Genomic DNA, 56,244 nt, shown 5'->3' on the forward strand with positions numbered 1-56,244 from the left:
GGGGAAACATCACAGTATCTTAAAGGAAAAATTACTTTCCTTTAGTCAGCACTCAAAATTAATAAGCCTGGTTTTTAAAATCACATAGTTAAGTTATTTGTTGTCCTTGTTTTAAAATGTAAAGTCCTGCATCCCAAGAACCACCTCCATGCCTGAAAAACTAGGAAAAGATTGGTCACCCTGTGGAGGATAAGGCTACAAACCAATAAATAACAACACTGTTTATTCAGGAAATGGCTTGAAAACCAATATATCAACTGAACAGCTTGCTCCTCTGGGCAAATAGCTCTTCTATCAGAACAGATTACTTCCCTGGGCAAAAAAGGCACTTACCACTTATTAATAGTTTACCTACCAAGACTTGCTTCAAGACCTAACCTATTATGTTACTGATTTTGCCAATCTCAACCAGATTCCCACACTGAAAGACCTTCCTTTTACGTGAACACTGACTCCAAAATGCTGTGCACCTCATGCCTAGACCCATCCCCTTCTTAGACACAACTGACTGTGTCAAAGTGGCATTTTCCCTTAGAGAATGAATGAGAACATCAATACACAGTCAGACAGCCTTTGACACTGCACGTACACATAGCCTGTGCTATGTGTAACTTGTAACCACCCTGTAAAAAAGTATCATAGTTAGGTTACTTGTTCCTAAAATTCAGTGTGATTGTTCCCTCCCATTATTTTTCATAGCTGTGCACCTTACTGAATCCACTGCATAAATGTCAACAAATATTTCATTATAGCCTCATAACTAACCTGCAAGATAGGGATTATCTATGAGAGAATAACCCAATGCAACTGGAGTTTTTTCTTGGGAAAGAAAAAAAAGTATAGGGGCGCCTGGGTGGCTCAGTGGGTTAAGCCGCTGCCTTCAGCTCAGGTCATGATCTCAGGGTCCTGGGATCGAGTCCCACATCGGGCTCTCTGCTTAGCGGGGAGCCTGCTTCCCTTCCTCTCTCTCTGCCTGCCTCTCTTGTGATTTCTCTCTGTCAAATAAATAAAATCTTAAAAAAAAAAAAAAGTATATTATACTGAGGTATGATGTTTTTATTTGATTACAACCAAATGTTATCTATTCTAGTTTTTGTAAATCAACGTACAATGATATTATAAATATAAAATCAAATTTTCTTATGTTTATTTCCCAATAACCAAAAACAATGACACAATCCTATTTAATATAGGATCCCTAACATCCTTATAAGGAAACAGACTCAGAGGCTAAGTATACAGTTTAAGGCACACAACTGGTCAGTGCAGAAGCTAGATTTTAACACATATTCTTCTCATGACAAACAGACACCCCTGAAAGATAAGCAACTTTGGTAAGAAGAGCTGATGAAAGTCTATATAGCAGAAATGACACATGAGAATATGTATGTATTCACATACATAGATGTCACACGGCTTAAGGTTGCTCTGTGCATTTTCCACTGCACTTCGGTGCTGCGTTGGTCTCTTGAGAGTTCACCTAACTACTATCTCCCCACCAAATATCAACTTTTTTGTTGAATAATAGAGGAATTCTAAAAGATGATGGTATGACATTACATGCATAAGCTGAAAATAGAAAAATTCTAGCTTACCAGCCAAAGTACACAGGGAAACAAAAAGCAAAAGACAATACTTTAAAGGCATTTTATACCACTTAAGTGCATTTTAAACTGATGAAGTGTACTATATAGAGAGACGTAGCAAAGAAATATTTAGGGCTCAGGAATAAAGATTTGATTTACTTGCATATAGATAACTCAACTAGTTAAGCTCTTTAATATCTATAAATAAGACATAATTGCATTTTCACATATCTTACAAAACTACAATAAAGTAGTTATTTGTCATCATAGTAGCTCATACTATGATGACAAACTCTGTCAATGCAGTTATTGTTACTTGGTAATAATAAGTGAAAAAAAATTTCATAAGTGAGATTTATTACTGACCCCCAATTACAGGGATTTGGAAAATAGGGTAAAAATCTATAAATGAAACATATCCAAAACCCTTGTCAGGAAAATTTAAATTATATAAGGTAAACCCAGAAGAGCAAGAAGACCTTCTCTTCTTATCTGTTGAATGGTTCTAGTTTTAAAATAAGCGTAAGAAAATTTGTTTTTATGTTTATAGTATCTTTGTAACATTAATTTATAAAAACTAAAATAGATAACATTTGGTTGTAATCAAATAAAAACATATCTCAGTATACTATACTTTCTTTTTCAAAGAAAAACTCCAATTTCATTGGATTATTCGCCCATTTACTCATGTTAGTAGTTGAATGGGACTACCTTTTCAAAAGAAATAAAATTTTGTACCAAAAATAGCTGAAATAGAATGCCAAAATATTTGAGCCATCTGTGACTCTGTAAAAATTATCTGTCTTGAATGTGGACTACAGGCTTTACAATAATTTACAATTTTTCTTTCTTTCTTTCTTTTTTTTTTTCATAAATACAGACAGGTTCTGTGCCAGGAAGAAAATGATCATTGCCTTTGCAAATAGCAAAAGAAAACCCTCACAGCAGTTACAAATACACAATTCACCTTAAAATATTAAAAATACCCTGCAAATTTGATAGCACTGGGTACTTTTATTATACAGAACTTAATAATTAACAAAACGACTTCCATTCCCCTGGCACTCTGATACGAGGACTTAATAAAAGAACAATATTGAGAAGCTCCCTCTATGGAAAAAGAATGAGGTAAGGAATACAGCCTCAAGGCTTGGCTGCAACTGCTACCTTCTTTCCTCATCAACCCGTTCTAGAACAAGAAGCTGATACTATGCACTCACAGTCTTTCCTTCAAAGATTTCAGAGACTTTCATGAAGTTCCATCTGCAGTATCCAGCACTATTAATCCCATTTAGATGTTCTCCTCCTCATGTAACTGTGTCCCTCACTATCAGTAGCTTCATATAGGTCCTTTGTATTCTCTTGTGTTGCATGTAGATAACCAATATACGCCACACAAAGTGAAAGGGTTATCAATCCGAAAGCCATTACAGGTTTGTTCTGTCAAAGAAAAAAAAACGATAAATCTTCATTAAGGCTAATAATTTGAGGAGATCCAAATCTGTTGCACTTTCCTCTTGACATCCCAAGTCTTTATTACCACACTAGCATTGCTATGGTCTTTTCCCTTATAACAATTTACCCAGTTCCTTATCCAATCAATTAATTCAGAGATTAGAAAAGACCCCTACTCTCCTCTCCAGTCTTTCTCTGTGTACAACCTGATCTCAGGCCTCCACCTTCAGGATGGTGGTGTCTGGGAGAGAGGCTAGGGAAATGAAGCACAGAAATGAGTCTGGTGCTCAGAGTTTTCGCTGTTATCTGGGTGACATGAAGAAGTTGCTTAATGTGCCTGAACCCAAGCTTCCTCACTGGCAAACCTTCAATTACTTACTCTTGTTACGAAGTGAGGAATGAAGTATATATGCTATTCTTCTTGCCTAAGTTCATGGATACCTAACAAAAAGCCCTTCATTTTCACGTCAAATGAAAATGTATACACTCTTCTCTGGGAACCTACTCTATAACCTCAAGAAATTTAGTGATTGGGGCAGATACTATGCTGTTATAATAATCTTGATTAACTGCTGAAAAATCCAAGACCCTAAAAGACAAAGCAATGTAACTTTGAAATTGGAAAAAAAAAAATAGGAAAAGATATTCACAACTCCACAGAAATACTTTGTCCCATCAAGAGTATAACTCAAATCTTCCTTTTTGTGTTCACACTCAACAAATTAACCTTTCTTAAGGTCAGTGTGAGTGCACAGTAGTGAATCAAGTTTAAATTAGTATTCTCTGCTTCTGTCACATCTGTTGTGTTACTATTTCAAATCTTAATCATCAAAAGAATAAAGGTCAAACATTTCCACTTGGATGGACATATAAGAAGAGCCATAAGCTCAAAGGGGTTTAAATCTACAACTCTTGAAACGGATTTGGCAATTAAAACAACACATTTGTTCAAAGGTTTTACAAAATTCTACCTTGACTTAATGATCTGATTGTAAAACTGACCTATTTAACTTTAAAACAGTTTACACTGGCAACCATGTTATTAATATTCTAACCAAATTCAATATATTTAAGTATATTATATAATATTTGATTTCATTTACATTTATTTTTTTCATTTACATCTATTTTTAAATAAATTTCTATTTACTTAAAAATAAAACTGGTCAAATATATTCAGTAATTTGCAACAAGAATATAAATGATTAGCTAACTCCCTTACATTGTATGTTTAAAACTTTTCATGATATTTGCAATATCCCTTAAGTAAAAATATAATAAAAGCTGGAATCGAAGTAAGAATGATCAGATATTCATTTTGTTCTGTTTCAATGGAAGATCTTATTTACTCAATAATACCTGATCAAACAACAAATATTTCCTTAGTGCAAAAAATATTTCAAATTAGTGCAACCATTAAAATAAAATTTCAAATAGGAATTTGAGAAGTTGATCTATTAATGTGCAACTATATCATTAAAGTTCTAATAACCTTAAAATAATTAGTTTTATATCTGTATTTAGAGAAATAGCATTTGAAGTTTTCCTTCCACCTGCTTTTATTCGGTGAGCTCTTATTAGTCAACACAAAATTTTCATGAAAAAATGAAAACTTGCTATTTCATGATAAAATAAAAGCTTTCTATTTCTGATAGCCTAGTTAAACTGAACATGATGACTTATCTTGGATATATTTCTTACAGGTTTAATGAAGAGCTCTGGATTCACAGCTCGAAATAAGGTTGTTGTACGGACCCCTCTGAGCCCTGGATTTTGAAAGTCTTTCTCTTTGGGTGGTTCCTCTTTAAAGCCAGAAGACTCCGGTGCTGAAGACATCTTCTTGACTAATGATGATTTATTACCTAAAAATAAGATAAGAGACTTTTTCCCTTCATGACCATTTTTTTATAATGTTCTTTAAAAAAACATTCTGTACTCATTCATTTTCTTGAATCCCAGTCCAGATATATACGAAGTGATTGCCAATTATTTTATTACTTTGTATAACATGTACTTTGTAAACGGTGCTTTAAATTTTGTTTGGTAAACAATTACTTAATATTTCATCTCTTAGAACAAATTGGTGAAATGGGCAAAAGTTGTTTTACTACATTCACAGAAGCTTTGGTCTGAGTCACCTTGTACCTTGTTATACGAAAGGGGTACTAAGGGAAGGAGGAGACAGGGAGTAATTCATACCCTTCTTTTTCCTCCCATTTTCACTATTGCTCACCTTGAAACAGCTGAAGGGCTGCTAGCATTCCTCAGTTTCTCCCACAGCATCCCCCGTGGCCCATGCTCAGCGTCTGCTGGCCTACCCAAGCATGAGTACCAAGCAGTAAGGGCAAGTAGTTACTTTCACTCCTTGTTGTGTGTCAGTGACTCTCTGGGAAGGACTGCTCGGCTATCTTCTCAATCTGAATATCCTTTTTTCCTCTTAATCACTCTAACTCTCTGTGTCTTTTGGCTTCCAGTTCTCCCAGCTGGAGTGTCAACATTTTGTGAATATTCTCTTCTAGATACCATTATGCAAAAGCTTATTCTTATCATTCCTGCCACCTAATGCTGGGGAGGAGCGAGGGAGAGTTGGAAGGGAAAAGGTAGCAAAGAGAGCTTCCAAAGGTTAAAATTATGATAATATTAAAATTCTCTGGGGAAATGCTGTAACCCTACCATACAGTAAATGTTATCAAACGGAGTGTCAAACATTCACATTTAAACGCTCTTTGGGGCTTTTTTCAAGTAAGGATTCTTCAAGTCTTCCATTTTATTGACTTTATAAAAGCAATATTTTTGTACCTTAATTACAGAGAAAGTTAGTTCAGTTTTTTTAATTTTCTTTCTTTAAAAAGAAAAAGATTTTATTTATTTGAGAGAGAGAGAGCGAGAGCATTAGTGGGAGGAGAGAGGAAGAGGGAGAAGTAGACTCTCCATTGAGCAGGGAGCCGGGCAAGGGGCTCGATCCCAGAACCCTGAGATGATGACCTGAACCGAAGGCAGATTCTTAACCAACTGAGCCACCCAGGCACTCCAGGAGTTGCCTTTTTTTCAAAACTGTTTTTTGTTGAAGTAATTACTTCTTCTATACCACTTAGTTGGATAAACACCTTGTCAGAAACACTTACTCAAAGGGAAAGGATTCTCAATGCTCCGTATACTTGCCAGGGCTTCTGAAATGTTCACTGTTCCCTGTTCCATCATCCACCAGATGTTATGGTTGTCACTGTCATTATCAATATCATCATCATCACTTTCTGGCTCCACTCTGACATTAGTTAGCACCCCTATAGCAATTTTTGGATTTGCTAACTCTTGGAAAATAGTTCATCTACTATCTCTAGCCAGAAAGCCTTTAAAATCAAACTGGTTTGGGAGACTAAGAGAGTTGGCAATTAAGTACCAGAGTATTTCAAATACCATGCTTGGTTTGCAGTCTTCCAGGTTGACCTCAGGGGTTCCACAGCAATCATACCTGCTTTCTGCCAAAATTTCACTATGTGGATGGCTTCTACAGACCACCAGATCTCAGCAATCATATTTTCTGTCTTCTCTTCACCATTTAAATTTAAAAAGAGTTGTTTCAGCAGTGTGCTTTCATTGTGAAAATTATACCCCCATCTGATAGCTTTAGAATGGCTCCATGCAGTTCAATGGGAAAAACTCAACACATGCATGATCCAAGCATAGGAGTGTGTTGTAGGCAGAGCAACTGTCTACCAGCAGGAGGATATGGCATTTTGCTCCTTCCATTCTCTTGCCAGCATCTCCTGGACATTCATTAAATAAACCTCTCATCCTTCAGATGCGTGTGCTGGCTTTGTAATCACAGGGGAGCAAATGAGCATTTCTGAAGCACTGAGGATAAACCGACTTGCCAATGACAAGTAGTCTCACCGTTTCCGTCCAAGATGTGTTACAGCAGAATACAGCAATCATCTAGCTTTGTTTACTTCTTCTGCAAAGTCCACCTTGGCCATGAGGTATATGACATAGCAACTCATAAAACACAATTCTTCATTTCAAACATCATTCAAACTGTAACTAGCAATTGTTTTTTTAAATTTCTCCTGTATGCAAGTTACTCATTTTCTCCACTGGGACAGGTTTTTAATTTGTTTTGTTTTGTTCTTCCCACTACAGACAACTTGTGAAACAATTCCGTAAGATGCCTGAAATTTGTTCAGCTAGAATACACTTGCTTGAAACGCATCATGCCCAAGGCTGGCAAAAAATACACTGCTTTCTGCTGACCAAGAGGTCTACTTATGTGCCTGTGTCCTGCACTAACTTTAAAAAAAAAAACTTTAAGCTTACTTACTTTAAGTAATTTTAAGTAATCTCTACACCCAACATGGGGCTCAAACTTACAACCCTAAGATCAAGAGTTGCCTGCTCTTCACTCTGAGCCAGCCAGGTTTCCTGTCCTGAACTAAACTTCTTGATACCACACAAAAATAGCCTTAATAGAGACCTGGCGTTTGCTTCTGCTTTAGGCCCAGAATCCCTTTTATATACTCTATTGATTTATATAATCTATTGAACAATACTTTAACTTCCTCTTCATCTATGGCCTAATCTTTCCCTAATGTCAACAAAATGGGGAAGGGATGGTAAATTCCTTTGCTACTCCTCCTTTCTTATGGCAACAACCTACTCCTATTGCTTTCATTTCGCTTTATGAAAACTGCTGGCATTTCATCTTTCTCTCTCAGCCATGAGAGCAGGGTAGATGGGATATACCACTAATGCATTTGGAATTTAAGTGACAAATGCTGGTCACCAGATGCCTAAGCTAAGTTCCAGCAATGTTTCTACTTAAGTTAATAACATGATTAACACTGGGAAAGAAAAATTTAAAAAGAAGCAATCATTTAAGTGGAAGCAATATTATAGAATATAAATCAGCTCTGCCCATTAAAAGAAATGTGAGGCAGGAAATAGTTAACACAAGAGCAACGTTAAGACTAAATCACAGTCTGAGTATACTGCTAATTGAAACTGGGGCATTAGATAAAAATACTATGAAGGCCTGAAAAAGCAAATACACAAAGGTCACAAAGTGGCATTTTCCTTCAATTATTGAGAAATTGCTGCATGTAATTAAAACAAAGATATCCAGTAGACTATGGTTTAAAATTGTTCACTGGAAAGAAAAACAAGGTAATGGGGAAAGTGGGTACAGAGGGCACATACTGTAAAGCACAGAAGGGTCCTCAGACCACAGTTAATCACTTACATTCTGTGCTGATAAAAATGTGCCAACAATTGAAGATAGTTAATGCAATCCTTACTTCAAATTCAAAAACAACAGAGGGAGAAAGAGAGATTTCACTATTTTACAATCAAAGGATTGCAAAAAAATTTTTTTAATCAAATCAAAGGGATCTTCAATGTTGAAATTCAACCTATATGAAATGTCTGTAAAAAGTATGGATTAAGAGTGTTTTAACATGAGGCGCCTGGGTGGCTCAGTGGGTTAAGTCTCTGCCTTCAGCTCAGGTCATGGTCTTAGGGTCCTGGGATCAAGCCCCGAATTGGGCTCTCTGCTCAGCAGGGAGCCTGCTTCCCCCTCTCTCTCTGCCTGCCTCTGGGCCTACTTATGATCTCTCTGTCAAATAAATAAATAAATAAATAAAATATTTAAAAAAAAACAGTGTATCTTTTTTAAAAAAAGTGTATGAATTGTAATGACTTTTTTTTTTTTTTTAAGTAGGCTCCACACCCAGGAGGAAGCCCAACACAAGGAGCCCAACCCCCAATGTGGGGAGCCCAACTCGGGGCTTGAACTCATAACCCTGAGATCAAGACCTGAGCTGAGATCAAGAATTGAACATATAACTGACATATAACATTACAGGCGTCCCTGTAATGACTTAATTTTATTTGCAAGATTCCTTGGTCTCCTTTTTTCCTTAGCAGAACCTCTGTTTTCTTTGTAATGAATGAAGGAAGTAAATAACCAAGGCAGTACTTATTATACTGCTATCTCCAGACATCCATTTTCACCTTAATAATACACTATTTATTGTAAACTTTTTACCGGAAATGACAAAGAATACCTGAACTGGAAGCCAGCAGAAATGTTTATTAAAGGGACATTTACAAATTAAGGGATTACTTACCACACTATATTTTAAAAGATTTCATATACAATTTCCATCATTTGTGGATGGAAAGTATACTTTCTGTGAAGTATATAAGTAACATTTCCCATTATATATCAGTCTTTTACCAGATATGGCATAAGACAGTTCAATTTTATTGCTGCTTTTTTTTTTTTAAAGATTTTATTTATTTGAGGGAGAAAGAGAGAAGGGGTGGGAGGAGGATCAGAAGGAGAGGCACAAGCAGACTCCCCACTGAGCATAGAGCCTGACTCGGGGTTCAGTCCCACAACCCAGAGATCATGACCTGAGCTGAAATCAAGAGTCGGAAGTTCAACTGACTGAGCCACCCATGTGCCCCTATTGCTGCATGTTAATAAGTCACGGACACTGGGAGGTTATAGCAGTTCTCCCCAAAATTGCATGAATTTGTTTACATAATCTATTGAACAAAGAAATCTTAACATTCTATACTTTAAAAAAATATAGATTACTGAGTACAAAAAGGGCTTTAGTAGCCAAAAATTTGTTACATATAGGGGCGCCTGGGTGGCTCAAGCATTAAGTGGCTGCCTTCAGCTCAGGTCATGATCCCAGGGTCCTGGGATAGAGCCCGGCATCGGGCTCTTTGCTCAGAGGGAAGCCTGCTTCTCCCTCTCCCACTCCCCACTGCTTGTGTTCCCTCTCTTTTTGTTCACTGTGTCTCTCTGTCAAATACATATTAAGAAAAAAAACTGTGTTATATACAACTATAAGAAAAAATACAACAAAAAATCTTTTCGTGTAGAAAGTTCTTTTGAATCTCTTCACATGCCTGGCCCACAGAGCTACAGATACATGGCTGGAGCAGAAACTCAACTTGTGTTGGTTGTGTAAGTAAAGTACATAGAGTGCAAAAACTTAGTTGTTTGTTCACAGATGTGTTCGCTGTCAAAACTTTTGGGGAAAACAAATATCTACATCAAAAGTAAACTTTTAATCTAGAAGTAAAGGTATTTTCAAGTGCATTCCACTTTTAAAAGCTGCAGAACTAATCATAAATTCAAAGCAGAGCGATAATCTGACATCACCACTCAAATGCACTGTACCTTAGACAAAAACATCTATTTAACACCTAGCACACTTCCCTTAGAACTTCCTGTCCTCCCATTACTTTGTCCAACTTCTCCCCTCACTCTTTACCACTGTAAGTAGCAAGCACTTACTTGTTTGCCTATGATACTGACCAATCTCGATTTACACTTCCTTTCAAGATAGGTTTACTTTTAAGCTAGGGGGAAAACTCCACATTTATTGTGTTAAAAAGACACAGAGTCTGGCAGGGATGACGGAAACCTGGCATTGCACTGCTGCTGGTGAAGCAATTTGGTGATTAGCCTGTGTGTGGGCCCATTTGCAAAATACTCAATAAATTAGGTATCTAAGGGGCCACCGCTGGCTGGTGCAATCTATCCAGGAGTCCCTACTTGTATTTCTTCATTTTTCCATCACTCACTTCTTGTTCCCTCACTGACAAATGATATGAAACTGTTGTTTATACGTTTTTTTAAAAACAGAGTAAGATTTTTCATACCTACCTGTAAATAAAAAGGATCTAAATTCAGCTGCATTTACTTCATATGTCCCTCCCCGGTAAAAAGTTCATTTTTTTCTTCTGCCCATCCTCTTGTGAAGGAAATACGTGGTTGGAAAAGAAAGCAGCAGAGAGAAAGGATGCCGCCTCACACAGCTTCATGAGTGTCATTCACACCTCAAAGTGTGAGTGAGAATGGTGCCCTCCTGGAACTAATGCACAATGTGTGAGGCTGTACAACATAGTCCGAAACAGTCAGAACTGGTCATTTTTGGATGATTTTCCCTCCCTTACTAAAATTCTTGCTCAGGCAGATGATCAGAGTGTATTTGGCAACTGACATTGAACAATTCACTGGTACGACTATATTATGTTGTACATGGAAATTAGACCAAGATAAAAAGACTATAAGTTACTTTAGGGAAAAATTTAATTTTCAGATGTTCATTTTTGAAATCAGCATCTCAACAGAAGATGTCAAAACAAAATCATCAGAATTATGGAATGTTAGTGAGAACGAACCTTAGCAATAATCAAAGCCCCCCCTTTTTTTTTTTTAAGATTTAGAGAATTCTAAAATAGACAAAATATTTTAGTGGAGATATAAAATACACTTGTTATTTAGTTTCACATACCACACTATCTTAATATTTAAGAAAATTATTTGCAGTCAGGGTCAGAGCACTTCAAAAAGAATTTAAATTAGAATAAACAAGTTTGGGGTAGAATCAGACGGCTTTGTGTTTTCAGGGGATTCGGCATAGCCTCAAATTCCTTCCAATTTTGCTATGTATAAGCTGGAGGTCTTGGAATGGGGGACAACCTCTGCAGGCTTCAGTTTCCACCTAAAAGGGTAATGTTATCTATTGCATAGAACAGCTGTGTAGATTAAGTGACATAACACTTTTTAAAGGATGTAACAGATGTTCAATAAATGACAGCTATTGTCATGCTTACCATCTAGTCCAATTCCCTTTTTTAAACACAGAAACTTAGACCCAAAGAGACTGTCTTTGCCAATGAGAGCGAGATAACCCAGGTCTCTCAATTTCCAGCCCACCCCTATTCCACTTCACCCCCCACTGTACCCTGAAATGTGTAATTTATCACCAGAATTACGAAACATAAAATTACAATCATTTAAATTTTTTAAATGGATTCTGTATTTGTTTTGATGTTAAAAAAAAAAAAAGTTTAAAAAAGTGCCTTTCCATCTCTTGAATTTACTGTACCTGAGTAAGGGAGAAGGGTTTTCACAATGGCTGTTACAATCTGAGGGCTGTAAAGTAGTAGTGCGTTCTGCTTCCCTCCCCATATTGTGGTACCTACACTACAGCTGGCTATTACTCAAAGACAGATGCATTTGAAGCCTCCAGAAAAAGAAACTGCACTCAATGAAGTTCCAGACACTGCGGTGGGGAACTGCATGGGGGAACACGGGATTGAAGGGAAGACGCACTTCAGGTGAAAACAATCACAACACCTCTTCCCTCTAAACAGGAGTCTGGTGAGCTGGAATACCAAGAAACTGTCCAGGAAGTGGGAGGGTGCCTGGCGTGAGGCTGCCCGTGACCAGCGCCGGGACCTTGGCACGTGAGGGCCAGGAAATGGGTCAAGGATCCCAAAGACGGTTCAGGGCGCCCACAGAGTGGCGACGGTTCGGGGTGCTGAAGAGAACGCCGTCAGACCCGACGACCTGTTAGCGAGGCCCACAGGCCGGCCCCCCCAACAAGGCCGGGGACCAGACAGTGGGGGTAGGGGACAGGACACCCAGTTCCCCCGCCGTCGCCCATCCCCCACGGCCCCTCACCTGCTGCGAGGTCAACCACGCTGCGCGTTCTCTCAGCTCCGCCTTCTCTCTGCGTGTAGGACAGAGCCGCCCAGAGCGCCCAGCAGGTTCATTGCCACAGCGGCCCCTACAGCATGGAGGCTGCAAACGCAGGGGCTCGTGCGTTGCTGGACTCGGACCTCTGACAGCTCCTCTAGCTCCCATGTCGTGGCGCCGCGCACGGATTCACCTGTTGAGAGCTTGCAAGAGGCGTTTTTAGTTTCTCCCTTTACTTTCAGTTTTCAGCCTCCCAGGGTTCGAGTTTCTCCCTTTACTTTCAGTTTTCAGCCTCCCAGGGTTCGAGTTTCGTGTGTGTGTGTGTTTTATAGAACTACAAGGAGACACATCTAGAAATAAAAATGTATTTAATGGAAGGGGAAAGCATCTGAGGCGGGAAAGAAGGCTATCCTCCAGCCCAGATTTTAGGAGCACAGTGGTTCAAATATACAGTTAATACTCTGTCATACTCTTAGTGTCTTGACATTCCAAGATGCAAGGTGTGTGTAGCCATGGTTGTGATAAGAATAGATAGGGTTGCTGGTTTGTACATACTTTTTTTGATGTTTCTTGGTATACCAGTTGCATTAAAACAAAATATAGGTCCCCAGGTGGTTCAGTTGGTGAGGGTCTGACTCTTGATCGCAGCCCAGGTCTTGATCTCAGGGTCCTAGTTCAAGCCCCATGTTGGGCTCCACACTGGGCCTGGAACCTATTTTATAAAAAATGATAATAATTTTTAAAAATAATAAAACAAACCAAATAGAATAGCAGGTGCCCAGATTTGGACATGAATTTGTGTAAAGTTTGGGCAAATGAATTTTGAATTTAAAACTCATTCATTCAAGCCAAATTAACCTTATATTTGACTTGAGTTTTAATTTCCAGAAGTTCATCAGCATCTGGTATTACTAGACAATTTTCTGACAAACTCAGTTAAATTTTAACTAAAAAGCTGTTTGCGACATGAAAAGGTGCTAATTATCACTAATTATTGAGGAAATGCAGATCAAAATCACAATGAGATCACCTCACTCCTGTTAGAATGGCTATCGTCAAAAAACACAAGAGGTACATGTTGACAAGGATGTGAACAAAAGGGAATGAATGCTTCTGCACTGTTGGTGGGAATATAAATTGGTGCAGCCACTATGGAAAACAGTATGGAGGTTCCTCAAAAAACTAACAGTATAAATACCATATGATCCAGCAATTCCACTTCTGGACATATATCCAATCTAAATGAAATTACTATCTCAAAAAAAGATCCGCACCCTGTAATGTTCATTTGCAGCATTTTTATAATAGCCAAAATATGGAAACAACCTAAGTGTCTGTCAGTGGGTAAATGGATAAAGATGTGGTATATATGTACAATTGAGAATTATTCAGCCCTGAGAAAGAAAGACATCTTGCTGTTTGTGACAACATGGATGGATCTTGAGGAAATTATGCTAAGTCCTCAAGCGTAGTAAGTCAGACAGAGAAAGACAAATACTGTATATCAAGTACATGCAGAATCTAAAAAAGACAAATGTGCAGAAATAGTGACTAGAATGCCAGTTACCAGGAATTGAGGGCATAGGAGAAATGGGAAGATATTGGTCAAAGATTATAACTTCCAGTTAGAAGGTGAGTGATTTCTGAAGATCTGAAGCACAGCATAGTGATTACAGTTAATAATACTGTATTTCATACCTGAAAGTTGCTAAAAGAGTAGATCTTAAATATCACCAAAAAATAACTAGTTGATGCTCTGGTGGTTATAATTTGTAATATATATGTGTGTAAATCAAGACATTGGACTCCTCAAACGTGCACAATGTTATATGTCATTTATATCTCAGTAAAGCTGGGGTAGAGGGAAAGTCACCCACAAAATCAGGCAAAGGATCCATATACCAAACACAATATCAAATTTCCAGATGATGTTCAGAACTCTCTCAAAGAAAACAAAAAGCTATTTGTGTAGTAGCCACAGAACAACTGAGGGTTACAAAATGTTCTTGTGCTACATTATCAGTATTCCCGTATTTTCTCCTTATCCCTTGGGGTTCTCCTCCCTACTCAGTAAAATACCAAGTATCACTATGGAAACAAAAATACTTTTACTGTCACGAATTGTGACAGGTGAAAGAATATGAACCTTAAGAATGTGGTTTGAACCATGAACCATGAGAGACTATGGACTCTGAAAAACAACCAGAGGGTTATGAAGGGGCGGCGGGGGTGGGGAGGGTGGGAGGTTGAGGAACCAGGTGGTGGGTAATAGGGAGGGCACGTACTGCATGGAGCACTGGGTGTGATGCCAAAACAATGAACACTGTTATGCTGTAAATAAACAAATAAAAATAAATAAATTAATTAATTAAAAAAAAAGAATGTGGTTTAAAAAAGAGCATAAACTAAAAAGAGGTAAAGACAGTAGAGAAAAGCCTAATGGCCTTGCCAGTGTCATGGATATGAAAACGATGCAAGGGTTGTGAATAAACACAAGTTCTTTCCATTTTATCATGCTTTTAAGAAATTACTTTGAAGAATGAGGCCGGTCTGAAATCAGCTTTTATAATCATTTTAAGTAAATCCTTCAATATTTAATATTTAATAGGAGATTTGGCATTTGCTAGGATTAGAGATTTTATATTTGATGGGATTAGCTGCATAAAACAAAAGTTCATCTGTGTGAAACTGCACTCAAATTTTCAAAATATATATACTTTCATCAGGAGTTCATCAGGAGTGTCCCAGGGACAATACTGGTGGTCTGGGAGCCTTGTCAAGGGAATCTCTCATGTGCTGGTTCTTTTCTTTCCAGACATGAAATAATAGTTGGCTTAAAATATTTAATGAAGAAATCATACATTAATTTGTTGGTGTTTTATCAAAAGCAGCGTTTGTTTTATTGTTGCTGCTGTTGTTTTTGTAAAATAAATGCTGGCTTCTTTTCCCTAGCATTAAGCCAAGCCAAAGTAGGTGACATAATTAATGTGGTCCACAGGATATCTGACTCCATTGTCAGCTAATAAGCTGACAGGCTGGGGAAAAAAATTAAGCATTTGTGGCATAATACAAGAATAATCCCAATTCTCTGCTCCTCCATACTCTCCCCTTCACTCCTGTGTCCACTCCCACTCTGATTCTGGGGTTGGTCTTGTATCTTACTTTGGTTAATATGATATTAACAAATATGACACCAGCAGAGGCTGAAAAGGTGCTTGAACTGGTGAATATGTCCCGACTAGCCCACTGGAGATGAAAAACACATTGAGCTAAACCAAGTCATCCTCATCATTCCTACTGAGGCCATCCTAGGCTGGCCATCCATCAACTAGCCCACACACAAGTGAGCAAGCCCAGCCAAGATCAGCAAAGCTACCTACCAAGCCTGCCGAGATCAGCTGAGCTTAAATAGATGTGTTGGCTGTTGTGTAACTTTATAATGGATAGTTGATACAATGTGGCAATGGATAATTGACACAATGCCCTCCACTGCAAATTCCCTAAAATCAAAGAGCATTTGATTTGCTTGGGAGCTTCAGGAATAATCCAGTTTCAGTGGAAACTGCAAGAAGCCCAAATGTTTGCTATTTGTAAAAGCTATACTGTGGTCTACCATCACAGGAATATCTGTTATGGGAAGGAAATGAATCTATCACATAGTAGGAAACATAAATGAGTTTAAAAATGAGAATGGGGGACTTATATTTATTTACCGTTTTTCTTCTAGATAATTTTTTTTTAGCAAAACTGTCTTTGGCACTTTCCATGTCAGGTCATCTTATACTTACTTTTGTCACATTTCCAAACACTAGAAAAAATAATGATTTATTCTATATTATTTTTTCTAAAGTCTCATAATCTTAAAGCAGCTTAAAAAATTAAAAATCAAAGGGGTGCATGGGTGGCTCAGTGGGTTAAAGCCTCTGCCTTTGGCTCAGGTCATGATCCCAGGGTCCTGGGATCGAGCCCAGCATTGGGCTTTCTGCACAGCAGGAAGCCTGCTTCCTCCTCTCTCTCTCTCTCTCTGCCTGCCTTTCTGCCTACCTGTGATCTCTGTCAAATAAAATAAATTTAAAATTCTTTAAAAATAAATAAAAATTAAAAACCTTTTTATTCCATTTTTTTAACTGAGTGAAAGAAGCAGGATTTCATTACCAGTGCAGTTAGGTTCAGTTTAGTGAAAAAATTCTAGTGCCTTTGTGCATTCAGTGTGACAGCTACTACACTGGACATTGGGAATTCAAATATTAAGATCTATTCTCTGCCCTTGAGGATCTTGAAGATTTGTGAAGGAGACAAATATAAAAACAGATCATCTCAACAGATCAATAGATCAACATAATGTGATGAGTGATAATGTAATGATGTGCACACGTTTCTTTGGAAGCATACAGAATGGAATGTAACTTGGCCTGGAAGCACTGAAGGCTGAGCTGAGAGAATCAGAAGCATTAACTAAGGCAAGAAAGCTAGAAAGGATGTGTCAGGGCAGGGGAAAGAGAATGAACAGAGTCTTCAAAGCATGAAGCCATGCAGTGTGATGGGGTGTGTTACATATTCACCAGAGAGTGAATAATCAAATGGAAAATGGGAAGAAATGAGATTGGAAAAACAGACAGGGGCCAGTCCAGGAGGGCTCACATCTGTGATGAAGGACAGGTACAGTATTCTGAAGGTCATGGGAAGTTACTGAAACCATTTAAACCTGGAGCTACGTGATTGAATGTATGTTTCACATAGATTTCTCTGAGAACAAGATGAGCTAAAGGGCACAGAACTCAGTAAAAAGCCAATGCAGTATTCCAGGAAAGAGGGAATGAAGGCCTGGATTAGGACAGTAATAGGAAGTATAGAGAATATGGGATGGATTTTGGTGATACTAGCGAGCAAAATTGGTAAGACCAGTGACAGTTTTGGGTTGGGGTAGAAGGATAGGAGGTGAGGGGGAAAAGAAACCTAGGTGAATACAGTGGAGCCTGTGGTGCTCTGCCCAGAATGCCTCCTCTTTGGGGCAACGTGGAAGATCTGCTGATGACTGCCCCCAGCTGCTCCTTTGCTGGGCGTTCTCAGGGCTTCCGGAAACTGTCTCGTCCAGTCCTTCAGGGGTTGGTTGCCTGTGACCAATGACTGGTTGATACGGGGATTGGGTATATGCATCTGAAGTTCCGGGGGAGATAAAGATTTAAGAATCATGGTAAAGCCATGAGAGTGGATGTGAGCATGTGAGGAGAGGAGGCAGGGAAAGAATAGTGGGCCACAAGACCCTGGGAACACAACAGTGAGGGAGTGAGCTGACCAAGAGGAGATCAGGAAAGGGTTTGAGAAAGGATGGTCAGAATGGTGTGAGGAAGAAGAGGATAGGAGTACTATGGAAGCTAAGGGAGCTGAGATGATTAAGAAGAGAATAGATTAATGCACAGGCTTCTTTGCCATCAGCCAAACTATTGTCCTTTCTAAAATACAAGTATAATCATGTCACTCTTCTGCTCAACATTTCCTGCTGGGATGCACTTTCCTGTCCTTGCCTTTTGCCTCTCTCCTTATTCCATAAGGTTAATCAGAGGAGACATGACAATCACAGCTCAGCCATGCTTGAGGTGTAAAAATTATCTTCCTGGAAGCTGACTCTTGGAGAAAAATCATACTTTTCCAGAAGAAAGACTCCCCTTTTCAGATTCTCAGGTAAGGTTAAGAGGCTACATTTATTTTGTTTATTCTATAAGCTGGAAGTCTAGCAGGATAATCTTGAGCCTCTGCAAAGACTGAGCACAAGGAACCAGCAAACCCTGCCCCCACCCATCTAATTACTCTGATGTCTATTGTGTAGGAGGTGATAAGTAAGGAGACTATCTTTCCTGGTTACGTGGGAAGGATAAGATTTGTGCATCAGCTCATAGAGAAGAAATGGAAAGAGCAGGGTTCCTTCTTCCGTGGCCAATAAGAAACAAGATCTGAACTCCTGGAAACAAGGTAGAAGCAGAAGGGAGCATTTTTTGGATATAAGATCTTGGGAGACTCAGCGTACAACTGTTATTTCAGTTGCGAATCATTATCTCAAGTGCAAAAGGATCTGTATTATGTCATGTAATGATAAATACAAGGATAGAACTAGTTTAGGGAACACTGAGTTATGGGACATCTGAACACATCAACAGGGCTTCCTTGTCTCACCTCTTAGATACACTTATTCCATATATTGGGTACATAGCTGCTGGCAGTTTTAGGCACTTACCATGCTAAAGTACATTCAACTAGAAAGGGAGCTTTTCTAATCCTTCATATATCAAATCTTATAAGAGGGCTCTGATCAGCCTTCATGACTTTTGGATCATGTGCCATTTTTCAGGACAAATTGCTGTGGACAGAAGGAAGGGGTGCCCTGGGGGCCAGGCCTGAGTCAAGTAGTGTTATCACAGCGGAGGAGGAGCAGTTGCCTGGGGGCTGGAATGGGATAGAGGTGCTAAGACAAAATCAGCAAATGTCCACTCAACAGGCAGACCAGCTTTCCAGTTCAGGTTATAATCAGCTGGGGCAAGGAGTATGCTCCTGGAAAACAGCAGTCAGCAGGGACCATAGAACAGAGCTTTTTTTTGCTGAGCGGTGCTGCTGCCATATTCTCATATGGTGGTAAAGAGATACCTTCTTCCTATCATGACTAATGAAACGAGGCAGCCAGAATGGAAGACATAGGGCGCCTGGGTGGCTCGGTAGGTTGAGCGGCTGCCTTCAGCTCAGGTCATGATCTCAGGGTCCTGGGATTGAGCCCTGCATCAGGCTCTCTGCTCAGCAGGGAGCCTGCTTCCTCCTCTCTCTGCCTGCCTCTCTGCCTACTTGTGATCTCGGTCTGTCAAATAAATAAATAAAATATTTTAAAAAATGAGATCCCTCTGAAGATTTAAATATCTGACCCAATTGATCAGACTTCAGGAAAGCATACAGAACAACTGTTGGAGATGATGGGGATTTAAGTCTAGTTTGTATTTATTGTAGGTCTGTATGGATTATGATCAGTGAAAAAGGACAATTTCATTAGGGTGCAATGACACTTATCATGAGAAGGTACTTCCTGAGACTTGAAAAATACAGAGACTTTAGGAAATCTAAAGACTCTCTTCTAATTATTTTTACCCCCATCCTTTTAGAACATAAAGCAAATAATTGAGTTCATTGGATGTGTAGCCAGGCTACAAGAGCACCTGGCTCCCAGGTTCCCACACAGACCAGGTTCAGCCACTGGCCACTGACAAAATCCAAAGGCAGAGAAATGAGTTGTAGTTGATGGGATCCGTGATCAAAGGAGCAAGACTGATACAAAGCAAAGGTCAAGCAAAGCTTTGTTTTGTGCCAGCACCGAGAATCAAACCGACCAGCCAGGGCCGTCTCTTTCGGAGAGAGCGACGATCCCCAGCTTCACAGACTAGCTTTTATAGAGTAAAGACCATGTGATTGAGCCTGGCCAATGAGATTGTCTTCACCTGGCCTCACTCATCCTTGCATTCTGGGTTCTGTTATCTCCACCTGACTTGACCAGTTCTTGTATTTGGGCTCTGTTATCAGGGACTGGTCGATCATATTTTACTGGTTTCCTAGACTTGCTTTTAAGTAAGTTCCCCCGGGGTGGGGGGTGGGCAGGGTCAGTTTAAGTTTTACTGCATGAACAACAAAATGGCTGTTTAACCAAGATGGAGTCGCTCTGGCTAAGTAGGTACCTACAGTAGTGAAACAAGAAAAGCATTAATTTCAGTGAGAAAGAGCAGACTAGTGTTTCTATTTTTTTTGTGTGATTTATTTATTTATTTTTTTCAGCATAACAGTATTCATTGTTTTTGCACAACACCCAGTGCTCCATGCAATACATGCCCTCCCTATTACCCACCACCTGGTTCCCCCAACCTCCCACCCCCGCCCCTTCAAAACCCTCAGGTTGTTTTTCAGAGTTCATAGTCTCTTATGGTTCGCCTCCCCTTCCAATTTCCCTCAATTTCCTTCTCCTCTCCATCTCCCAATGTCCTCCATGTCATTTGTTATGCTCCACAAATAAGTGAAACCATATGATACTTGACTCTCTCTGCTTGACTTATTTCACTCAGCATAATCACTTCCAGTCCCGTCCATGTTGCAACAAAAGTTGGGTATTCATCCTTTCTTTTTTTTTTTTTTTTAATAAACATATAATGTATTTTTCTCCCCAGGGGTACAGGTCTGTGAATCGCCAGGTTTACAAATGTCATAGCACTCACCATAGCACATACCCTCCCCAATGTCCATAACCCCCTTCCCCTCTCCCAACCCCACCTCCCTCCAGCAACCCCCAGTTTGTTTTGTGAGATTAAGAGTCATTGATGGTTTGTCTCCCTCCCAATCCCATCTTGTTTCATTTATTCTTCTCCTATCCCCCTAAACCCCCATGTTACATCTCCACGTCCTCATATCAGGGAGATCATATGATAGTTGTCTTTCTCCGATTGACTTATTTCACTAAGCATGATACCCTCTAGTTCCATCCACATTGTCGCAAATGGCAAGATTTCATTTCTTTTGATGGCTGCATAGTATTCCATTGTGTATATACACCACATCTTCTTTATCCATTCATCTGTTGATGGACATCTAGGTTCTTTCCATAGTTTGGCTATTGTAGACATTGCTGCTATAAACATTTGGGTACACATGCCCCTTCAGATCACTATGTTTGTATCTTTAGGGTAAATACCCAGTAGTGCAATTGCTGGGTCATAGGGTAGTTCTATTTTCAACATTGTGAGGAACCTCCATGCTGTATTCCAGAGTGGTTGCACCAGCTTGCATTCCCACCAACAGTGGAGGAGGGTTCCCCTTTCTCTGCATCCTCGCCAGCATCTGTCATTTCCTGACTTGTTAATTTTAGCCATTCTGACTGGTGTGAGGTGATATCTCATTGTGGTTTTGATTTGTATTTCCCTAATGCCGAGTGATGTGGAGCACTTTTTCATGTGTCTGTTGGCCATCTGGATGTCTTCTTTGCAGAAATCAGACTAGTGTTTCTAAGACTGTCTCCAAGGTGCTGAAAATACTTCCGGGTTTATATGAGGAAAATGTGGGACAAAGGTGAGTGGGCAGTGAAGGTCAGATTGTCATAGGCAGGGTCTTGCTGGCTCTGAGCAGTCATTATTGCTTGAGGGGGTAGTTTTAGTTTCCCTCAGGGGATGCTTTGCCCACTGGGTCTTTTGCTTGAGCTAAGAGATGAGCTGGAAAGAGCTTAATCACTTAGAAAATACAGATTGAGGTCAAAATGGAGGTTGTAGCTGAAGTCCTCTTCCAGATGCATAAAATATAATAAAGTCCTTTTTTGTAATAGTTCCATAGGATGTCTTGCAATGCCATAAACAACAAAAGGTCTCTTTAAATTCAAACAAGTAATAAAGATTCCCTTGTCTTCTGTTTTCCTTGATTCTCTCTCTCTCTTTTTTTTCTTTTCCTGTTTCTTCTTTCTTTCTAAAACACTTGGACATTTTCCTCAAGTCACTTGGAAGTTGTTCTACAACAGATGATGCACAAGGCAGGGTTATTTGTGTATTACAGTTAAGTGTTTGTAGTCACAGTAAAGCTGCAGATGTGCTGAATTAAGGTAACCTGCTGACAAGCTAAGTGCTTTTCTTCGTTAATGATAGCAGTCATTAAAAACCCACAATAAAAAGACTAAAATCTCCAGAAGACGAGTGTCTCCTATGTTAACAGGAGTTGGGGGTTTCTCTTCTGAGCAAGGTGCTCACTCTCTTTTTGTTTTAGATCAATAAACCTCTACCACTCACTCCAAGCAGCTAAGAAGTTCTTCCAACCATGTCTCATAAACATACTTTATGTTTTTGTTTTTGCAAGAGGAAGGGTTTTGATCAATACAGTTTGAAAAAGCAGGCAGAGAAACAATGCTCTGCATTAACCTATTAATGCCTGATGGAGTGAGGCAAAACGACAGTCACAGAATAATGGAAAGTGGGTGAATCAAGGCAAACAGGATAACAGGATTTTGTGATTTTTGAGGAATTACTTCCTTTTGTTCAAATTTTCTTTAATATTGTTGTTACATTTATTATTTTTTTAAAGATTTTATTTATTTATTTGACAGAGAGAGAGAGATCACAAGTAGGCAGAGAGGTAGGAAAAGAGAGAGGAGGAAGCAGTCTCCCCGCTGAGCAGAGCCGATGCAGGGCTCAATCCCAGGACCCTGAGATCATGATCTGAGCTGAAAGCAGAGACTTAACCAACTGAGCCACCCAGGCCCCCCATGCTGCATTTATTTTTAATTTCAATCATTTAAGATCAAAACATTTAATCAAAATTAAGATTAAAGATTAAGTTGCCAGAATTTAGGCCTTTTCTTTGCCCACCTCTATTTTTTAAGTAATCATTTTGTTTAATTGAAGCATAACATAAATAGAAAAGCATATAAGTCCTAAGTATACAAATTAATGGATTTTCAGAGTGAACCCCCTCAACAACTCAAAATAGAAACTCAACTATCACCAGCACCCCAGAATCCCATTACCCCTCCTCTCAGTTACTATCTCTCCCCTCCATTAACTGGTATTTTGATTTCTATCACCATATTCATTTAAACTTTAGGTTTTAAAATTTATTCATATTGATGCAATTGTCAGTTACTCATTTCCATTGCTGTAGAGTTTTCCACTGTCTTAAGAATTGAGTTACTTGCACCAACATAAACTTAACTGATGAGACTGATGGCTGAGACCACCTGTGTCAAATTACTGCCTTTAATCCCCAGGGAATTCTTGCCAAAGGAGATAGAATAGCAGATCCATCAAATACTTCAGTGTTTACATCTGTAAGGGCGTACTTAGCCAGAGCGAGCCATTTTGTTGTTTATGCAGTAAACTTAGATTGACCCTGCCCCCCCAGAGGAACTTACTTAGAAACAAGTCTGGGAAACCAGTAAAACATGACTGACCAGCCCCTGATAACAGAGCCCATATACCAGGATGTGTCAGGTTAGTGGGAGGTAACAGAGCCCAGAATACAAGGATGAGTCAAACCAGGTGGAGACATCCAATCAGGAAAGCACCTCCCTAACCACCCAAGAATGTGGGCCCTGCCTTTTGGGCGCCAATTCTGACCAGAGTGATAGGCTAGTTCAAATAGCTACTATAAGGTGAGTTGTAATTCAATTGGCCACCTGTGTGTGGCCAGGCTCAACCACATGGCCTTTGCCATGTTAGTTTGTGAGGCTGGGAGGGGTCACCTCTTTGCAGGAGATGGCCCTCGCCAGTCAGTTTGATTCTCGATGCTTGGAGCGAAATAAAGCTTCGCTTGACCTTCGCTTTGTATCAGTCTCGCTCCTTTGACCACGGACCCAACAACATCAGGATGACTTTGCAAACCCATTCTTTAAGGAAATAGTTTTCCTATCTGGGTAAATAACTCACGTATCAGGACAATAGTTTGCTCTTCATAAAACTCATCTTCAGACTGTAATCTTGCTATGACCAACAATTCTGAAATTTGTGTCATAAACTTCACCCAGTCCCAAAGAGTTCCCTACCATGAAAGACCTGCCACAAACCTGAGTTCAGAATCCCCAAACCTACAAATACTCTTCCTTGATGTCCCCTTTTAGAGACAGTACTAATGTCACCAGCTAGACCCTAAGACTTGATCTTTAATGCCCACCTGCTTGTACTCACCCATCTTTTCCCCACATTTTTGCTTAAGCTCTTGTTTCCAGCTTATCTCTTAACTCAGGCAAATGGAAAGCAAAACTACCCATAAGCAATAGTGACTGTCCTGACAAGACCTCCAGCCAGCCCAGACCAGCCAGACCCATTTGAGCTAAACCCCTGACTCGCACCTGCACAGATGGACCATGGAGTGACATCTAGAATGGCCAATGACGACCTTCACCTCATCATAATACTAAAATCTTCATCCTAGGAGGAACCTCAGCTCCATTTACATAACATACAATATGTATATAGACATGTTTCCTAAAGGCACACAAGCAACCTTTTGTCCCCTCTACTTAAGAAGACCAGTCTTGGGGCACCTGGGTGGCTCAGTGAGTTAAAGCCTCTGACTTCGGCTCAGGTCGTGATCCCAGCATCCTGGGATCGAGCCCCATATCGGGCTCTCTGCTCAGCAGGGAGCCTGCTTCCTCCTCTCTCTCTGCCTGCCTCTCTGCCTACTTGTGATCTCTGTCTGTGAAATAAATAAATAAAATCTTAAAAAAAAAAAAGAAGAGCAGTCTTCCCTATCTAAACATTCCTCTAAGCCCTAAATAAAAGGAATCCATCTACCTTTGCCCAAGGAGTCATAGCTTTGGAAGTTATTCCCTCTGATCTCCTTATTTGTTGCAAGTAAAATCTCCTTTGTGCAACAACTTAACCTTGTGCAGTTTCCGACTCACCAAAGAATGAACTCACATCAGTTCATTTACAGTGAGACTCTGTGAGCTTGGCTAAATCATCATGTTTTTCTGGTGGTCTCCATGAGGAAGTTGACAATATGAATATATCACAATTTATTTACTTATTTTTATGTTGATGGGCATTTGGGCATTTCCAGTTTAAGACTGTAAAGTCAGTCCTGTTACAAACTCTGTATTTTGATGCACATACGTATACAGTTGGAGTTGGAATTGCAGAGTCCTCAGTGGGTGTATGTTAACTTTTAACAGACTTAATAGTTTCCCAAAGTGAGTGTACCAATTTATACTCTTACCAGCAATGTATGAGAGTTTTACTTGCTACCCATTACAACCAATAGTTGATAGGGTCAGCCTTTTTAGTATTAGCTATAATGGAGAGTACATAGAGATAGCTCATTATCATTTAACTTGTATTTCCTTGATGACTAATCCCTTTTCATGTGCCAATTTTTAAACTAAAAAAAAAACTGATAGGCTCACAAGGAGTTGCAAGAATAGTACAGAGAGATCCTACATCCATCACCCAACTTCCCCCAACAATGATAACATCTTCTACAACCATAGTGTTGTATCAAGTCCAGGAAAAGATCAACATAATACAGTTAACTAGCCAACAGATATCGATCAAACTTCACCAGTTTTTGGATGCATTCATTCTTTTTGTATGTCATTGTGTATAATTATCTGACATTGTTATATGTATAGGTTCCTACAACCACCACCAAAATCAAGATTCAAAACTGTTGCATCACTACAAAGGAACTCCACAGTGCTTTGCTTTCACAGTCACATCCTCCTTCTGCTTCCCTAATGCCTGGCAATCATTTATCTGTTCTAGATCTCTATAAATTTGTTCTTTCAAGAGTGTCATATAAATGATGTCATACAGCATGTAATCTTTTGAGATTGGCTTTTTTCCCACTAAGCGTCATGTCCTTAAGATCCACTCATACTGTTGCTTACAGGTTTTGGCTATTACAAATAAAGCTGCTATAAACATTGATGTGCAGGTTATTGTGTGAACATAAAAGCTCATTTTTTTCTAGGATTAATTTCCAGGAGTGTGATTGCTGGGTCTTATAGGAAGTGTATGTTTAATTTTTTAAAAAACTGTCAGACTGATTTTCAGAGTGGCTGTACCATTTTATATTCTCACCATCAACGTATGAGAGATCCAATATCTTCACAACTTCATCAGTATTTGGTATTATCTATATTTTGCATTTTAGCCATTCATAGCTCCGTAGTGATATTTCATTGTGCTTTTAATTTGCACTGACCTAATGGTCAGCATTGTTGAACATTTTCTCATATGTTTATTTGCCATTCATATATTTTCTTTGATGAAGTATCTGTTCATGTCTTTCCCCATTTTCTCATTGGTTTGCTTTTTTATTGTTGAATTTAGAGAATTCTTTATTTGTTCTGGATACAAGTCCTTTGCCATGTATGTAAATATTTTCTCCCAATCAATGGCTTTTCTACCTTTTTAACAGGATCTTTTGCAAAGCAGAAGTTTTGAACTTTGATGAAGTACAATTTATCAATTTTTCATTCTTTTTCTTCTCCTCCTCTTCTCTTCTCTTCCCTTTCCTCTTCTTTCTTTCTTTTTGTTTTGTTTCTGGCCAGAGCTTTTGGTATCATTTCTAAGAACTCTTGCCTATCCCTAGTTTGTGAAGTTTCTCCTGTGTTCCCTTCTAGAAGATTTATAGTAGTATGTTTCACATTTACCTCTACAATCCATTTTAAGATAATTTTTGGATAAACTACAAGTTTAGGTGTCTTTGCTTGTTTGCTTGTTGCCTATTGCTGTCCATTTATATGGACATATATATATGGACATATATATGTCCATATATATTATATCCTGTTTTTCATTTGGGCATCCTCTTGCAAAAACACCTGTTCTTTTGTCTATTTTTCTATTGGGCTTTCTAATTTGTATTTATTAATTTTCACAAGTTCTATAAAGATATTGGATAGGAGTCTCTTTTTGGATGTATTGCAAATATCTTCTCCCAACATGAGATTGCTTTTTTTCTCTCTTAGTGGTATCTTCTGAAGTTCTTAATTTTAATGAAATTAAATTTATCAATTTCTTGAAAGGTTGAAAGTCACTTTACTAACCCTTCTGATTAGTGCTTTTTATATCATGTTAAGAAATTTTTTCCTACATCAAGGCCATGAAAATATTTTTCTTTATTACCTTCTAGAATCCTAGAGTCTTTATTGTTTTCTCTTTTTTTAGATCTACAACTCTACAGTTATATTTGTGTATTGTATGACATATAAATTAAGATGTGTCTTTTTTTTCAAATGGATTTCTGATTGACCAGCACTATTTATTGAAAGACCATTCTTTCTCCATTGTGCTGCAGTACTATTACTGTTAAGTGATATCACTGTTAAGTTATCACTGTACTATCAACAAAGTTAAGGGCTGTATATGTATGAGTCTGTTTGGACTTTCAGGGAATTGGGGGAGCTGGTTAAGCAGACTCTGTAAGGCTGTTATCTCCTTCTCTGATGTTGGAGTTTGAAGTCCACAGCGTAGGCAGTCAGGAAGGGAAGATCATGAAGCAGCCTGGAACTCACAAGCACGAGTTGGAAACCCACAAGGATCACTGAAATCTTTGTTCTTGTTGCCTCCAACTTTGGTGTCAGGGACATCCTGCAGAAGTTTCAGCCCTCAGTTGAAGAGATAAACACATACCTGGCCCAAGTCAGGGACGTTGAAGGATGATCCTGGAGAAGGTGAACTGATTGCAAGTTCAGCTGCTGCTTCACAACAGCAGGGTGAATCAGCGTATCAGCGACAATGTGCAGCTGCTGCTTCCCTTTTACCTTGCAAATCTCCCAAGTATCTCCCTAGTAGCACACCTTAATCAGGAACATACAAGATAGAGAATTCTGGAAAATGTAGTTCAGCCTAGGCAAACGGACACATTACAAAGCATCTCAGAGTTATTTCAGTATCTTTGTTTTTCCTTTGAGAAAAGGAGGTGGAGATGTGTTTCTTATAAGATTATTTCCACTGGGTTTAGAGTATTACATTGTCACTTCCTTCAGCCCTACTGTATGTCATTGTTTTCTGGAGTCCATTATTAATGTTAATTGATCAGCAATCAGTCTTACTTATTCTTTGAAAGGAATGCATCTTTTTATCTGGTTGTTCTTAAGATCTTCTCTTTGCCTTTGGGTTTCAGTACTCTTACTATGATATGACTAAGTATGTTCTTCTTTGTATTTAATCCTGCTTGGGATTCATAAAAGTTCTTGAATTAGTGTCTTGATAATTTTCATATGGTTTAGAAGATTCTTGATCAGTAGTTAAATATTACTTCTTCCCCTTTTCTCTCTCTTTTCCTTTTGGGACTCAAAACTCTTATGTTAAAACTTTCTTTTTGGATGGCTGTATTATATGCACCACATCCATAATATGTACCACATCCAAATGTCTCATTCTTTTGTCTTTGTGCTTCAGTCTTCAGTCTGGATATTTTTTATTGACTTGGTTTTCAGATTGCTAAGTCTCTCTTTAGCTAACATTAGATAATAATATTATATGCATATATATACGTGTGTGTGTGTGTGTGTGTGTGTGTATATATATATATATATATATATATATATATATATATATATATATATATCTGCCCCAAGTTCCTAGCACAGAGCACCTGAAACCCTTGTAAATTCCTAAGTTATAAGACACTAGGAAGAGTTTTTTTCCTAATGAGGTGATGCTAGGTGAGCTTCTGAATGGGGCTGATCACCACAGAGATCAAGGCGTGATTCGTAGCTTGAAAATTTCAGCTCTAACTCCCCATTCTTCAGAGAGGGGAGAATCTTAGACATGAAGTTAATAATTAATCATGCCCATATGAGGAAGCCTCCATAAAAGTCCCTAGTACAGAGTTTGGGAGCTTCCAAGTTGGTGAACACATCCACATACTAGGAGGGTGACGTTCTCTATCTCTGCAGGAACAGAAGCTCCAGCATTTGGGACCCTCTCAGATCTCAGATCTCACCCTATATATCTCTTCATCTGTATCCTTTATTACATCCTTTAATAAACTAGTAAACATAAGTAAATTATTCCCTGAGTTCTGGGAGCCACTCTAGCAAATTAATCAAATCCAAGGAGGAGTTTGTGAGAACCTAGCTAGTCAGAAGCACAGGTGACAATCTGGACTTGAGAAAGGCACCAGAGGCCAGGTGAGAACAGTCTCATGGGACTGAATCTTTAACCTGTGGGATCTGACACTATCTCCAGGTATGAAATGTCAGCATTTAACTGCATTGTAGGGCACTCAGTTGGTGTCGCAAAGAACTGCTTTGTGGGGAAAACCACACCTCTGTTGTTAGAAATGTGTGTTAGACAGTGAAGGAGACACAGGAGGAAAGACTGAGGTTTTCCCCAAAATAGCTAATTTGTTGTTAAAGCCATCTAATCCATTTTTAATTTTGGATATTGAATATTAAGTAGAAATTCTAATTGATTTTTGATATAGTTTTGTTCTCTGATGAAATTCATCTTATTCACTTTCTTGAAAATATTAATTATAGTTATTTTAAAATCTATATCTAACAACACCAATCTCTGAATACCTGTGGGTCTGCTTTGTGTTCTTGCTTTTCTCACATGAGTCTTTTAGTATGCCTGGTAATTTTTAATTAAATACCTGAAATTGTGTATTTAGTACTGTAGAAGTTTTAGATAATGCTATTTCCCTCCAGAAAGTTTTTTTTAAGCTTCTGAGACAAAATAGGATATTATCTTCATCTAATAAGGAATTGATTTGATTCAGAGTTGAGTCTCAGCCTTTTAAAAACCTTGTCTATTTCTGGGCTCCTTAAGTCGTGGTTACAGGTGCCTCTCTGATACCCTCAAACAATTTTGTCTGTTTTGTTTTTGTATTCTGTACAGGTTTCTAGCTATTCTCAGCTAGATCGGTGATTTGCTACAAAGTAATCTACCGTAGTTGAAAGAAGGAGTCCCCTTCTATTCCTTTTGATTCTGTCTTTGCTAATTTTGGCCGTTCTAACTGGTGTAAGGTGGTATCTCAATGTGGTTTTAATTTGAATCTCCCTGATGGCTAGTGATGATGAACATTTTTTCATGTGTCTGATAACCATTTGTATGTCTTCATTGGAGAAGTGTCTGTTCATATCTTCTGCCCATTTTTGATATGATTATCTGTTTTGTGTGTGTTGAGTTTGAGGAGTTCTTTATAGATCCTGGATATCAACCTTTTGTCTGTACAGTCATTTGCAAATATATTCTCCCATTCCGTGGGTTGCCTCTTTGTTTTGTTGACTGTTTCCTTTGTTGTGCAGAAGCTTTTGATCTTGATGAAGTCCCAAAAGTTCATTTTCGCTTTTGTTTCCTTTGCCTTTGGAGACATATCTTGAAAGAAGTTGCTGTGGCTGATATCGAAGAGGTTACTGCCTATGTTCTCCTCGAGGATTCTGATGGATTCCTGTCTCACGTTGAGGTCTTTTATACATTTCGAGTTTATCTTTGTGTATGGTGTAAGAGAATGGTCGAGTTTCATTCTTCTACATATGATTCTGTCTTTGACTCTCAGTACTTGCATTCCCTTGCTTTGAATTGATCAGAACCTTTAATTCTGGTGACGAAGTTAGACAGATACCTTTCATCTCCTCCTCTTGTCCATGGTCACCTCTTCTCTGAAGAGTCTTTATAAGAAAAATAAATAAACAGAAGAAATAACCCTGAATTCAAGGGTCAGTTGAACTGTCCCCACAAAATTCATAAGTCCTTACCTCTGCCTGTCCATTAGGAGTAAGGAACATCATTGACTCAGTGCTTATCCTGTCTTATTACACTGTAATAATGTGTGTAAACTTGGGAATGTCTCTGTCTTCCACTAGTCTGAGTTCCTTAAGGAAACTTTATTGTCTGCATACTCTTCTATTGTCTCTCTCTATGATAATAACTGTTAAATTTTTACCAGAGAATACACAGAGACAATCCAAACATTCCTCTAGCATAGTTGTTCAAAATTTGCTTATTACTGGTAATTTAGAAAAACATTTTCCCCATTACTTTCTACTAATAGCATATAAACTGGAGATAATTGCCAATTTGGGCAAAAGCCTCCATGAAGTTTCTTCACGTTTAGAAGAATCTTCCAGACCAAAATCTGCCTTGATATATTTCAAATTTCATTTCTCCTCCGTAACTCAAATCCTTCTGGTACTGGGTTTCACTAGACACATTCAAATTGCAAAGAGACAGCAATTTCTGCACCTTTGGTTTTAGCAATGGGTGAGTGGGCACAATGGGCAATAGGATGATTCTTAAAAGCCATCCCTACACCAGAACACTTTAAAATAACTTACCTCTAAATAAAAGTGCCTGTGAACCACACAAATATATTTCACTAAACCAGAACTAAGCCTAAAACAACTTTCCTTAGTTGGATCCTCAAAACAACCACAGCCATTCCAAACTCTGATAGAGGAAGAGATGCAGGTGATACTGTAGTAGAAGGAGACAGCAGTCTTAATTGATTATCTTACCAGTTAAAATATCTTAAATTAGTTAAATCTTAAATATCTTATCAGTTAAAATATCTTAAATTTTATAGGAACATGTGCTTATGAAAACACACTCCTGGGGCCATTTCCAGGGCCTTGGAGTGGGGTATGCTGGTGAAGAAGGGTTTTATTAACTTCAGTGTAAACCTACCATGTATTTAAATATTATTTATTTAATTACTCCTCATAGGGTAGCTCATTTAGAATGTGGACTCTGGGAAAAAAGAAACTTAGGGGACTGTTGCTGGGAATGCAAACTGATACAGCTACTTGGAAAACAGTATGGTGGTTCTTCAAAAAATTAAAAATAGAATTACCATATGATCCAGTAATTCCAATACTAGGTATTTACTCAAAGAAGATGAGAACCCCAATTTGAAAAGATATGCCCCTCTATGTTTATTGCAACATTATTTACAACAGCCAAGACATGGAAGGAACCCAAGTATCCACCAAAAGATGGATAAAGAAGAGATTATATATATATATAAAATTCCATTATATATATATGAATAATTCCTATATATATATATATATATATGAATGAATAATTCCATTATATATAATGGAATATTACTCAGCTATAAAAAAGAATGAAATCTTGCCATTTGCAACAACATAGGTGGACCTAGAAGGTATAATGCTAAGTGAAATAATCAGAGAAGACAAATACTATATGATTTCACTCATTTGTGGAACTTAAGAAACAAACGAACAAAGAGAAAGGAGACAAAAACACAGACTCTTAAATACAGAGAACAAACAGGCAGTTGCCAGAGGGGAGGTGGGTAGAAGGATGGGTGAACTAGATAAAGGGAACTAAGAGTACACTTACCATGATGAGCACTGAGTAATGTACAGAGTTATTACATTGTGCACCTGAAACTAATATAACAATGTATGCTATTTATACTTCAATGTGGACCCTGAAATAATCATAGACAAAGAAAAGAAAGCTCAGTCCTTTCCCTTTATATAAATTCATACACATGGTCTTAAGGAGATTCAGCACCACATCAAATAATGTCCCCTGTCTCATTTCAGTAGGACTTTCTGAGGGAAGAAATAAGAGAACAATAATTGTTCTCTATATTCCTTCTTTCTCTCTCTCTCTCTGACTAGTCAAATAGAGTGCCCCCATCCCTCTTCTTTCTCACTCTCTAAGTTTTGAGAGGACAAAGAGTGGTGAGAGTATTCTGAAATACATTGTCTTTACAGAAGACTAGAGTGAGTAAAGCCTTGCCTTCCTCTATTTCCCATACCCCCCAAAACCTGCTGGAATAGACTAATCCTTCTTCTATTTCTCAAATCTGATGGAAGACTATTATATACAATGGATTCACTTCTCCACTTTTCCAATAAGCTAAAGTTGTTGAAGTGTCTGGATTTCAGGTTGTGGCTTCAAAGGGTTGGTTCAGGGTGCCATTGTCTTAGTTCTATGTACAACCATATGAAGGCTGTGTGCAAAGTTAGCCTTGTTTATTACACCATAAGAAGCAAAATACAAGCATACTTGGGCATTAAAGCTTAGAAGAATGGATGGGTATGTTATGTCCATGTTTAGAGAACACTGTCTGCTGAGCTGATATGGCAACATACACAGTGACGCAATCCATAGACCTTAAGCCCTGAATGGAATTGAAGTGTGCGCTTTTCATCTGAATTACAAAAAGAGATGCTTAAGGTACTTTCTTATGGTTGTTTTTTGTTTTTGTTTTTGTTTTTTTTAGTGTAGTCAAGCACTGGAGGAAACATTTGACCTAATTATTTCATCTTCTCTAATTACGTGTGCAAGTATTAACACTTTTGCCCTTCTGCCCCATTGGACTAACCAATAGCCTGAAGAAATAATGCTACTACTTTTAACATATTGTGATCCCTTTTTAAACAGGAATCTCAACATTTATCAAAGGTCCATTTTATGTTGGACACTGTTACCCAATAATTTCACATTATTGCTAGATAATCAGAGTCAACAATTCCCAAGCACATAAGGAAGTTACAGTTGTGATGAGTCCAATCTATTCCAACTATCCTGGAATAGGAGATCCTTACTCATATATGAATGTATGTTTCACATTATTAATCTCCAGGCTACATTTACAGATTTATATGTATTTTCCATACAAAATGGGATTTTGATGTCTATATTTATGTCTTTAGCTAGGATTTAACTATTAAAGGGGCACCTGGGTGGCTCAGTCAGTTAAGAGTCTGCCTTCAGCTCAGGTCCTGGAATGGAACCCCATGTTGGGCTCTCTGCTCAGCAGGGAACCTGCTTCTCCTTCTCTTGCTACCTACTGTTCCACCTCTCTCTCTGTCAAATAAATAAGAAAATAAAATTTAACTATTAAATAATATTTTTGGAGAAGGCATGCAAGTGATTAAATTAAGAACTGTTTATTTGGCGGGGGCGCCTGGGTGGCTCAGCGGTTTAAGCCGCTGCCTTCGGCTCAGGTCATGATCTCAGGGTCCTGGGATCGAGTCCCACGTCGGGCTCTCTGCACTGAAGGGAGCCTGCTTCCCTCTCACTCTCTCTGCCTGCCTCTCTGCCTACTTGTGATCTCTCTCTGTCAAAATTAATAAATAAAATCTTAAAAAAAAAAGAACTGTTTATTTGGCAAAAGTTGGTGGAGAACAGATAAAGTGTGTTGTTTAATCTCCAATATCTGCGATAACATCTATACACACAAAAAACCATTGATACTATTTCTTTCAAAGCAGATCCAAATAATAAGGGAAGAGAGATAAAAATTTAGACTTACCTGTCACATAGGTGTAATAACTGTTATATATATTGTGAACAAATTAGTTGAATCTAAATATTTTCCAATACTGTGCACTTGTTTTCTTAAGTAAAGGTGCACACAAAGCTCATAAGTAAAATCTGGCCTTTTATCTCTTGACTTAACAGCAAGAAGAATTAACTAGAGCCAGAGGCCATGCATTTATCAACTTTGAGCCCTGAAAGTTTTGGAAAGAGTCGTGGTTACACTCATGATAGATAACACGTGAGTTTCTTTTTCTTGGCACAACAATATCGCAAGCATTTCTTGGACATGGAAAAATGGGTAGAAAATATTTGATGCTTTAAGTACTTGTTTAGAAAATGTGAGCCTTTTCAATGACCCAGAAAGAGACATGGTATCTGGATGGGGCCCAGGACCCTGGTTCTGCTAGCAGCCAGCCATAATATGGGGCAAGCTCATCATGTCACTGGGTCCAGAAAGAGCTAACTTAAGAGAGGTTAAAGTCAAGAAGACAGTGCTCACATTTTCACACTAAAAACATTAAAAACTCATTTTAAATATAGAAACGGTGCTAAAATCGGAACTTTCCTGGATCCTTCAGGTATTCTGTACCCATGAAACATTTTCCTTTGGTCTTTTCCTACATCAGTGGAAGGCAGAGAGCCCCTCAAACCACTCTTTTTTTTTTTTAAGATTTTATTTATTTATTTGACAGACAGAGATCACAAGTAGGCAGAGATGCAGGCAGAGAGAGAGGAAGGGAAGCAGGCTCCCTGCTGAGCAGAGAGCCCAATGCAGGGCTTGATCCCAGGACCCTGGGATAATGACCTGAGCTGAAGGCAGAGGCTTTAACCCACTGAGCCACCCAGGCACCTCCCCTCAAACCATTCTTACCAGAACATGAAACCTCAAAAGCACTGGATATCACAAACATCCATCATTATTAAGGAATATTTAGTGGGACCCTGGAGTTGTCCCAAATGCTACAAATCTACAAGCTCCTGGTAAAACTGATAATAACTTCTTTCTTCATGTAGGTGTCTTGTGATCACAAATGGTACTGAAAGGCAATTGCTCTGAGATGTGCAGGCAAGTTCTTCCCCCCAACACAAAATGTAACTTTTGTGGTTTATCAAGTCCATGCATGTGTCTCTCATTCCTGGTGCCTTTTTTTTTTTTTAACAGGAAATTTTACAATCCAAGGTCAGTGCTCCTTTCAGTAGACAAGGATAATGTGGCTACCGTTTATTAAGCAGTTATTTCATTTAACTATCATAAGAATGTTGAAGTAGGGCATGTCTTTCTATTTTGCAGGTGAGGAAATAGAGGCTCAGGGAACTCAAACATCTTGGGCAGAGCCACAAAGTGAAGTGGGAAAAAGGTTTAAGATTCCGACACTGATTTGTCTGAACTCAGAGTCTATGGGATCTCTATTATTGCAAAATATATATACATTGAAATTGACAGAATTAGCATCATATTCTGATTAAGTAACTCCCTTGGACCTTGCCTATCCAAGCTAAGCTCCTTCAGTTGCTCCAAACCTTTTTATGCATGTTTAGAGACACCCTCTCTACCCTGGTCAGACTTCTAGACGTACCTGAGTTTCTCAAAGGTCCTACTCAGACTAGAACAAAACACGGTGCTCCAACTGCATCTAAACCGAGCAGAAAAGACCTCCACCCTTCCTTGGAAGAGACATGCTGAGACACAATAAAGGTTAAGTTCAGAGCACAGTTGATCTGTGTATAGTAGTGTTTATTTTGCCATTGCAGCAGCTAGCTGTGACTGTAACTCTCAGAACCTTGGTCATGTTCTCCTCACATGGTGTCTGCACTCAACTCAACTTTGTGGCCTTTCTTAATGAGTGATAAGATAAGTCTTCCTGAGCCCCCACCCTTAGGCAGTCCATCCAGGGGGACACACTGGACATTTGAAGGCTCTGGCATATCCAGCCTTTGCTCTGGACTCTGCTCTTGCTGACATTTTACAGGGGCCAGAGCTATCGAAATCCAAATCTTAAAGAAGGAGAGGATAACAAGGTTTACAGAATTCATCCCATTCTTTTTCTAGTTCTGCCTTTCTCTTATTTCTCCCCACCCTTAGCTTTCTGACTTGTAGATGCTGTTATTTCTACTATAACACAGCACTCTTTTTGTAGTTTTTATTATGCCTGTTTCGTCAAATGAAAAATGGTGTTGGAAGAATTCAATCTTTGTCAAAAGCATAGCAGGAGTCCTTGAGTGTGACTGAGAAGGTGTAGGGCTCAACAGAGACACTTTGTCCAGAACACACCCATGTTCCTGTCTCTCGTTACATAAAGAAAGATTCAACCCATGCTCTTCTACAGAGCATTTCCCCTGCCCCTGGCAATTTCTCCCTCCTCTGGCTTCTGAGTAAGGTGCTGCAAGATCCTTGAGGACGGGAACCTTTGTCTAGTAAACTATTAAATCTTACCTTTGTTTGGGTTAGTGCTAATATTATTGGAAGCCTGGGATCCTCTGAATCATTAACGCTCAAGGATTCGGTATGGCCTACCTGAAGGTTGCCCTCAAAACCAACTACCTCGGGGCGCCTGGGTGGCTCAGTGGGTTAAAGCCTCTGCCTTCGGCTCAGGTCATGGTCCCAGGGTCCTGGGATCGAGCCCCGCATCGGGCTCTCTGCTTGGCGGGGAGCCTGCTTCCTCCTCTCTCTCTGCCTGCCTCTCTGCCTAGTTGTGATTTCTCTCTGTCAAAGAAATAAAAAATTAAAAAAAAAAAAAAAAAAAAAAAAACCAACTACCTCAATCCAACTGTTCCAGGCAGAAAGAGTTTCAGTATGAAAACTCTATCCTGGCTCTGGGACCTGAGGCAGGCTGCTCTCTGTGGTTCTGTTTTCTCATCTTTAAAATGAAGGCATTAAATTTCATGACATCAAATTCATTTCTAACTGTGAAATTCTATTTATAAGCTATTCTTATTCTAAGAGGAAAATGATTTCATTTCTATTTCCACATATCTTTAATTTTAGCTGATTTCATACCTAAGAATAAAAAGATAAAAAGTACTTTCTCTCTCTATCCTCTCCCCCTCCCTGCTTCTCCCACTCCCTCCCTTTCACAGCTGTTTGTTATGTACATACAAAATGTCTGTTATTGATGCTTCCTGGTTTTGTGAGAGTGATTTTTACTATGTCTTACTTTCTGAATTTTTTTAAAAAAGATTTTATTTATTTATTTGAGAGAGAGAGATCACAAGTAGGCAGAGAGGCAGGCAGAGAGAGAGGAGGAAGGAGGCTCCCTGGGACCGTGACCTGAGCCAAAGGCAGAGGCTTTAACCCACTGAGCCACCCAGGCACCCACTTTCTGAATTTCTAAGAATAGCATATATGACATGAAGTAAAAGTAAGTTCATCAAAGATACATTGACTTGGGGCACCTGGGTGGCTCAGTGGGTGAAAGCCTCTGCCTTTGGCTCAGGTCATGATCTCAGGGTCCTGGGATCGAGCCCCGCATCGGGCTCTCTGCTCAGTGGGAAGCCTGCTTTCTCCTCTCTCTCTGCCTGCCTCTCTGCCTACTTGGGATCTCTGTCTGTTAAATAAATAAATAAAATCTTTAAAAAAAAAAAAGATACATTGACTTAAATTGTTCTTTTGCCTATTGTCTTTGGTAGATACGTTCTGATAAATAATCTTGGGAAATCGTTTAAAGAGATGAAACACTCATTGTTCTAGCTTCTTTGTGTAGATGATTACAAGGTTTGATAAAAAGAGATATTCAGTGAACTGTGTGTATGTGAATGGCTTCATATTAGTTTTTCCAGTTTCGATTCTCTTTTAGCATATATTGTAAACAGCAGAGACCCAAGAGTTCTCATCTAAGTTATGAGCCAAAACAAATGATCAGGTTACACCTGTTTGGCTTATGCTACCTTGGAAACTGCTAGACTCCATTTGCCTGAGCTTAAAGCACTAGTTTCCTCTCTGGGAAATAATATAATCAGCTCATGATTTTTTTTTAATCAAATGAGCAACCGACTGGCTCTCTTCTTAATCTCCACATCTGTGTCAAGAGGTAAGTTAAGCTTATTTCTCTTACACTAGGGCTTGCTTATTTAATGGGAAGATGGCATTTCTTGTAATCAGGTAGTCATTACCTCTTTCCAAAAAGTTTTGCTGAGAGAAGTAATCCTAATTATTACAAGCTAGATGTCCTGCTGTCCAGTTTTGTGCCACATCGCAGATGCCCCTTCGGGATAAGCTACCTCTAAGAAAAATTGCCCATGTGGAATGTGTGATGGACCTGAGGGCTTTGGTGGCTGTGACCAAGTCAGAACACCTAGCTTGAACAGAGAATGTGAATGAGTGGGACTTTAGGGCATAGAGGAACAGCACAGAGCCTCTCGTGGCCCCTTCTGCGTGGCTTGAGGACAAACTTTGCTCTGTTCCTAAGAGGGGAACCTCTAAAAAATGACAGTGCCTTGGGACCCCTGGGTGGCTCAGTCAGTTAAGGGTTCGAATCTTGATTTCTGTTCAGGTAATGATCTCAGGGTCCTGGGATCAAGCCCTGCATCTGGGCTCTGTGCTCAGTGGGGAGTACACTTGGGAATCTCTCTCCTTCTCCTTCTACCCCCAACCCTCACTCATGCACACTCTCTCTCTAATAAATAAATAAATCTTTAGAAATTATTTTAAAAATAAAAAATAAAAATGGCAACGCCTTTATTTTTACAGGAAATTAAAATACCAGGCAAGCAGTATATATATATATATCTGTGTGTGTGTTGACCCATGTGGGTACTGTTCTACTCAGTATTGTTCATGAACCTTTAGTGTTGACAATTTATTTTTTTTAGTATACCATTGTTAAATTAGATGTGAAGTAATTTTATATCCACAGGTTAATCCTTATACTTACAGCTCTTATGCATCTATATTTACAAAAGAAAAATCAAATATCACAAAACCAATAAAATTAAAAATTAAAGTTTAGTGGACAAAAGATATGGTTTGGCTGAAATTAAATTACTACTCATTAAGAGAATAAGATACTGACAGCAGAAGCCCAGATTTTTTTTTTTTAAAGATTTTATTTATTTATTTGACAGAAAGAGAGATCACAAGTAGGCAGAGAGGCAGGCAGAGAGGCAAGCAGAGAGAGAGAGGGGGAGGCAGGCTCCCTGCTGAGCAGAGAGCCCTGTGCGGGGCTCAAGCCCAGGACCCTGGAACCATGACCTGAGCTGAAGGTAGAGGCTTTAACCTACTGAGCCACCCAGGTGCCCCCAGAAGCCCAGATTCTTTGAAGTTGGTCCTCCCTGTCCCACTGTGTGTCCGGTTATGGCTTTTTCTCCCATTTGTCTCCATTCAAACTGCCAGCAGGCTTCATTTATTCACGCTGCACTGTCAATAGCCTTCATATAGCTTTCTTTCCTTTTTTTTTTTTTTAAGCTTTTATTTTTCACAGAGAGAGAGAGAGAGAGAGAGAGAGAACACAAGCAGGGGGAGCTCCAGGCAGAGGGAGACACAGGCTCCCTGCTGAGCAGGGAGCTGGACATGGGGTTCAATCCCAGGACCCTGGGATCATGACCTGAGTCCAGGGCAGATGCTTAACAGCCTGAGCCACCCAGGCGTCCCCTTTAGGTAGCTTTCTGTTGAGCAGAACCCATCATATGTTGTTTCTTGGAAGCCCAGAAAATTAAAGTTCTGCAACTTGGTTCCAATATGATTTCAAGAACAATAAAAGCATCAAAGATCAGCAAATAACCTCTGCCAAGGCCAGAGAGTTAATAGTTTAGGCTTTGAGGACTTTACTATCTCTGTTGCAACAGGTCAACTCTGCTATTTTAGCACGAAAACAACTATAGAGAATAGTAAATGAATGGGCATGGCTGCATCCCAGTAAAACTTTATTTACAAAACAGGTGGTCAATTGGATTTGGCCTGAAGGCTGTGTAGTTTGCCAAATGCTGATAAATATGAGTACTGAAAGCCTATGGCAGTCCTCAGGTATGAGCTAGTCATCCAGCATTGGTCTGTTTGTTTAAGACCATAAAGACAAAATACACACACATAAACTTCTCACAAACCCTTCAGAATCTAATGACAAACCCTCAAGGTCATAGATCGAGGACTGAGAAACACCTTGCTTTGGGGATTTTAGGGATTTTTCAGACAGGTTATTGCTACAGGGGGTTTTATGGAATTTGCAAGTGTCAGCAGGTGGTGGAAAGAGACCCTTGAGAGGAAACTATTCTTTAGAGGTTAAATAATTTGTGTACAGGGTAGCACAGTTATTAATGAACCAGAAAACTCAGCATGCTGCAGGGAGCTGGAGATCAGTCATTCAGGATCTGTGTTCTGCTCCTGAGTTTTCTTTCTTTTTCTTTTTCTTTTTTAATTTTTTAAAAAGATTTTATCTATTTATTTGACAAAGAGAGAGATCACAAGTAGGCAGAGAGGCAGGCAGAGAGAGACGGGGGAAGCAGTGGGGGAAGTAGGCTCCCCACTGAGCAGAGAGCCCCATGTGGGACTTGACCCTAGAACCCTGAGACCATGACCCTTAGACCATGACCTGAACTGAAGGCAGAGGCTTAACCCACTGAGCCACCCAGGCACCATTGCTCCTGGGTTTTCTACTAATTTGGGGGAGTCTTGCACAAACCCCTTTCTTCTCTGAGTTTCTCTTCCTTTATCACCACATTGGAGGACATACACAGACCTCACCTGCTTCAGAGGGGGTACATGAGATGCTGTGAGACACTTTGGAAATGCTCAAGCACTACCCAAGGGCAGGTACTGTTATTACTGAGACATGAAAGGAGCTGAGTATGGAAGCTGACACCTTTTTTAGGGCTTGTCCCTGGCAGTCTGCAAGGATATTGGAAATCCAGTGCCCCTTAAACCCAAGTTTCAAAATAGCACTTTCAGAGCAGGACTCTAGCTCCTGGCAGTGTTTTTGTGCCCATTCAGAGCACAGAGAAGGCGCTTGCTGGCAGATAGATGAACCACACTGGAAGTGTGGCTCCGGTGTGGGGGGAGTTGGTGGCATAGCAAAGGCTCACTTTGCAATAAGTGAAGGATGGATGGGCAGATGCTCAGTCCCAAAGGCTCACAAAACTCAGGTGTATGATTCACCCCAAGGTGAGTCAGCTCTAAGGGACTCATTAACCAAACCCAGAGGAGCCTGCTTTATAAGGTGGCTCTCCAGGGACTGGAACTCTTGTATATAATAGCAGGAGAATATCCTTGCACAGTTTAGGGAATCTCCTCAGCAAGAAAGTTATTACTCAGTGGCTGCTTGGTAAATTGGAGGAATGAGAATCAAATGACTGTAATGGACATTTAATCTAGGATGTAGAAAAGTCTTACATATTAACTACCCTTGCTCCTACTCTATGGTTATTGTAACTCATTTTCTCAACTAAAACTTGTACATGTTCTCATTAGCTCTGACATCAGCATATTTGCAATAGGGTTGTCCCAGAAAATCCAGAATCCTTGGTTGCAGAAAGAGTGATGGAGTGTTTTATATTTGTACATTTTCCCTGTACATAGAAGTAGGCAGACACTGAGAAGGTCTACGTAGTTTCTATTCACCTAGCGTTCATGCAGAGCTCTACTCTTCTGTTGATCTGCTATGTCATTATGCCAGTCGCAGGCCCACATGGTTGATTAGCTTGTTTCTTTGTTTACTACCAACTTTATTTAGGGACACTCTGGTTGCTATGATGGGAAAATAAGTTTCCAATTCTCACCTTGACATTTAGGGTCTTACATAATTTTACACCCTTATATCTACTAACATTCTAGTATTTTCCAGATTATTCCAGGAATATAGGACAGATGGTCTTTTTGAGATAGTTATCTTGTACGAATTACTTATCTTTTCCAATGATGCTTTTTAGTCATTTCACACTCAAAGGAGGTATTTGTCTCCAAATTCTGAGTTACTTGATTTGGTCTGATTATGCTTTCCCTCCAGGATGTCATGTTTTATGGAGGCCTGTGATTGTAGTCTTCATTTTTTAAAAAATCAGTTAGTAGAGGGCACCAGGGTGGCTCAGTTGGTTAAGCGTCTGCCTTCAGCTCAGCTCAATGATTCCAGGGTCCTGGGATGAAGTTCCACAGAGCCTGCTTCTCCTTCTCCCTTTGCCTACTACTCCTCCTGCTTGTGCGCGCGCTCTCTCTCTCTCTGCCAAATCAATAAACAAAATTTTTAAACAAAAACAGTTAGTAGAACCTCAGTATAGCTGGTAGAGGATTTTTAGTTGAGCTTTTGGGGGTCCTTCAACTTTCATTGGTTTGATAATGATGATGATATTTAAATTGGTATTTGTTATGCATCAGGTGATATCCCAAGTGCTTCAAATGAATTTATTCATTTATACCTATTTACTCATAGCTATACTAATGCAAGTTCCTTCTAAGAGAGTAAACTCTGATGTGAACAAATTTATTTCTTCTGCATATTCATTTGGTTGTGACTCCTGGATATGCAACACACAGGGGATAGTCACTTTAAATTTTACATTTACACAATTCTTATCCAAAATCTCCATATTGAGGATCAGCTCTCTGCTGTGAAGAGAAGGGTCCAAACAGTTTGTCAGTCATTATTCTTAGAGCATTCCCACTCCTCATCCCCACAGAGCATGGGTGTATGTGCAACCACATACCCTCTGTCTCCACTTCCCAGATACATTTCATTTGGGAATTTTAATAGAATTATGAAATAGTTGTATCAACATTAATGCCAATAATGAAAAAACCCTTGCTATAAGCTTAACATTTGAATTATTTGAGTAAATAGAAATGGATGGATATTTCCTAATATTGATATTAGATATGACAGCAAAGTGATATGAAAATTAATCTCTCATCTTTTAGCTCAATATTCTTAGTGTGGTCAGTGTGAAGAACTAAGACCCTTGACGACTGTATGAGTGATTCATTCTATGGCAAAGAGCAAAGAAATTTGAGACTGAATAATTCACCTGAGAGTCAACATTCAACTTTGCTGTTTCCTTTTTTCTTTTCTGTTCTTTTCTCTGTGTGTGCATACTTTACGAAATTCTTATATTTCATCTTGTTCCCAACAAACTTCATGAAGTCAGCTTGAAAAATATTAGTATCCCCTTTTTATGGACAGGGAGAATGAACCCTCAAAAGAGTGAAATTCTTGTCTATAGTGACATAGTACAGGACAGCCCACTGTGACTTCTAAGGTTCTATGTGACCTGGCTGGACCTCCTTTTCCAGCCTCATCTCAGACCATCCACCTTTTACCCACTAAGGTCCAGTCATGTGGACCTTCCTTCTGTTCCTCAAACACATAAGTTCATTTTGTCCAGCCATTCCATTTTCCTTGGATGTTCTTCCTGATAGCTTCACATAGTTGACTTCTTACCACTTGGGGTTCCATCCAAAGACCATCTCATTTGAGAGGTCTCCCATGGCCTCCCAGTCCAAAGAGACTCTCCTGGCCCCATCAAAATTACATCATTCTGCTTGTGCTTCTTCACAGTTTTCATTATTATCTGACATTCTGCATTTATTTCTTACTTATTGTCTCTTTCCTTCTCTAGAATATAAGCTCTATGAGAGCAAGGCCCTTCTCTATCCAGCTCACTCTTGTATCTCAGCACCCACAGCATATACTTGTCACAATTCTTTTTTTAAGGGAGAGAGAGAAAGAATTGGAGTGAGGGAGAGAGTGATAGTGAGCCAGAAAGAGTGGGTGTGGAGGGGCAGAAGGAGAGAAAGAATCTCAAACAGGCTCCATACCCAGAGCAGAGACCAATGTGGGCCTCGATCTCATAACACTGAGATCATGACCCGAGCCAAAATCAAATTGGATCCTTAACCTACTGAGCTACTCAGCTGCCCCTTTATTTTATATTTTAAAAACTGTCCTCATCCTAGTAAATGTGAAGCAATATCTCATTGTAGCTTTGATTTGCATTTTCCTAATGACTAATGATTGACCGGCCATTTGTATGTCTTCTTTGGAGTTATGTCTATTCAAACATTTTGACCATATTTGAATTATTTTGTTGTTGAATTTTAGTAGCTCCTTACATATTCTGGATATTAAACCTTACCAGTTACATTACATACAAGTATTTTTTCTCACTTTGTGAGTTGTCTTTTTGTTTTTGTAATAATGTCCTTTGATGAACAATGGTTTTTTAATTTTGATGAAATCCAATTTTTTTTTCTTTTTTGTTGCTCATGCTTTCAGTGTCATATCCAAGAATCTATTACCAAACTCAAGATCATAAAGATTTACCCGTTTGTGTTCTTCTAAGAATTTTATGGTTTTGACTCTCATATTTAGGTCTTTGATCCATTTTAAGTTAAGTTTTTAAATGGTATAAAGCAGGGATCCAACTTCATTTTGTTCATATGGAAATCTGATTGACCCAGCTCCTTCTTCTCACCTCCACTTTTAATTCAGATAAGATGTTTGGGGAATATTTGCAATTTCTCAAAATTATTCCTGATATTGGTAATACTGAATATTTTACTTTCTGAAAATATTTGATTAATTGAATTTTCCAAACTAAATTCTTGTGCAGTTAACTGCTAGTTCTTAAGAGAAAAGAGAGAAAAAAGAAAGTCACAGGAGAACTAGTACATTAGAATTGGCAAGTAGAAACTCTTCAAAAATTGGTAGTTATCCTTAGTGGTTTAAGAAAAGAGATAAATTAAAGAGTTTTATTAAAGACAAAGAGATAATCTGAATTATTATTTAATGATGTTGGGGTGCCTGGGTGACTCAGTCTGTTATGTGGTTGCCTTCGGCTCAGGTAATGATCCCAGGGTCCTGGGATCAAGCACCACATTGAACTCCCTGCTTAGTGGAGAGGCTGCTTCTCCCTCTCCCTCTGTCTGTCTCTTTGCTTACTTGTGCTCTCTCTCTATCTTGTGGCCAAATAAATAAAGTCTTTTTTTTTTTTAAAGAGAGAGATAAGAATGATGAGCTAATGATTTCAAACTAATAATGACTGTTTTCAAATGCTTAAAGGGTCATTATATGAAGATTCCTAACTTACCCACCTTCATAGGGAAAAAGCTAGGGAAAAAAATAAATATATACTTACAATTGGAAAGACTTCCAATTTGACATCAAAGAAAGGCTTTTAATGGCAAAATAATGATGATGATGATAATGCTTATGGATCACTTACCATGTATCAGACTCTGTTTTGAGCCCAACATGGCTGGTACCATTATTATCAGAGCTGAACTTGGACTTGAACCCGAGGAGTCCAACACTGTGCCCAGGCTCTTATCCACTATGCTAAACCACCCTTGTTAAAATTGAACTTAGAACATTAGAACATTAAACATTAGAACACCTCTCTCTCCTGAGAAAAGCCATGGTCTTTCCATTAGCAGAGAACTTCAAAATAGGATAGACATTTATCAGTCAAATGAAATTCATAATCCTGTCACATTTGATGGTATCAGTCTTCCAACTCTACTCAAACACCAGTTGCTTTTTTATTGCTCTCCTTTTAGCAAAACAGTCTGAATCTACTCTTGCCTTCCTCCCTTCTCTAAAGTGCCCAGCAGGGTGACTTTCAAATGTTTTGTAACATTACATAAATACCCTTTTGAATAATATGGACAAATGCTCAATGACACATGTTACAGGAAAACATAATACCCTTTGTTTTCCTTTTTTAATCTTTGGGACTTTGTTTTATAATTCATGGAGACATTAACCTTTCAGGTGGATTTGAGAACCCTTTTTATTTAACACAATTTTGTTTGTGTTCTGAAAACCCAAGGACATTGAAGTATTTATTCACTGCTGAATAGAGCACTGTGAACATGTATCTTTGTTTTCTCTGAAAACATCTCTTAACCTTCATACATTTCCTCAGGGCTCTATGTGTGGGCTTACTACATATTGTCCTCTCTATAAGAGGTAATGTGACATGCTCCAACAGGTGTGCTGCTATAACAGTATCCCAATTTTCTTAACATCCTCATTCCCCTCACACCATCATTTCCATGATACTCTTTCAGCTGAGTTACAGAGAAAGCAAAAACTAATTAATTTTTGTAATAGAAAATAAGATCTGAAATGGCAAGGATTTCACCTGAGAAATCACAAAGTATATGAGTGGCAGACCTGGAGTTCTGGGCCACATCTTCTGATGAGAGAGTTAAGAGAAATGATTTTTACTCAGAGAGATTTTGCCTCATCTCCACAGGGCACATTTGGAAATGTCTGGACTACATTTTTGGTTGTCTGAACTGGGGGCAGGAGGTAGTACTACTGGCATTTAACTGGTAGAGGCCTGGGATACTGTGAACAACCTACAATGCACAAGACAGCCACTCCAACAAAGAATTATCCGGCCCCAAGTTTAATGGTGCTACTGTTGAGAAGCTCTGTTTTAGAGTGATGGAAATTGGATTTGAACCCTGCTCTGCATCTTACTTTGTAAACATGGGAAAGTGGCTTCATTTTTTACAATCTGCTTTCTCATCTGAATGAACAAAACATCCACCACCATAAACAAACAAACCAAACCAAAAAACAAACAGAACTCCCACTTTGCAGAGCAGTTGTGAGAAACCAACTGAAAAGCACTAAACAGAGAGTGCTGAGCATATAAAGGGCCCAACAAAAAAATTTGGGCCACACCACAGCATTCAATTATAAGACAAGATAGAAGCCAGAAAAACATCACTGATATGAAAAAGAAGGCTCCCTAGCATCCTATCAACTTTAAAAAACTTTTTAAAATATAAATTCGATTAATTAACATACAATATATTATTAGTTTCAGGCATAGAATTTAGTGATTCATCAGTTGCCTGTAACACCCAATGCTCATTACATCAAGTGCCCTCCTTAATGTCCATCATCCAGGTACCCCAACCTCCAAATATCTCCCCTCCAGCAACCCTGTTTGTTTCCTATAGTTGAGAGCTTCTTATGGTTTGCCTCCCTCTCTGTTTTTATCTTATTTTATTTTTCCTTCCCTTCCCCTATGTTCCTCTGTTTTGTTTCTTAAATTCCACATGAATGAAATTGGTCTTTCTCTGACTTATTTCACTTAGCATAATACCCACTAGTTCCATCCACATTGTTTCAAATGGCTTGATTTCATTCTTTCTGATGTCTGAGTAATATTCCATTGTGTGTGTGTATACACACACACACACACACACATATATATATATATATATATATATATATATATATACATATATATCTCACATCTTCTTATCCATTCATCTGTCTATGAACATCTGGGTTCTTTAGCTATTGTGGACATTGTTTCTATAAACATTGGTGCATGTACCCCTTCAAATCACTATTTTTGTATCCATTGGGTAAATACCTACTAGTGCAATTGCTGGGTCATAGGGTAGTTCTATTTTTAACTTTTTGAGGAACCTCCATATTGTTTTCCAGAGTGTCTGCACTAGTTTGCATTCCCACCTACAGTGTAAGAGGGTTCCCCTTTCTCTGCATCCTGGTTAACATGTTGTTTCCTGACTTATTAATTTTAGCCATGCTGACCTGTGTGAGGTGGTATCTCATTGTGGTTTTGATTTGATGCCAAGTGATGCTGACCATTTTTTTCATGTGTCTGTTGACCATCTGTATGTCGACCATCTGTATGTCTTCTTTGGAGGAATGTTTATTCATGTTTTCTGCCCATTTCTTGACTGGATTTTTTGTCCTACCAGCTTTTATATGGAAAAGAGCAAAAGAAATGGAAAGAGGTGCAAGATAATTAAGCAGCATCAAGGACATAGTATGAGGAGACTGGAAGAGATGATGAGACTGGAAATGGAAAGATGTGGGAAGGTTGTATAAGTGAGAGAGATTTCAGCAGTGACCTGGAGGGAAATTTGAGAGATATTTAGGAGGAATGAGAATTTGGTGAGCAATTAAAAAGGGGCATGAGAGAGGAGTCCAGGATGTATATGGGATATCCAAATTGGGCGCTTGGGTATTGGTGATGCCATTGAGCAAGAAAATCAAATGGCAGGACAGATGATAAATTCAGCTGTAGATATATCAAATTTGACATTCCTGGGACATATTTAAATGATAACCAAGAGGCAGTGAGGTCTGGAAATCTGGGGAGGAGCCAAAGATTTGAGAGTTAGGAGTCTGAAAGCAGTAGTTGAATCCATGGTAATGGACTGTAGAGCTGGAATGACCATTTTGAGGCAAGATGAGACGGACCCCTCCCTCTAGACTGGGTGGAGCAAGTTAAGTTGAGCAGGGATGTAAGTGGGTCTGGAAGGGTGAGGAAACATGAGTTTGAAGAAATTCTTATTGGACAGAATCATTTTTCACTATCAGTCTGTAGGCAAGCTCAGCTGTTGATATAGGATATGGGACACAAACAGAGGTAGGTGCAGTGAATAACCTTTAGGGATTGGGGAGGGGCACTGACAAAGTAAAAAAAGTAGAGATTACAACTTCAAGAAGTGGGTATGTGAGAGCTATCTCAAGGTACCAAGGTTACCAAGTTTACCTTGGGATTCATATCTATTTTTTTCTAGATTAGTAACAGAACACATCCATCCTTATAGAGAAGCAATAAACTGAAGAATTTGTTTAAAAATGGGTATAGTGTGTGAGGGGGTCACCAACCAAATTCCAAATTAAACTGGGCATGAGATAAATTATATATACAGACTAGTTTTGTTATCTCCATGTTTGAAAGTGAGTCCTCAACATCCAGAGATGAAATTTGAGTATCTTTTCCACAATCCCATAATCAAGAAAGACAGTGAAAATGATCAATGAAATAAAAATAAATGAATCTTGATGAAATTGGTCTTTTTTTTTGCAGAATCTTACCTTCTTTTGAACCCAAGTCATGAGTTGGATGTTCCTCAGAGACCTCTTAACTGGAGTAAACAAATACTCAACTGGCATTGGACGGATTTGGCTGGCAGTTGTGTTCATCTTCCGTTTGCTGGTCTACATGGTGGCGGCAGAGCATGTGTGGAAAGATGAGCAGAAAGAGTTTGAGTGCAATGTGAAACAGCCTGGTTGTGAAAATGTGTGTTTTGATCACTTCTTTCCCATCTCCCAGGTCAGACTTTGGGCCTTACAACTGATCATGGTCTCCACGCCTTCACTTCTGGTGGTTCTACATGTAGCCTATCGTGAGGGTAGAGAGAAGAGGCACAGAAAGAGACTGTATGTCAGCCCAGGTATGATGGATGGGGGCCTGTGGTACACTTACCTTATCAGCCTCATTGTTAAAACTAGTTTTGAGATTGGCTTCCTGGTTTTATTTTACAAACTGTATGATGGCTTTAGTGTTCCCTACCTTATGAAGTGTGATTTGAAGCCTTGTCCCAACACTGTGGACTGCTTCATCTCCAAACCCACCGAGAAAACGATCTTCATACTCTTCTTGGTTATTATCTCATGCCTGTGCATTGTGTTGAATTTCACTGAACTGAGTTTTTTGGTTCTCAAGTGCCTTATTAAGTGCTGTGTCCAAAAATACTCTAAAAGTCTTCAGTCCTCAGCATGTGAGTGCCAAAACCTCAGATATGTTAAATGTGGTGAGATAGGAACTCCTCCCTTACTCCAGAATCACCATTCAGATTTGGCCACAAGCTCACCCCATCAAGATAAAACAAAGCGACGTTTTGACATACAAGAGGGTTAGACAAGGAGAACCGGCATCCTTTCTGAACAAGATCGGAGCTACACTGGAAAACAAAGGGCATCAACCTTCATAGGATTTGGGATTCCTTTTTTTTTTTTAAATTTTCAATATGTGCTCAGTTGTATACACTAGACAGAGATCTCATTATTGTAGGGTTCTAGTGGGTATGTGAATTGTGTTTGAATAGTTAATTGTAGATTAGTCTGAAGAAATTCAACAAGCAGCATTCTTTTAAATGCTTAGATCTATCAACTGGAAGATATAAAAAGTGACACTTCTGAAAAATGTGATGGCCTCCAAGCTGAGGTTAAAGCACTGGCAATCTTTCCAGAGTGGCAGCCTAGGCTCCCCTCACTAAGCCCTACTTAATTTCTGCAGAGAAAGAGTATGTTGAGGGTGGGGCAGCAGCTAACCGAGGGCACACAGAAGTACACACAATGACACTCAGTAAGAAGGCCCGGCCTGGGGAAATGACCACAGGGCCCAGGACTCTGTAGGTCACGGCTCCCTGGTTGTAAGTGGACCAGGGGAGAGGGAAGAAAGCCATCATTTGTGGTCTCCAAGTTGATACAAATATTACCAGGAGATATTCCACTTAAGCCTGAACTAGGAGGCACCTGAAAGGGTTACTCTAGAGACACAGAAGCAGGTCCCAACGAGTACATTGACCTGGAGCAGGTAGGATCTAGAAAGAGAACATACCCAGCTTGATAATTACTTGACACTTCACCATTGAACATTGAACTACTTTGTATATTTCTGTATTTGCTGAACTTTTTTATAATCAGGAATTCAGAATGTATTCTACAATATATCATAGTTTGCCCACAACTTACTAGTACATCTCTCTCTAGATAAAAAAATGTGTACTCTGCTGTTACATTGGTGTGAGAAATGTAAAAAATCAAATAAAAATGTTTATTATTACTTGATTGGGAGCCTAGATTTTAGGTTTTGTTTTTTGTTTTTAAGAAAGAGAGAGAGTGAGAGAGAGCACATGAGCATGAGGGGGGGCTGGTGGGAGGCAGAGGGCGAGGGCTCCACATCCAGCATGGGACTCTTAAGCAGGCTCCACATCCAGCATGGGATCCCACGACCCTAAGGTCATGACCTGAACGGAAACCAAGAGTCAGAGGCTCAACCAACTGACCCAACCAGGGACACCTTACTTTCTCATGTTTTTTAAAAAATCACAGATATATTATTTTTGGATTTAATACTCTAATGGATGTGCATTTATCCAGAATAAAAACGAAGTGGTTTTGTTGTGTTGTCTGTCATTGATATTGTTACTTGATTGCACTGAGTATTATTATTCTGTGAAATAAACCTTTTCTGGCAGTTTCAGAACATGATTTGCAACCCTGCTTGGTAATGATAGCTCAGAAATCATTCTTCCCCACTGGGAATTTTTTATAAGTTTTTTTTTAAAAGATTTTATTTATTTATTTATTTGACAGACAGAGGTCACAAGTAGGCAGAGAGGCAGGCAGAGAGAGGAGGAAGCAGGCTCCCTGCTGAGCAGAAAGCCCGATGCGGGGCTCGATTCCAGGACCCTGGGATCATGACCTGAGCCGAAGGCAGAGGCTTTAACCCACTGAGCCACCCAGGTGCCCCCCCACTTGGAATTTTTTAATGAGACTACAGTGCATAAAAATGTAATTTTAACTGAAACCGATTTTGCCATGTCTTCCATGGCCCTGCCCTCTTGAGCAGAAAGCCACTGCAATTCATGCATAATGAAGGTTATTTCTGTCATTATCTACAAACTATGTCAGCAACAGTGGTCATAATCTGTCTTAAAGACTGTGCCCTGGACAACACAGAGAAAGGTGAACTTTGTGGTTTTCCCCATCTTTCAATTTATGCTTCAGATCCCTCACTGTTGCACTCATAAGGCTACATCCATTTGATATGAAACACCTCAGCTTCACAAGTGCAAATAACCACTGAAGGCCTTAAAGGAATACATAGAAATTTTTGACAGTGATGGGGGTTAAAGAAGTTTAAGATTTTTGAGGCCCTGATCATAGCACAGAATCTAGAAAATAGGGTTTCAGTGCACAGAACTGGAATGGAGATGGTTTTTCAGTCTGAGAGTAAATTTGCTGCCAAAGATGTTTGGAGGAGCTCAGTTTCTTAACATCAGTTATATAACAAATTTTGCTCTGGGGAAAAGGTGGGTGGGACATATGCTTTGCTTGCTTTCCCACTTCACATGGAGAGAAGATGGAAAGGTAACAGGAGAAAGGACTGTGAATAAAGTTGTTTAGACAAGAAGGGGAATGATTTTTTAAAATTTTATTCTTTTTTTAAAAAAGATTTATTTATTGGACAGAGAGAGAGAGAGAAAGAGAGAGAGAGAAAGAGATCACAAGTAGGCAGAGAGGCAGGCAGAAGGAGAGGGGGAAGCAGGTTCCCTGCTGAGCAGAGAGCCTGAAGCGGGGCTTGATCCCAGGACCCTGAGATCATGACCTGAGCCAAAGGCAGAGGCTTAACCCACTAAGCCACCCAGACCCCCCCTTTTTTCCCCTTTAGAAGATGCAAAGCATTTGACTGAGAGAAACTGACATTTAAATTTTGACATCTTTATTGTTACTCTTATCAATAAATTAAAATTTATTGAGCTATGATCAATATGAAAAAGATACTGTGCTATGTACCTTCAGAGATCTATAATTATGGCCTCAAGAAAGTCTCCACCTTCATGGAGATGCATGGAGGTGAAAATGGGGGCAGCAGGAGTATTTCACAGTTGTGTCCTGTATTGACATTGTCACCTCACTTGACTTGACCCCCCTACAACACTGATGCTCAGAAAGCAGGCAATAACCTTTGAACCCCCAAATTCAGTCACTTCCTTTCAGGGATATACATCTAGTAAAAGTAGAGTTAATGATCAACCATGGTTTTTTCCTTAAACCACTTTCTCAACTCATCAGTCTTCCCAGATCACTAAATGGGTATCTTCTTAATGTTATTCAAGCCATTCTTGAGCTGCAGTTACTTTGGCTTTCTACACTCATCCCCCAAATCTTTCTGGTTACAGATTTTCTCTGTGGCCACAGGGTTTCTTCTCATTGAAGCTGGAGGGATTTTTTTTTTTTTCAAGTGCCTGTATGAAAGAATGCCTAGGGTTGTAAGTAGCTATGGTTCCAGGCTTTCCAAGAAAATTAAGCCAACTTCCTTAAGACGGAAAGATTGCAAAGTTAAGAGAGGAGGAGAAAGAGGCAAAGACCTTAGAATGTTTGTTCAATCTTGCTGTTCTGACACAGGCTCCCCACTTCCCACTCCACCCCAGCTTTCTGCCGTTTAGTTAAATGAAAGATGAATTCCCCATTTTTGCTTAAGCTGGTTTAAATAGGGTTTCTGTATCTTGCAACTGGAAGAATCCTAATAAAACCATGTTCTTCATACATTTCTTTCCCATACAATTAAAAAAAGAGGAGGAGGTAGGACACACTCCTCTTGTACTTACTCTCCCTTTTTAGGCATCGAGCATCCTAACTTTTACATGTGTGTATGTATAGAATGTTTGTGTGAATGGGGGAGAGATGTGGAAGGATTTCAACATTGGTTACGATAAAGGAGAGATAATTATTTTTCTTGATAAATCTTTTCACATTTGTGTTCTTATAAATTTAATAAAGAAAATAAAGCAATTAAAAGCCCAAAGTGCCCCATCCCAACATAGGCATAGCACACTTTCCTCAAATACTGATGCCAACTTATTTCTAGTTTATATTTTATTCTGTTTGTATATTTACTATAGCACAGAGCACAAAAGAGAGGGTGTGTCCCATTTCTGTAAAAAAAAAAAAAAAATGGTGAGGAAAGCAAGAACCAGTGGTGGAGCGTTTAAAGGCAGAGAGTCAGCGTTCCTTTGGATTTTATGACAAAATCCCAAGGAAGGTGTTCTGGGAGAAACTGACCAGAAGCTCCTTCTTTAATATAAAATTGGGTCTTTCTCACAGAGCAAATCTTCCTTCAGCTGTAAAGGATAATGGTGATTGTGGGGAGTTCTGAGAAATTTCCACAGACCTATCTTATCTCCACTGTGTCAGGGAAATTTTCTTATTCTAAGTAGATTAAGATTTTTTTTTTAATTTTATTTTTTTTGTTTATTTACAGCATAACAGTGTTCATTGTTTTGGCACCACACCCAGTGCTCCATGCAGTACGTGCCCTCCCTATGACCCACCACCTGGTTCCTCAACCTCCCACCCCCCCAGCCCTTCAAAACCCTCTGGTTGTTTTTCAGAGTCCAAAGTCTCTCATGGTTCATCTCCCCTTCCAGTTTCCTTCCACTCCCTCTCCTCTCCATCTCCCCATGTCCTCCATGTTATTTGTTATGCTCCACAAATAAGTGAGACCATATGATACTTGACTCTCTCTGCTTGACTTATTTTTTTAAAAGGCTGCGATAACATCATATATTGTTTGAAAGAAAAGTAAAATGAGTTCTGCATGTTGCCCAAATAGGTCAACATTCCCATCTACTTAAAGGTGAAGTATCTGTTTCTTCCCCTACTATGGAGATTTAATTTTCTATAAAAAAGGAGAAATACTGTTCGATGTGATATATGTAACTTCTGTTAATTTTGTCTTGAATTTTTTTCAGACATTAGTGCTGTCAGAGTAAAGATGGACAGATGGCTGTGGTATAGAACTGTCTGTATAGAATAAAAGGAAATTGAAGAAGTGAATTCCAGTTTTCTATCCTTTAGAAAAAGGTCACTGTTGAACTCTGTGCAATAAGTTGGGTTCAGGGGAGACAAATATTAAGCAATCCCATTTTCACTTTCTTGCTATAAAAATTTCATTAACTAAATTGATGATCATCAATCCCTTGCAACTAAAAGAAGTATTAGTCATTAGGTTAAACAAGTGCTTTCATTTATAAAGCATTTATTTCAAAGGACAGTCAGTGCAGTAACTTGAGATTTGAAGATAAACCAATATTCTCAGAGAAAATGGCCTCTAATTACATTAACTTGATGATGACATTAAAAACTACTCACTGTGGCTAAGGTGAAGGTTGTCTTATTCATCTTCTCATATCCTGTATCCCCACAGCTTAGGTCCCTGGTACTTAGGAGTTCAAGGTTTCTTGGGAAAAAAATCTGCTCCTCTTGCTTCTTCCTTTGTCTACCCAACCAATTACTCTTCTTCACCTAAAAGAATTCCGATTTTGTTGGAGGTAGCAATGTCCCCAGCTAAAAAGTCACATTTCCAAGTCTCTTTTCCATGTAAAAGCAGCAGTGTGAAATCTTCTTATCAAAACAATTTTTTTGACCAAAGCTTTGGGGAAAGTTAAAAAGTAGGGCTGAGGGGCGCCTGGGTGGCTCAGTGGGTTAAGCCACTGCCTTCGGCTCAGGTCATGATCTCGGGATCTGGGATCGAGTCCCGCATCGGGCTCTCTGCTTAGCGGGGAGCCTGCTTCCCTCTCTCTCTCTCTGCCTGCCTCTCTATCTACTTGTGATCTCTCTGTGTCAATAAATAAATAAAATCTTTAAAAAAAAAAAAAAGTAGGGCTGACCTAGCTTCTTGAATGCATCTTTTCACTTCCCAGCCCCTTCCTGCCTGAGACATCATAGTTACAGCTGCAGTAAACATCTTTCTACCATGCAGTGACTTTGAGGATGGAAGAATGACCTTATGCATGAAGAAGCAGAAAGAGCTGCTGGGACATTTGTTGCCATCTGTCATGAAATTGCCATATTAGCTCTGAACTGCCTATTTCCATGCTTTTGTTTTTGTTGTTATGTGAGACATAACTGCTACCTGATGTAAGCCATTGCCTTGTTAGGCTCTTTTACTTATAGCCAAAAATAGTTCCTGACTACATTCATGTTAGTGATTAGGGTGAAGATCCAGAAGATATGCTTATCTACTGAAGACAAAAGAAATGATCAGTATGGGGGCGCCTGGGTGGCTCAGTGGTTAAAGACTCTGCCTTCGGCTCAGGTCATGATCCTAGAGTCCTGGAATCGAGTCCCGCATTGGGCTCTCTGCTCAGCAGGGGGGAGCCTGCTTCTTCCCCCAACCCCCCCCCCCGCCTGCCTCTCTGCCTACTTGTGATCCTTGTCAAATAAATAAAATCTTAAAAAAAAAAAATGACCAGTATGTTGAATGCCAGACATAAAACATGATTAAAAATTTCAGTATTTTGTTCAGAACAAGTCAGATGAAATGGAACAAGTGGTCATTCTGTATCAAGATTTAAAAATTTAATATGAGACAAGGATTGGTATTAGTTCATAATGTAAAGTCCTTGGAGTTTACACTTACACTTTAGAAATGAGAAAAATGTAAT

At 39.1% G+C, this 56,244-nt stretch overlaps 2 protein-coding genes across 2 annotated transcripts; one reads left to right on the top strand and one right to left on the bottom strand.

Annotated features, from left to right (window-relative positions):
• Positions 1 to 1,125: 1,125 nt before the first annotated feature.
• SMIM8 (small integral membrane protein 8) lies at positions 1,126 to 12,582 on the bottom strand. The gene is made up of 3 exons (XM_046006538.1): positions 12,529 to 12,582; positions 4,743 to 4,903; positions 1,126 to 3,026 (listed from the first exon to the last, which is right to left on the bottom strand). Exons 2-3 carry the CDS (start codon positions 4,875 to 4,877, stop codon positions 2,868 to 2,870), a joined length of 294 nt encoding a protein of 97 aa, XP_045862494.1. The 5' UTR covers positions 4,878 to 4,903; positions 12,529 to 12,582; the 3' UTR covers positions 1,126 to 2,867.
• A 25,710-nt stretch (positions 12,583 to 38,292) lies between these two features.
• GJB7 (gap junction protein beta 7) lies at positions 38,293 to 50,842 on the top strand. The gene is made up of 2 exons (XM_046005926.1): positions 38,293 to 38,332; positions 49,095 to 50,842. Exon 2 carries the CDS (start codon positions 49,122 to 49,124, stop codon positions 49,926 to 49,928), a length of 807 nt encoding a protein of 268 aa, XP_045861882.1. The 5' UTR covers positions 38,293 to 38,332; positions 49,095 to 49,121; the 3' UTR covers positions 49,929 to 50,842.
• The last annotated feature ends 5,402 nt before the right edge of the window (positions 50,843 to 56,244 follow it).

Source organism: Meles meles, chromosome 5 (genome assembly GCF_922984935.1).
Source record: "Meles meles chromosome 5, mMelMel3.1 paternal haplotype, whole genome shotgun sequence".
In the NCBI taxonomy this organism is placed as follows: domain Eukaryota; kingdom Metazoa; phylum Chordata; class Mammalia; order Carnivora; family Mustelidae; genus Meles; species Meles meles.

Coding starts and splice junctions, on each gene's coding strand:
- SMIM8 (XM_046006538.1), bottom strand. CDS start 4,877: ATGTCTTCAGCACCGGAGTCTTCTGGCTTTAAAGAGGAACCACCCAAA. Junction 3,027..4,742: donor CAGAGCTCTTCATTAAACCT/GTAAGAAATATA, acceptor TTTCTTTGACAG/AACAAACCTGTAATGGCTTT.
- GJB7 (XM_046005926.1), top strand. CDS start 49,122: ATGAGTTGGATGTTCCTCAGAGACCTCTTAACTGGAGTAAACAAATAC.